At 38.1% G+C, this 72,089-nt stretch overlaps 3 protein-coding genes and 1 long non-coding RNA gene across 5 annotated transcripts; 2 read left to right on the plus strand and 2 right to left on the minus strand.

Annotated features, from left to right (window-relative positions):
* The first annotated feature begins 33,848 nt into the window (after window positions 1–33,848).
* Window positions 33,849–34,367, plus strand: LOC110919749 (60S ribosomal protein L4-like). Its single transcript, XM_022164008.1, has one exon. The coding sequence runs from the start codon at window positions 33,849–33,851 to the stop codon at window positions 34,365–34,367; it is 519 nt and encodes a 172-aa protein (XP_022019700.1).
* A 2,132-nt stretch (window positions 34,368–36,499) lies between these two features.
* LOC110918478 lies at window positions 36,500–37,371 on the minus strand. Its single transcript, XR_002581353.1, has 3 exons — window positions 37,285–37,371; window positions 36,801–36,986; window positions 36,500–36,723 (listed from the first exon to the last, which is right to left on the minus strand). It is a non-coding gene; the product is annotated as an uncharacterized LOC110918478 (long non-coding RNA).
* A 1,272-nt stretch (window positions 37,372–38,643) lies between these two features.
* LOC110915818 (secoisolariciresinol dehydrogenase) lies at window positions 38,644–42,861 on the minus strand. 2 transcript variants are annotated; one of them, XM_035985291.1, is made up of 3 exons: window positions 42,742–42,837; window positions 39,307–39,536; window positions 38,644–39,183 (listed from the first exon to the last, which is right to left on the minus strand). In XM_035985291.1, the coding sequence occupies exons 1-3, from the start codon at window positions 42,759–42,761 to the stop codon at window positions 38,750–38,752; spliced, it is 684 nt and encodes a 227-aa protein (XP_035841184.1). In that variant the 5' UTR covers window positions 42,762–42,837; the 3' UTR covers window positions 38,644–38,749. The 2 variants fall into 2 exon arrangements, with proteins under 2 accessions (XP_035841184.1, XP_022016258.1); XM_022160566.2 differs by having other exon boundaries at window positions 38,644–39,536; window positions 42,742–42,861.
* A 26,996-nt stretch (window positions 42,862–69,857) lies between these two features.
* Window positions 69,858–70,433, plus strand: LOC110919750 (leucine-rich repeat extensin-like protein 3). Its single transcript, XM_022164009.1, has one exon. It carries the CDS (start codon window positions 69,858–69,860, stop codon window positions 70,431–70,433), a length of 576 nt encoding a protein of 191 aa, XP_022019701.1.
* The last annotated feature ends 1,656 nt before the right edge of the window (window positions 70,434–72,089 follow it).

The raw sequence follows: 72,089 nt of genomic DNA on the forward strand, positions 1-72,089 counted from the left end.
ACTGTTGATCATTCTTTCAACTAGTGACTCTGACCATATCACTTGTTCTAACACTGTTGATCATTCTTTCAACTAAGGTCTTTGGTCATATCGCTGTTGATCATTCTTTCAACTAGCGATTCTATTCATGGCACTGTTGATCATTCTTTCAACTAGTGCTTCTGGTCATTATCACTGTTGATCATTCTTTCAACTAGTGATTTTAATTATAACACTGTTGATCATTCTTTCAACTAGTGTCTTTGGACATATCACTGCTGATCATTCTTTCAGCTAGTGACTTTGGACATAATGATGTCTTATTACTTTGTCAAATATATTACCTCTAGCACTAAATCATGCAATTCAGAATAATGACATGTTATGTCAATTATTATAACTTATCAAAATATATTAATTCACTAATTGTAATATCAGTGTATAGTAACCTGACTAAAAGTATTATATTTGACTATTTGATTATGGTATGCACCATTTAGATTTATACATAATAATTTAATGTTAAGAATAATATTAGTTATAATTGTGGTCATGCTAACCTTCTGAGAATCAAATAATGCATAATACCTCCCATACCAGTAGTTATTTATAAAATATAATACCTAATCACTGTAAGTATAACTGGTAACCATTTAGGATTTTTAGAAAACATTTTGTAATATAATTGTTTCACAAAAAGGTGATAAAACTGTGATAAAAGAGTATGGACTCACAAACGGTGAGAAAAGAGAAATGAACTCACATTGCAGATTTCTACCGGCAAGGTTTAGTCTACAGATAAGCCTTGATATATTGCTGATTCAATTTAGGCAGAGTCTAGTCTACTGATTAGCCTAATTCACACAAACGGGGTTGTAACTAATACAGCAGTTACGACAATTCACGAGATTAAACCCTCACAACGATTAACAAGTGCAATACTTAACAATTCAATAGGATTCGCAACGAATAACAGAGCATAGTCCGAATTCGAACAGCACTCAAATATTCAAGTCGAAATCACGATGAATAATCAAAGTACAAGCTCAATTTGAGCAGCACTCGGACAATCGTTGGATAGTTACAATCGATCGGACTTTGAATCGTAATAGCGATCGAGTTATTACCCTGATTGCGGCAGCGATTCGAGGTTTGTGTGTGTTAATTGTGGTAAACAGAGCATAATTCCGTGCCTCAGAAGAATTTCTTCGTTGTTCAAACGCAGAATTTCAAGTCCCAACCTCTCCTATTTATAGCTGAAAAATGTCCTCCCTCGCGTGTCACGACAGGGAAACCTGGTCCTGGCGCGTGGCGCAAGAGGTCACTTTTAATATGAGGTAGCCACGCGTCTCAGTAGCTTGGGTGAGTCGATGGTTCGTTAAAATTCAATTTCTATCGAAAACAGTTTGGATAATACTAACTAGGAAATACCCCCCCTGAGTTTTAGGGGCCCTGATCCTAATTCCGATTGTTCTGAAAATTTTAGGGGTCATGCAGTATCACTTGGATGTTTTAATTAGGTTTTCCTATTGAATAAAATAATACAATAAATGATAGTTTTGACGAGGGTTGTTACAACACCCCTGGCAGATAATGCCAAAAAGGGGGAGAAAACCAAGCTGAAAAAGAAAGGTATAGAAGATGGGATATATATTGAACCAGAAAAACCCAAAACCTCAAAAACTTCAACAGCTGATACAACAGCAGTTACAAAAACTGTTGTCAGTAGCCAAACAGCTGCCATTACATCAACACACACACCTCCAACACACACAACTACTGTTTCAACACACACCATCACAACTACTGCTCCACCACCATCATCATCTGTGTCTATAACACAAAAACCACCACTATCATCATCTTCATCACCACCACTGCCTCCTGCCATAAAGCAGAAGACAGCAGATGTTACAACATCTGTTGTAATGACAACAGTGGTTGAAACACCAGTTGTTTCAACTACTGTCAGTCAGTCACAGTCTCAAACCATTGATCCACCCAATACATCACCAGCCTCCCCTCCATTAAAAAGGAGAAGGGTTTTCATTCCTGATGATGAGTCACCACCACCATCACATCTTCCATCCCCTGCTCAAAAGCAGAAGACATCTGCTGACACATCAGCAGTTGTAATGACAACAGCAGTTGAGACACCAGTTGTTTCAACAGTTGTTAGTCAACCATCCACCACTGCTCTATCCTTTCCTATATCTCAACCAAAGCTCTTTAGCAGAAAAAGAAAGCCAATCACTGCCGATGAAGGGATACATGATCCGAATGCTGAAAAGTATCCACTGGAGCTTGAAGCCATTAAAAATGAAATGAGGCAGTTTTATACAGAAACAGATCAATCAAAAAGAAAATTCTCCTCACTAATAGGCTATATCGCTCCAGAAGATATAACTGATTATCTCAAGATAAAGGCTAGGCAAGCTAAAGTTAAAGCTAAGGTTGACAGTGAAAAAGAAAGGCTAAGCGAAGAAGGCATTGCTAATAGATTGGAGTTCTACCTTGCAAAGGTTAAGCAGATGGAAGAATATAGACAAGAGCTAGACAAAGAAAAGGCTGATCAAAAGAAGAAATTGAGAGAACAACTTCTAGTCTTCATCATGAAAGAAAAGTTCTACCCTGCTGAAGAATCCCAGTTTAAAGAATGGCCTTTAGTAGCTTTAAAGCATGAGGCTGAAAGGATCCAAAAAATCAAGAATGATCCTTCAAAGAAGAAAAATGCTCCAAACTGGAGTAAATACAAAAGGCTTATTGCTGATCTCACTGCTGAATATAAAGGAAAGAAAAAGGAGCTAGTGGATGCTAAGGTGGACATTGCTGAAGCCATATCAAAATGGTCTAGGCAGCAAACTGATGAAGCCTATGAGAGGCTGAAGAAAAGGAAGAAGAGAGAACAAATGGTGAAGCTGGAACAACAAATTGAAAGCCTTAAAACAATGCTAAAATCAGCAGACAACCTTACTCTTGTGACAAACCAAGAAGAAGGTAAACAGCTGTCTGACAAGGAGGTCAAAGAAAAAGAAGCAGAGTATCTCAAAGACACCATCATGAAAATGGGTCTAAAAGAGGATAGCTCAGCAAGAATTCAAAACCTTTTTAAGAAGGTATTAAACAGTCCTGCATCCTCAAACACTGCAACAGACATGATAGAAAAGGAGAAACAAGAGCTTACTGGACAAGAAACTGCAGAAGACATAGCTGCAGCAAACAAAGTCATTGAAGAAGCTTTCAAAAGAATGTCTGAAAGTTTGCATCTGTTTTCAAGGCCATTATCCCTCAACTCATCAGAAGATAAATCTCTCCCAAGAAACCCATTAGGCTTTAAAATACTAAAGTGGATGTCTGATCAAAAGACCCACATATTGACCTTGGTCAGAGCCAATGGTGAGGTGAAGTATATATCAAGGAAAGAAGCACTTGGCCTAAGTGTGGAAGATTTGCAGGATCTCCTTAACTTTCACTGTGCAGGGATGAGGATGACCAGAGTGCAAAGAATTTTGAAGCTGAATTCAAAGAACAAGCTAAGGCACTCTTGATGAGTAATAAAGGTCCTGAATAAGGAAGGGTTTTGGCATTATCTGTTCCAGGGGGAGATTGTTGGGATTGAACCCTAACAGAGGAACAGATAATGAAAAGCCAAAACCGGATCTCATCAGTGGACCATCAATAAGCAGCAGTTTATCCTATGCTCTCCCCTTGACAGTGGTTATCTAACAGCTGATGGATCTTAAAGTGCTGCTCAACTACAACAACTGACAAACCAAACTATGATGGTTACTTAACAACTGCTGAAGACAAACTCTGCTGCTCTATCTACTGCTGCTTCTTAAGTACTGCTGAAGACTCAAGCACTGCCCTCCTAAAGACTGATCACCTTTGAGGAAAGCACTGAAGACTCAACATCTGTGCTAAGGCTACAACAGTGGAACGTGAAGCAGTAGTTTCCTTAGCTTTACATTTTATTACTTATCAGATGGTACATGTCAGTAGTTTGTATAGAACAGTATTTGTAGTTTGTTAGGTGGTTAGATGTCACTATCATGGTGACGTCAGCTGAGGTAGATCAGTAGTTTGGTTTGCCTATAAATATGACAGTATTCTGTACTGTTATACTTGATCGTTTTGAGTGAGTTCTTCTCCTCAATTCATCCTTTCATCTTGTGCAACCAACTCTTGTGTATCAGGCTGAGGGGGAGTTTAGGTTGTAAGCTTGCTGTAATCATTTGCCTTCTATTGTAAATCTTTTGACTCAATGAAATAGCAATTGTCTATCAATCTATATTTTCCTTTGATTATGTTTACAAAGTTTGCTACTCATTTCCGCTGCGCTTATTCGTTTTATGCAAACAAACACAATCATGATGGCCCCTAGATCCCAACAAAGTATAACAAGCATTCTTCCAAAACAGAAAGTTTGGACCTTAAAATGGTGTTGTTCCACCTTGGTTTACCATGGTAGACCTGTGGAAACATTCCTAGAGGTGTTCTAAGCTTTGTAAGAGAAGAAATGATGAAGAAAAGTTGAAGAAAAGTGAGTTTGCATAGGTTTTTATAAATTAGAAAGTAAATTTGACTTTGGAGCCTTATGTAAGTGATGTATCTTGTGATTAAACCTTGGTGAATCTTGGATAATATCCTTGAAGGTCTTCCAAGTAGATTGGTACAAGAAAACATGAGAAAAAGTAGAAGAAAAGTGCTCAAAACTCACTGTTTTGAGTAAAGGTATAATCTGCCATAGCTTGGAAGTTTGGATGAATTGTGGGATTTTGAGAGTGAATTGGGAGAGTGTAAAGTGTTGGGAGAGTGTGGAAGACTTGTATTTATAATATGGTATTAGGGTTTAGGCATTAAAGTGGGTTAGTTGGGTGTTTAAGACAATTAGTTGGGGGTTAGATGGTGAAAACGGACCAATAAACGTGCTGGAAACAAGGCTGTGCGGATCGGACACCGTCTGCGGGTCGCGGAAGAGTTCAAGGGTGTTGTATTACACCAGTATATCGAAAGAGAAGGAAAAGAATTGAGCAAAGTTGAATGCCTGCTTCTCGCTCAATTTATAGCTGAAATTAGAGTGTCTCGCGCCCCGCGACAGCCCAGGGCTGCCTTGTTGCGGCCCGCGAGGATGTCTAGCTAGGGCATAGGTGGCATGACTCAATGGGTAGGTTTGACACGTGGCCTACACGTGTCTCTGGCGCATTTTATGTCTCTCGTGCCCGCGAAGGACCTTTAAGGGTATGTCCCAGCCCGTGAGAAGCATAAAAATCTTTTCTTTTTCATTTTTCGTGTTTGTTCTTGTCGTGCAAGTTCAGGGTTTCGACTACGAATTGTTGTGGGACCTTTTCGAGGGTTGTTACATTATCAACTCAGGAAGTGGTCTCAAATGTGTTAAAGAACAACAGTAACAACATAGACAAAAAGATTAAAATCCTCATCACTTATTGTGTGGTTTAGCTTCTTTGGAAATCAAGAAATTCTTGGGTGTTTCGTAAGACATATACTTCCATTGACAAGATTGTGGAAGATATCAAAATCCAGTCTTAGTCATGGTGGCTAATCAGGATAAACGGGTTGCGGTAGAATGGGAGAAATGTTATGTCCCATCAGTTATTGTTATAAAAACATAGTAGGTGTATGATCTTGTAATTGTTGCTGGGTGTTTTCCATTCCAATTTTTCTCCGCTGGTTTCATTTAAAAAATATTGTAGTCGTTGTTTTAAAATAATAAAGCAAGTTGGATGGTTACATTGTATATAAGCACAAGGAAAGGGGTTGTTTGAAAAGTGGGAAAACTTTGACTCATTTAGGTGCTGTTTCTTTTTGTCAAGAAGAGCTTCCTGACCTCTTATGTCTGCACCGCGCAGACCACGCGCAGACCTTTGGGTCTGAAGACTGTTTGTTTTCTCAAAGACGTTTCATTAAAAAAGGTCTTCACGACCTCTTCTTAACGCAGATGTGAACTCATGTCTTCAAACCTCTTCTCCCCCTACTTTTTTTTGCCCAGCTACAAACACAATCACCCCCAAAGAAAACCCTAGCTACTTCATTCTATGAATAATAATATCTTTCTCACTTCCATTACAGAGCTCCATCTAACATCTCTTTCAGACCGGAGTACTTCCACATCTGTTTGCAAAACAACCATGGAACCACAAGCAATTCCGGTAGAAGAATTGACATCCGGCGCCAGTAACCGCATCATTCTGGTCTGCCGGAACCTCCACCGATCATTCTGCTCCTCCGCCTCCGTCCGCCGTGCTCTCATCTTCCTAATCAATCATCCTCTCGCTCGTTCTCCACCTCCGTCTGCCGGAACCTTCTCCGCCGTCGTTGTAACACCTCGAAAAATTTCGGCCAATAATGTCTTGACACGTGTCATAAAGTTCTGTTATGTGAAAACATACTTTAGAGGGACTAAAAGTGACAAACAGTGAAAACTATGGAACGTAAGGGTCCAAAGTGTCAACAATGGAGAAATAGGCTCTATGATAACCCCACATAATGTTTATAACCTTTAACGGATGGTTCATGGATCATACGACACGGAAATTGCCCAAAAGTGAAGTATTGTAAACTATAGGGGCCAAAAGTGTCAACATGTTTAATTTATACCTCTGAGTGAACTTTTGGCAGACCCGAAGCTTTGTATAGCTAAAATATACTCACTAGAATATGTGGTAAAAATTTCATGAAGTTTCGTCAACGTATGAGAAAGTTATGGCCAAAACCGTACTTAAGGGACTAGAAGCGTCAACGTCGAATTCAGGACTTTTCGGTTGAGCGCAAAGTTATCCGAGGGCATTACCATGTTGGTAAAAGTCCTAAGGTTCTTAAAAACCAAGTTTGGGGGTTTACGGGTCGAGAAAAGTAGCCGAAACATCGCGTACAAGTTCAGGGGTCAAAGCTGCCAATGTATGAAAGTTATAGGCTGATCAGAAGGGTCAGGCGACTCGCCTGGACATGCCCAGGCGGGCCGCGTGGGACTGCCAGCGACCAGATTTCGAATTGGGTCATTTTGGGTCCGAATTTAAGTGATATACAGCTCATTCTTGCCTCCAAATAAGCCAATAACATCCCATGCATGCCTATAACTACAGTGGCCTCGAAAATTTGGCTTTAAATCAGTTTATGGATCATTTTCTTGGACAATTGCAAGTAATCAAGAACACATTCTCTCAAGAACTCTCAAGAGCTCTCAAGGCAAGCTTTCTGGAGGAATTCTGATCAACAAGGCCGACTCCTAGTGATCATTTAACATCTATAGGACTCTTGTAAGCATTCAATTCGTTCTTTAATCCGTTTTTGCTTTGGTTATTAGTAAAAGTCAAACTGGGTGTTCGTAACCTTTGACTTTCTGATTAAACGGATTTCTTTCAGTAATTTCTCGAATTGAAACTTGTTATAGATTAGTATTTATGTGGGAAATAAACCCTCTAAAGGGTACTAACTGATTCCCACTACATGCATGCTTAATGTCGAGTCAAACATGGTTCTAAAAAGTCAACAGAAGTGATCTTTGTGAAAAATAACATGATTAATGATGTAGATGACATGCAACCCGATTGATCATTAAAAATGACTTGTAATATATATAAGAATGTGTTTTAATCATCATCCACTCGACAATCTATAGTATAGCCACGAATCGGAACCGAAAGTCTTGTAAAACGATTATTTCGTAGACTATCGATTCGGATTCATACATGCATGTTCAAGATCTGTATTGGAAAGTATTTTTGACTATTTTTGTTTGAGTTAAACTTTCTGGAATTTTCTTTGATTGAGTCTATGTTTAGCCTATTCGAATGCTTGTTTCCGGTTTATGCATAAAGTTGACTATTTTGCCCTTTTTGATTTAAAACGGGATTTTTGGAAAAGTAAAAGAGTAGAGATCTGTATTTTTATTATATAAACTTGCACCGAAAGTTTCGGATCAGTTGATGGTCCAGATTGTGAGTTATGGCCATTAGCGTAAAACTATATAATAAATTTTCATAAACGGTCCTTTTTGCGTAGAACCCGTTTCTGGCCACGTTTTGGTACAAAACTTTTTACCAACTGATTATATATAATATTCTGGGAATTTTGATGATTTTTAATTAATTTTTGGCTGAACGGATCCTCGATCACCTAGCCATTTCGGCTTATGTCGGTTTTGACCGTTTTAGCCATAAAAGGAGTTTTACACATCCGTTTGACCCGAAACCTTTTTCTACTGATTTTGTATGATGAATAAATTATTATAAGACTTCTGGAAATATAAAAATCTCAGATTTACTGTGAAAACCCGAAAACGCCCTTAATTCGTATTTTTAGCGTCTTAAGCGCATAGTAAGCGTTGTACTTATTTTAAACCTATAAAACTTATACCTACTGATGTAAATCACATATTTTCATATAATAACAGTAAGTATGATATTTTGAACTCAGGTTTCCAGTTTTGGCATTTTTAGCCCTTGTGAAATTACTAAATTGCCCCTACGGTGCATAGTTTGGTTTTAAATGATATATTTGACATATGGGTCATACCCTACTGATATAATATGTTATATTAAGTCTATTTACTGTATGAACCAGACCCGAAACTCAGATTTCTAATTTTACCCTTTTATTATCTTTTAAATGACCAAAATGCCCTTCTAAGGCATAAATTGAGTTTAAAATTATCCCGGGCAATATAGGACATAACTTACTGATATAATATCATATTCTAAGCATATTAATTCAGGGAACTTGCATTTGAATCATTGGCCTACCCGTATCGCCGTTTTCGCGTTCGGTTCGGTTTACGCAACTAGTTTGCGTAAATTGACCAAAACGGGTCAAACGATATCGTTTTTACTTCAAAATCCAGAATGTATTTAGTATACCCGTATTATACAAGTATTCAAACTTGTCGGGTCTAAATCACATTCTATCCGGTCTTTCGCTTAATCGTGCGTAAACCGTATCACTCCTAAAACTAACCGGTCAAAGCTTAAGCTTAAATAAAAGGCCGTTAGGAATCTAATAGGTTAATTATAAACCTTTGTTCCAGATTAGGAAGCCCGGTAAAAGCTATCACCACTTATCGTTTGTGACTTATACTTGCTCAGGTAAATACATTTTGACTTATTTTCCCTATACGGGCTTGGGGTACGGTATTTAAAATACCGCTTGATCGGGCGCACAAGTCCTGCTCCCTATGGGTGTTCAGTCTTGAATAGCTTGTGTGATTTCGTTTAAACAGTTTTGTCTTACTTAAAGGCTTTGGGGGGTTGTTGACCATGTCCCGGATATCCTTGGCATTATCTTACGAGATGGCCACGACCAGAGCACGGGGTGTAGGCGTACACCCGTCGTGTATAACTCTTTGATGTGGTGTGTCAATTAAATCTCTAGCCCGGACAGTAGATCCCGGGCCACCAGAGATATAAGTGCATGTAAATCGTTCACAAGTTTATATTATATAATTATCCCAAGTTAATAAAAATATTTATGCCTTGTGCATTTAAATAAATTTTAAATCATTTTCAAAATGAGTCGGTTGATTTGTATTTACCAGTGTAAACTGACGTATTTTTCCCAAAAGATTAAGTGCAGGTACTATACGGAAATAGGCTGGCTGTTTCCTAGAGAGCGTCCACAATAGTCTCGCAAACTCGGACGACATTTATCTGTTGAACTATTTATTTCTATTTTTATTTGATCCGCCTGTGGATCCATTTCAACGACTGTGATATTTATTATTGCACTTTAATTAAAGTTGAAATGTTTCTATTCTGCTTCCGCTGTGCATTATTATATTGTGTTGATTGTCTATGACGATGCCAACTACGTCACTGTACCCCACACCGGGCCCACCGGTGACACGTGGAAATTGGGGGTGTGACAGGTTGGTATCAGAGCCAACGCTGAGTGAATTAAACACTATCCTAATGTGTTTAATCTCAGTTACACAATTGCACATTCCTCGATTTTCGAGTCTAGACAAGGAACTTAGGAAATGTTCAACATTTCGTTTAATTTATTTCTTTATTTATTATTGCATTGTCTTATATATATTGTTGTGCAACTTGTTTGATTTTGACAGGATCACTATGCCGCCAAGGATGAGAGGTCGTGGAGGATTTCATACATCGCACGATCATGAGGCTGGGCCCTCACATAGGCGAGCTCCATCTGCTACACACAACACAGCCGCTAACGACCTTTGGAGGTCTTTTGCCGAGCCTGCTAGGCATTCGATTTCCGCGAGCACTTCTCCGTCATTACCCCACTCGTTTGGGCCCCATTCGGAGAACGGGCCCCATGATTCGCTTGGATCATACATACCGTTGCACCAGTCACCGCACCAGCATCCAGCGCCAGCCTACCAGGGTTTGTATAACCCTAATGCTTATGTGGAGGAGCCAGTGGGCCATAACCCACTTGGACAGGAGGACCACTTTTCTGGTGGTCACGGGATGGACGTAGACGAGGAGACGGACCCTTCGCTCCCACCATCAGGTACACCAAACCACCCGATTGAGATATCGGATGGGTCGCCATACACAGGATCACCATTTAATGGTGTGGACAGCTTCCAGGAGAGGTTCAAGCAGCATGATTGGTACTTCACCCCTAGCCACAACTCTCCGATGCTTCAGTCGCTCCATGGTGCTCCGATGCTCCAATCGCTCCGTGGCTCACCGGTGCACTCACAGCACCACTCGCAGCAGCAGCAGCTCCAGCAGCAGCCGCCTCTACCGCAGGACCTATCTGAGGCCCTGTGGCGTGACGTGATCACTCCGTCACCACCGCCGCCGCCAGTTTTACCTCCTCCGCCTCAGAGGCCTAGGAGGAATGCGCGCATGTCTACGCGCGGAGGGATTCGCATAGGCACCCCTCCACGTGTTAGTAGCAGCCGCTACACGTCTCTGCCCGGGGAGTCTGAGACAGGGGAGTCTCAGCATCCCGTATCGGAGGTTACTTCTGTTCCGATCCCGCCTCTGCCGCCGCAGAATTTTGGAGAGCCGATTCCGGCTTATGCTAGTGCCGCTCAGTTCAACCCGTTCGAGCAGGTATTTCCTCAGGGTTATGACTACACGGGAGACCCTTATTGGCAAGCTGTGAACTACAGCTCACTCCCTCCTAGTGGTCCACTTGGAGACCCTTGGGCTGCTGGCCCATCTACTTTTGGTTACCCTCCGGGTTACCAGCAGCCACCACAGCCGCAGCCTTACCAGCCGCCGCAGCCGCAGCACTACCAGCCACCACCACCGGCGCCTATGATGTCGCCGCCGCAGGTTCAGGAGATCCTGCAGGGGATTGATAGCATGCGACGCGAGTTTCAGCACAATATGCGAGAGGATCGCCGACGCACCAGTGGCTTGTTTAAGAAGGTATTTGATTTGCTCAAAGGTAAGAGCAAGAAGGATCGTTGAATCCTTCGATTATCATTTCATGTACTCATGTCCCTGCGTGGACATTTATTCCAGTACTCTACCCCTGCGTGGGTATATCTATCTTTCTCTACCCCTGTGTGGGTATATTATCCTGTTAACCCCTGCGTGGGTTTGTTTTATTTTATTTTGTTATTGATGTACTTGTTTAGCCCCTGCGCGGGCATGTTATTCATGCTAGTTATGTTATTTCAAAGTCCCGTTTAGGGCAATTATGTACTGGTATTTTATTGGAAATTTAAATGGTTAATTTGAATTTATCATTTTTATTTGTATGCATGAATAATATTAAAATAATGGAAAATATCAATTTTTATTTGATTTGCCATTTTATAAGAATCTTAGTAAGGTATAACCTAGCCTGAATGCCTTATTAACAGGCCTGGCCCTGATGGTAAAACCTGGTTGAAAAGATTCAACTCCCTGTTAACATCTGAGAACATGTTAACATTCTGGGCTAAGCGTGATCCGTAGAATCACACGACCCACCTTTTAATAAATTATCTACAGATTATATCTGTATACAAGTCTATTAATGACTTGATACCTACGGGTTATGACTATGTCATATAGTGGCAGTTGTGGTCTATGACTCCCTGCCTAGTAAAGAAATATCTACAGATTGTATCTGTACACAAGTCTATTAATGGCTTGATACCTACGGGTTATAACTATGTTATATAATGACAGTTGTGGTTTATGACTCTCTGTCTAGTAAAGGATTATTTGTTTAATTATACAATTTATAGTCCTATAAAAATCTAAATTTATAATTTAGTGATTGTCCTTGTGACTAGGCCTATGGTGCCAATATATATATTTTCATTCCTTGATTGCTAATAAGAGCCTGAATGAAACATACCAAATTAACTGCTAAGGTTTTTGATACCATGGTTAATAAATCGTCTAGGACGATAATACTGTTAGGTTCTAAATAAGACCTTGTCCTTTATTGTAGCTTAAAGCTACGATGGCCAAATCGGAAGAAACCAACAGTCATTCTGGGGAACGCTCAGATAATGCAAAGATTCACGTTACCGGTGCAGAGTTGCAAGCACTGATTGATAATGCTGTCGCCAAGGCTATGGATAGGCAGTTCAAAGAATCTAGTGGTACTCAGAGTAGAACCCGCTCAGTGACGCATGTCAAGGCTAAGACTCATTCTGGGGCTCATAGTAAGCCGCCGTCTAAAAAGAGTGAGCCAAAGAAAGTTGAGGGTGATAATCATTCCTCCAACCACAGCAGCGTCCCAAAGCAGGAGATTGAGCTGAAGCATGACACGTACAGCAGGTCCTGTACGTACAAATACTTTGTATCCTGCAAGCCCAGAGATTTCACTGGGGAGAAAGGAGCCGTCGATTGCATGACGTGGATCGACGAGATGGACACTGTAGTTGATATCAGCGGGTGTGCTGATAGGGACGTCGTTAAGTACGTGTCCCAGTCATTCAAAGGAGATGCGCTAGCATGGTGGAGGTCACTCCTACAAGCTGCCGGTAAGGCCACACTGTACGGTTTGTCATGGGAACAGTTTGTGGCCCTGATTAAAGAGAACTTCTGTCCGCAGCACGAGGTCGAGCGAATTGAATCGGATTTTGTATCCTTAGTCATGAAGAACCTCGACTGTCAAACGTATCTTACTACGTTCAACACGCTGTCTCGTTTAGTGCCTTACTTGGTGACCCCGGAGCCGCGTAGGATTGCTCGATTTATCGGGGGTCTGGCACCGGAAATAAAGGCGAGTGTTAAAGCTTCAAGACCTACAACATTTCGATCCGTAGCGGATCTATCCCTCTCCCTCACTCAAGACGTGGTTAGATTGAGAGCTATGAGGAGCTCTGAGGAGAGCAAACGGAAACGTGAGGATGACACCTCACGAAGATCTGAAAAGCGACAAAGAGGGAACAACGACCACAGGAAAGGGTCGGGGTCTAGGAAAAATGATCATCAGTCGGGTGAAAAACCCAGATGTAAGTTTTGTAGGAGACACCACTTTGGGAGGTGTCGGTTTGAGACAAAATCCCAGTCTTCTGAGAAACGATGTGGAATCTGCAAGTCCACAGATCATAAAGCTGTGGATTGCAAGAAGATGAAAGATGCAACTTGTTTTGGTTGCAATGAGAAGGGGCACATTCGGCCCAACTGTCCAAAGTTTGCAAAGAAGGCCGAGGAAGGGAAGAAGACTAATGCGAGAGTCTTCAAGATGGACGCAAAGGAAGCAGTCCTGGACGATAACGTCATTACCGGTACGTTTCTTGTAAACGATGTTTTTGCTAGAGTCTTGTTCGATTCTGGAGCTGATAAGTCGTTTGTAGATAATAAGTTTTGTAAACTGTTGAACCTTCCTGTTAAAACCTTAAGCGTGAAATATGAGGTGGAATTAGCCGATGGAACCTTAGAAACCGCCTCGACTGTTCTAGATGGATGTGTTATATCCATTAGGAATCATTCCTTCCCGCTATCCTTGCTTCCCTTTAAGCTAGCTGGATTCGACATAGTGATAGGCATGGATTGGTTGTCGAGTAACCAAGCCCAGATTCTGTGCAATAGAAAGCAAGTAATAGTTAAGACTCCGTCTGGTGAGTCACTTACTATTCAAGGAGATACCCAGCATGGATTGCCGGAGCAAGTGTCCATGCTCAAAGCATCCAGATGCATGCAGAAGGGATGTGTCATTTATATGGCACAAGTTACCATTGATGAGCCGAAGCCGAAGATTGAAGATATTCCTGTTATCTCGGAATATCCTGAAGTGTTTCCTGAAGAACTACCCGGATTGCCACCGGATAGACAAGTAGAGTTTCGGATAGATATCATTCCAGGCACTGCACCTGTAGCAAGAGCACCATACAGATTGGCACCAACGGAGATGAAGGAGTTGAGGACGCAGTTGGATGATCTATTAGCTAAAGGTTTTATTAGACCTAGCTCATCTCCTTGGGGAGCGCCAATCTTGTTCGTTAAGAAAAAGGATGGTTCGATGCGTCTGTGCATCGATTACCGTGAGCTTAACAAGGTCACTATCAAGAATCGGTATCCGTTACCCAGGATCGACGATCTGTTCGATCAGTTGCAAGGAGCAAGCTATTTCTCCAAGATTGACCTAAGGTCAGGATATCATCAGTTGAAGGTCAAGGATGAAGACGTACACAAGACCGCGTTTAGGACTCGTTATGGACATTACGAGTTCCTAGTGATGCCGTTTGGGCTCACTAACGCACCAGCCGCGTTCATGGATCTCATGAATCGCGTCTGCAAACCTTATTTAGATAAGTTCGTTATTGTCTTCATTGATGACATTCTTATCTACTCGAAGAGCCAAGCTGACCATGAGAAACACCTTCGTTGTATTCTCAAACTTCTGAATCAAGAGAAGCTTTATGCCAAATTCTCGAAGTGTGAATTTTGGCTTCGTGAAGTCCAGTTCCTTGGACATGTTGTTAACGAGCGTGGTATCCAAGTAGATCCCGCTAAAGTCGAAGCAATCATGAATTGGCAGGAGCCGAAGACGCCTACCGAGATTAGCAGTTTCCTCGGATTGGCAGGATATTATAGGAGATTCATCGAGAACTTCTCAAGGATTGCTGCGCCCCTAACCTCATTGACCCGTAAGAAGATTAAGTTTGATTGGGGCCCTAAGCAGCAGGAATCCTTTGACATTCTGAAGCAGAAGCTGAGCAATGCGCCAGTATTGACATTGCCCGATGGTATAGATGAATTTGTGGTGTATTGTGATGCATCACATACTGGCATGGGTTGTGTACTCATGCAGAAAGGCAAAGTCATTGCCTACGCTTCTCGCCAGCTAAAGGTGCACGAGAAGAACTACACCACCCACGATTTGGAATTGGGTGCGGTTGTATTTGCATTAAAGCTATGGAGACACTACTTGTATGGAACCAAGTGCATAATTTATTCGGACCACAAGAGTCTTCAGCATTTGTTCAATCAGAAGGAATTGAACATGCGACAAAGGCGATGGATGGAAACTCTTAATGACTATGACTGTGAGATACGATACCATCCAGGCAAGGCAAATGTGGTTGCCGACGCCTTAAGTAGAAAGGAAAGGGTTAAACCGATCAGAATCAATGCCAAGCGCATTGAAATAAGAAATAATTTGAATGAAAGGGTGTTAGCTGCACAGAAGGAAGCTGTGCTGGAAGCTAACTATCCTGCCGAAAAGTTGGGAGTAACTGAGGAACAGTTATCCCACGACAAAGATGGAATGCTACGCCTAAACGGACGAATATGGGTTCCAGTATATGGAGGACTTCGGGATGTTATCCTCCAGGAGGCCCACAGCTCTAAATATTCCGTTCATCCTGGAGCAGATAAGATGTACCAGGATTTGAAATCAAACTACTGGTGGATTGGTTTGAAAAAGTCCGTGGCCGAGTATGTGGCCAAATGTTTGACTTGTGCGCAAGTCAAGGCTGAGCATCAGAAGCCGTCAGGTTTGCTTCAACAACCTGAAATTCCCAAATGGAAGTGGGAAATGGTGACAATGGATTTTATCACCAAGTTACCAAAGACGAAAAAGGGAAATGATACCATATGGGTCATAGTTGACAGACTGACTAAGTCAGCTCATTTTCTACCCATCAAAGAGACATATAGCTCAGATATGCTAGCTCAATTATACGTCGATAAGATAGTAGCGCTACATGGTATACCTATATCTATTATCTCTGATAGAGATACTAGATATACGTCACATTTCTGGAAAAGTTTCCAACAGTCGTTGGGCACTCGTTTGAATTTTAGTACGGCTTACCATCCTCAGACTGATGGTCAGAGTGAGCGTACTATTCAGACCTTGGAAGACATGCTTCGCGCATGTGCGATCGACTTAGGTGGTAGTTGGGATAAGCACCTACCACTGATTGAATTCTCCTACAACAATAGCTACCATTCCAGCATAAAGGCTGCGCCTTTTGAGGCCCTATACGGTAGAAAGTGTAGATCGCCCATTTGTTGGGCAGAAGTTGGAGATGTCCAGTTGTCTGGACCAGATATCGTCTTTGAGACGACAGACAAGATCGTTCAGATCCGTGATCGTTTGAAAGCTGCCAGGGATAGGCAGAAAAGTTATGCGGATCCTAAGCGCAAAGATTTTCACTTCGATGTGGGTGAAAAAGTATTGCTCAAAGTATCACCTTGGAAAGGTGTGATGAGATTTGGAAAGAAAGGCAAGCTGAGCCCGAGATACATAGGACCTTTCGAGATAATCGAACGTGTCGGGGCAGTCGCTTACAAGTTAAACTTGCCTGAAGAGCTTAGTGCCATTCATAATGTGTTCCATATCTGTAATTTGAAGAAGTGTTTCGCTGACGATTCACTGGTTATACCGCATACAGATATATACATAGACGAAAGTCTAAAGTTTGTCGAAAAACCTTTGTCGATCGAGGATCGACAGGTAAAGAAGCTTCGAAGGAAGCAAGTGCCTATTGTTAAGGTCAAATGGGATGCCCGTAGAGGTCCCGAATACACGTGGGAAGTGGAATCCACGATGAAAGAAAAATATCCCCATTTGTTTGAATAAATCTCGGGGTCGAGATTTCTTTTAAGGGGGTGAGGATGTAACACCTCGAAAAATTTCGGCCAATAATGTCTTGACACGTGTCATAAAGTTCTGTTATGTGAAAACATACTTTAGAGGGACTAAAAGTGACAAACAGTGAAAACTATGGAACGTAAGGGTCCAAAGTGTCAACAATGGAGAAATAGGCTCTATGATAACCCCACATAATGTTTATAACCTTTAACGGATGGTTCATGGATCATACGACGCGGAAATTGCCCAAAAGTGAAGTATTGTAAACTATAGGGGCCAAAAGTGTCAACATGTTTAATTTATACCTCTGAGTGAACTTTTGGCAGACCCGAAGCTTTGTATAGCTAAAATATACTCACTAGAATATGTGGTAAAAATTTCATGAAGTTTCGTCAACGTATGAGAAAGTTATGGCCAAAACCGTACTTAAGGGACTAGAAGCGTCAACGTCGAATTCAGGACTTTTCGGTTGAGCGCAAAGTTATCCGAGGGCATTACCATGTTGGTAAAAGTCCTAAGGTTCTTAAAAACCAAGTTTGGGGGTTTACGGGTCGAGAAAAGTAGCCGAAACATCGCGTACAAGTTCAGGGGTCAAAGCTGCCAATGTATGAAAGTTATAGGCTGATCAGAAGGGTCAGGCGACTCGCCTGGACATGCCCAGGCGGGCCGCGTGGGACTGCCAGCGACCAGATTTCGAATTGGGTCATTTTGGGTCCGAATTTAAGTGATATACAGCTCATTCTTGCCTCCAAATAAGCCAATAACATCCCATGCATGCCTATAACTACAGTGGCCTCGAAAATTTGGCTTTAAATCAGTTTATGGATCATTTTCTTGGACAATTGCAAGTAATCAAGAACACATTCTCTCAAGAACTCTCAAGAGCTCTCAAGGCAAGCTTTCTGGAGGAATTCTGATCAACAAGGCCGACTCCTAGTGATCATTTAACATCTATAGGACTCTTGTAAGCATTCAATTCGTTCTTTAATCCGTTTTTGCTTTGGTTATTAGTAAAAGTCAAACTGGGTGTTCGTAACCTTTGACTTTCTGATTAAACGGATTTCTTTCAGTAATTTCTCGAATTGAAACTTGTTATAGATTAGTATTTATGTGGGAAATAAACCCTCTAAAGGGTACTAACTGATTCCCACTACATGCATGCTTAATGTCGAGTCAAACATGGTTCTAAAAAGTCAACAGAAGTGATCTTTGTGAAAAATAACATGATTAATGATGTAGATGACATGCAACCTGATTGATCATTAAAAATGACTTGTAATATATATAAGAATGTGTTTTAATCATCATCCACTCGACAATCTATAGTATAGCCACGAATCGGAACCGAAAGTCTTGTAAAACGATTATTTCGTAGACTATCGATTCGGATTCATACATGCATGTTCAAGATCTGTATTGGAAAGTATTTTTGACTATTTTTGTTTGAGTTAAACTTTCTGGAATTTTCTTTGATTGAGTCTATGTTTAGCCTATTCGAATGCTTGTTTCCGGTTTATGCATAAAGTTGACTATTTTGCCCTTTTTGATTTAAAACGGGATTTTTGGAAAAGTAAAAGAGTAGAGATCTGTATTTTTATTATATAAACTTGCACCGAAAGTTTCGGATCAGTTGATGGTCCAGATTGTGAGTTATGGCCATTAGCGTAAAACTATATAATAAATTTTCATAAACGGTCCTTTTTGCGTAGAACCCGTTTCTGGCCACGTTTTGGTACAAAACTTTTTACCAACTGATTATATATAATATTCTGGGAATTTTGATGATTTTTAATTAATTTTTGGCTGAACGGATCCTCGATCACCTAGCCATTTCGGCTTATGTCGGTTTTGACCGTTTTAGCCATAAAAGGAGTTTTACACATCCGTTTGACCCGAAACCTTTTTCTACTGATTTTGTATGATGAATAAATTATTATAAGACTTCTGGAAATATAAAAATCTCAGATTTACTGTGAAAACCCGAAAACGCCCTTAATTCGTATTTTTAGCGTCTTAAGCGCATAGTAAGCGTTGTACTTATTTTAAACCTATAAAACTTATACCTACTGATGTAAATCACATATTTTCATATAATAACAGTAAGTATGATATTTTGAACTCAGGTTTCCAGTTTTGGCATTTTTAGCCCTTGTGAAATTACTAAATTGCCCCTACGGTGCATAGTTTGGTTTTAAATGATATATTTGACATATGGGTCATACCCTACTGATATAATATGTTATATTAAGTCTATTTACTGTATGAACCAGACCCGAAACTCAGATTTCTAATTTTACCCTTTTATTATCTTTTAAATGACCAAAATGCCCTTCTAAGGCATAAATTGAGTTTAAAATTATCCCGGGCAATATAGGACATAACTTACTGATATAATATCATATTCTAAGCATATTAATTCAGGGAACTTGCATTTGAATCATTGGCCTACCCGTATCGCCGTTTTCGCGTTCGGTTCGGTTTACGCAACTAGTTTGCGTAAATTGACCAAAACGGGTCAAACGATATCGTTTTTACTTCAAAATCCAGAATGTATTTAGTATACCCGTATTATACAAGTATTCAAACTTGTCGGGTCTAAATCACATTCTATCCGGTCTTTCGCTTAATCGTGCGTAAACCGTATCACTCCTAAAACTAACCGGTCAAAGCTTAAGCTTAAATAAAAGGCCGTTAGGAATCTAATAGGTTAATTATAAACCTTTGTTCCAGATTAGGAAGCCCGGTAAAAGCTATCACCACTTATCGTTTGTGACTTATACTTGCTCAGGTAAATACATTTTGACTTATTTTCCCTATACGGGCTTGGGGTACGGTATTTAAAATACCGCTTGATCGGGCGCACAAGTCCTGCTCCCTATGGGTGTTCAGTCTTGAATAGCTTGTGTGATTTCGTTTAAACAGTTTTGTCTTACTTAAAGGCTTTGGGGGGGTTGTTGACCATGTCCCGGATATCCTTGGCATTATCTTACGAGATGGCCACGACCAGAGCACGGGGTGTAGGCGTACACCCGTCGTGTATAACTCTTTGATGTGGTGTGTCAATTAAATCTCTAGCCCGGACAGTAGATCCCGGGCCACCAGAGATATAAGTGCATGTAAATCGTTCACAAGTTTATATTATATAATTATCCCAAGTTAATAAAAATATTTATGCCTTGTGCATTTAAATAAATTTTAAATCATTTTCAAAATGAGTCGGTTGATTTGTATTTACCAGTGTAAACTGACGTATTTTTCCCAAAAGATTAAGTGCAGGTACTATACGGAAATAGGCTGGCTGTTTCCTAGAGAGCGTCCACAATAGTCTCGCAAACTCGGACGACATTTATCTGTTGAACTATTTATTTCTATTTTTATTTGATCCGCCTGTGGATCCATTTCAACGACTGTGATATTTATTATTGCACTTTAATTAAAGTTGAAATGTTTCTATTCTGCTTCCGCTGTGCATTATTATATTGTGTTGATTGTCTATGACGATGCCAACTACGTCACTGTACCCCACACCGGGCCCACCGGTGACACGTGGAAATTGGGGGTGTGACAGTCGTCTCCGTCATCTTCTTCTTCATCGAAGCGGATGTTTCAGTTCCGACGGCGAGAGATTGAAGAGGATGTGCTTAGGCGAAAATTAGGTGAGTTGTAGTCTGTAAATTTTGTTATGTTGATTGATTATTATGAAATTTGTTTTTATTTCAGAAGCTTTAGGTTATGCGATTATTAATTAATATATGTGTTAGTAATGTGTGTACAGTCGATTAGAGTCGATTAGGTTGGATGATTTGAACAAGTGATTGTAGGGGTTTGATTGCAGAAGTTAAAAACAAACACTCTTTTTCTTGCAGACTGCAGAGGTTTAGTCCACCTCTTCTGCTACAGATGTTTGCAGATGTGGTCCGCAGACCGCAGACGTTTTACCTCTGAAAAAACAAACAACACCTTAGTCACACAAGAGGTACTTTCCTAATTTTAAGTGTGCATAAGTTTCTGCAACAGGAAGAGGGGTTTTGAATGGGAGAAATTATCTAGATACGTTGTTATAGCTTTAACTTATGAGAGTATGAAGCAATATGGACAATTGCTTAGGCAATCTTTAAAAAGCTTCCGTTTTTTATATTAACAAAAAGTGAAATAAATATATAAATACGTATGTATGAGAATTGCACTCTAAAATACGATTGAAGCCTTGGGCATATACAGTTTGACTTAAGATTCTAAAGTTTCGTGTTTAAGTAGTTAATCCAATCAAGCTTCGTTGCTAAATGAACGTGTATGTCATCAACATTTATGAAAACAAAAGATTGATACCATGTGACACAACCATATTGATAAGTGCCTTTTACACAACGTCCTCCCGGTACTGTTCGGGGTAAAGAAGTTGTCGGTTAACACAATACAGGCTGCAATCATAATCTTATCATTTTGAGATACAATTAACCCCATAACATGTAAATACATCAAAAGTTGAGACCCAAATGAAAATTTTGAACATCATCTAATCAAACAGTGACTGTAAATTCAACATGTCACTCTTTAAAATACTTTGCCAACCTAACTAATACCATATCATCCAACCTAATATTATTACCAACATAAAATAGTGTATAATCAATAATTATGCTCCCCAAAAAAACCTTTTATAGACCAGACCATCTTCTTTTACTCTTTCTCGTCCCATCAGCATTTAACCTATGGTCACTCCATGCAAGCGACTCAAGTAACATGTTTCAAGTTGTGTACGATGCAAAATAAATATTTTTCAACAATCTACTTTATATGTTTCAAACATGATTATAGATAACTTATATTTCTAATGCCCACATTTAAATCCTCACCTTCATGAATAAGAGTTGTGATACGACACTGAAAGGCTTAAAGAAGTGGTTTATTTTATCAATTTCCTAACCCTAAAGCCCTAACCACCACATCTTGCCACCACCACATCCTGCCACCACCACCTCATCCTGCCACCACCACCTCATCTTGCCACCCCCGTCTTCACAAACCCACGCGCAAATCTCGTCACCATCACCACCACCACTCATCCTTCGCAGATCTGCAACCCAGCTATTGGCCACCATTAAATCTCGTCAACACCACCACCACTCCGGCCACCGTTCACCAGTTGAGCCACCACCACGTCACACCCACCGCCCCTAACCCTTCGCAAATCTGCAACCCAGTTGCCGGCCACCATCCAATTCTTAACTTCTTGTTTTAGAGATCTGCAACCCAGCTGCAGGTTCCATTTGCTGACAACCACCCGCACGGCGGAGATGGGAAGGTTGGCACTGGCGGAAAGGGTGGTGGTGGTGGATGATTTGCAACTCCTTGAAACATACCGTAATAATACGACGCCAGAGGCTGTTCGCCCAGGTAAAGGACGCCTCTACTCTTGTCTTCTTCAGTCATCGGAGATCGGAATCAGAAGGAGGTTGGTTGGAGATCGGAACTGCCGCTATGTTCCAGGTTGATTAAGGGTTAAGGTAATGACTTATAGAAAATTGTTTATTTATTATATTTGTAAAATAATTCAAATAAGTGATAAAAATTAGTAATCTATCCTCATGTGTAAGGCATACACCATACCTTACAGAAAACTTTAACAAAGTTAGTGATAAAGGATGTAGAGTGTAATGAGTTTTGCAAATAAAGGATGGTGACTGTAATTATTGACGTTAAAGGCTATCTGTTACAATCCGGTACAAACATAAAGGACGAAAAATGTAATTTACCCTAAATTTAAATCATTTTTTCATAATTAAAATTAAATAACAAATAAAATAAATATATATACAACAAATTAAATAACATTTTTTTTATTAAAAGTAGAGAGAATTTAAGTGTTTGAGAGTTTAGAATGATTTATGAGTGTGTCATTGGTTTGTATGCGATTTAGGTGAATAATATAAATTTATATATAAAAGGTTTGATTTTTTTTAAATGACCATTGTTAAACGGTCATATGTTAAACTTTCTATTTTCCACATGCACAACACTCGCAATTATGGTTACGATCTCAATGATGGTGCCCTGCAACGGTGTAAAGGGCGCTATGGGACTTATATGGCGGGGGCACAGTTTCACTCCACATAACCTAAGTGATGATATTGAAATTTGAATAAGGAAGTTTTAAATGTATTTTGATTTTGAACTTAGGAGTCTTCTACAAATTTCATTGATCCACGGAAAACGGAGTGTTATAACTTATAACAACTCCACTGAGTCGATTAATGGTATGTTTAGGAATTTCTGCTTAGAAAGTAACACACGTCATATGATATCATGATCACATTTATAAATTTTCTATGAAAATCTTCGTAACTACTAATAAAAGGCACACACCAGGTAATCAACATAGGCCATACATAAATAGGAAGATGATCAAATAGAAAGTATAATTTGGGTAGAAAGAATAAGAAACAATAGGGTTGTGACACATGACAAAATTGAAAAGTAAATGAGAAGGTATTTTAGTCAATCTTATCTCATCTTCTCCCTTCCTCCTTTCTACAACTTCAAAACCCATCATTTTCTAAAACCCACCGTATTCAACCTTTTCTTCACTTTCTATTCAATAATCACTACATTATAGTGTGATTTTCGTCATCAATCAGTGATTTAAACACTCTATCAATGTGTTCTTCAACTTTTTTTTTTAAAGAAACCCAGTTTAATTTCATACAATTTCTCATTTTTTTCCCGTGATTTTGAAGTGAATCACTCGATTCGTTCGATTCGATCGTTGATAAGTGTTCTTAACATTCAAATTTCGTCAGTCGTTGAAGAAATTCGAAGAAATCGGTTTCGATCTGTGTAAGAATTTTTTTAATTGCGTTTTACGATTTGGGTTTTTGAATTAAGTCATTGCGTTTTACAAAAGAATGAAAAAACACATTTTTTGTGTTTTTAGTCCATTGCGTTTTAGAAACAGCACATGTCTTTGTTTTTAGTTCAATGCGTTTTAGAAAAAAAAACATTTCTTTGTGTTTTTAGCTTGTTGCGTTTTAGAAAATGGACATTTCTTCTTGTTTTTAGTCTATTGCGTTTTAGAAACAAAATACTTCTTTGTGATTTTGCTCCATTGCGTTTTATAACATAATAAAAAATAAATTTGTTTTATGCTTTTAATCCATTGCGTTTTATAACACAATGAAAAAATACATCTTTTGTATTTTTAGCCCATTGCGTTTTAGACCTGGAGTGGTGTTGGAACAAAAACATGACCATTTTAAAACAGAAACATGACCATGTGAAACCTCATTGCGTTTTAGACTTGGAATGTGAGGTACACTAAACTGACATGATTATTGCGTTTTAAACCTGGAAGAGAACTAAACTGACATGATCATGTTAAAACAGAAACACGATCATGTTGTGAAACCCCCATTGCGTTTTAGACTTAGACCTCAGACCGGAAGAACATGATCATGTTAAAACATAAAACTGGGTGTACACTAAACTGACATAATCATGTTAAAACAAAACATGATCATGTTGTTGTGAAAGCCAAGCGTTTTAGACCTATTATGTTTTAGACCTAAAATGGAAAGGTGAGGTAACTGACATGATCATGTTAAAACAGAAACATGATCATGTTGTGAAACCAACATTGCTGGTTAGGTAACTGACATGATCATGTTAAAACAGAAATATGATCATGTTGTGAAACCAACATTGCATTTTAGACCAGACCTGGAGTAACATGATCATGTTAAAATAGAATATGGCTATGTGAAACCCAATTGCGCTTTAGACTTGGAAGAGGTGAGGTAAGTTCTGTTAAAGAACATGATCGTGCTAAAATAGAAACATGCTCATGTTGGAACAGAAACATGACCATGTTAAAACTCTGGCTGATTATGTTAAATAGAAATCAAACTCTATTACGTTTTAGACCTGGAGTGCAAAATGTTGGAATGAAAACATGACCATGTTAAAACATAAACATGACAATGTTAAACCCATTGCGTTTTATAGCCTGCAACTGCAAAATCTTTATTTTAGGTTTCATTGCGTTTTACGTATCTGAGTTTTCAAATTTTTTTTCAAAAGTGTAACAATAGTATACTCGTTTTAAAGATAAAAAACGGTCGCTTTTATGGTGCAATTTTTATAAAAAAATAGTGTCGTATGAAAGAGTTATTAACGTTTAAAAAACGGAGGGAGTTAAAGGAGAGAAAAACTATTGCTTTGCATTGACTAGAATACCACTACACAAACTCACCCGCTTCCATTTTTTGTTCAATTTCACTCTTTTAATCTTAACCATTGATTACTAAAGAGATGGACAAGATTACTTCCTATTCTTCCTACCCAAATAAACTTCCTATTATATCCTACCCTACATAAATATTAAAAAAAGTTCAATATAAATATACATTCTAAATTTGTTAGTTACGCTCAATCTAAATTAAACATGTTTACTATATTTAGTTAGTTAAAATATATACTTTCGAAGGGTTTTAACAATTTATATTTACAGTAGAAACTCAATAAATTAATACTCGATTATTTAATAAACTCTCTAAGATAATATTTTTTGCCGGTCCCGACTCGGGGATAGGGTGCTAAATTAATAATTCGCTAAAATTATAAGATAATACATTTTTGATAATTTCTTTAGACCCCATATAAAATATAAATTAATAATTCCTTATATATAGCATATTACATGAATGATTTATGAAGGTTTCTGGAAAAATGACTCAATTGTCTTTTGTTTTTTGTTGAAATCAATTTCCCCTTGAATCTCGTCTCTAATTTTCCTTAGCATGGTAAGAACTTCTGGTGTTGTTTTCTCATAGCTCAACAAGAAATTGTTCAATGTGATTGCCGCTTTAATAGCTTCGTTTCGCGAAGGGGGCTCCATTGTAGAACTTTCATCATCTGTCACACCCCGAAATTATGAGAGCTGGCGTGACTGGACTGGTATCTTCATTGCACAGCGGAAGCAAATAATCTAAGTCTTTTTGGAAATTGAACGCCCGTTAAGTACTCGACTCCATATGGTTCTCCTATTCCAACCGTGCCTTGACTTTGAAAAGCAACCTGAGAAAGAAACATGCGAAAAAGTCAACATAAAGTTGAGCGAGTTCATAGTTTGTTTGTAAAAGATTTGAAATAAATCTTTTAAATAACCGGTTTTGAAATAATATTGAGAAAACGAATTTAGAAGTCATTTTCTTGCCAAGTTACATGGAAACTTTGTATTTGTAACGCATTATGTTCGTAAAACCATGTATTTGTAGACTTGTATTTGTAAAGTATGTATAACCGTCAATGCCCACCCTGACTTTGACTCCATACCCGCATAATCCTATGCTTTGAATTTATATGAAATATGGTATGTAATTTGTAAAAATCAAGTATTTTTTTTGTAAGTTTGTATGTCCCTGGTATGTAGCAATAAGGAAAAAGAGATCACCATTGGGTTGCAAAGCCAATGATATGTGTGAAGTGATGCAGGAAGACTCAAACCTAGCGGATTTGTGCGTCGGGCACTTAGTCACCACCTGGTCTACTCAGCGGGCTCAGGAGTGGGGCTCGCTACACCCAAATAGATCTATCACTAATGTCCCTCGGTCCTACGTCGAGGATTAATGGCCTCTAGTTTCCGCCTACCCACTCACATGATCCAAGTAGTAATCCTCCTTAAGCTAACCATACCATGTATAAAAGTATCCGTATAATTGTAACATGTATTGCACCCCAGCCACTAAGGCTGAACCTCCCCCGTCTCTCAGACGATCCATCCCTAGTTATAAAATCATTCAAGTTTCGAAAATACGCATTTGTTTTGTAAAAACCGGTATGTTTAGTGTAAATCTTTCGTAAATCATTTGAGTTCCTCGAAATCCATTCGTAATAATGATTTAGAAATACGAGTTTTGCGTTTGTTCAAAACTTTGTACGTTCTTGCAAAACGTGCTTTGGCTAAAAATATACAGCCTTTGTTTGTCGAAAACTTTGTATGTTTCTGAAAAACGTGCATGTCTTTCCACCCCGAAAACATTTACAAAAATGTAAAACCGTAAAAAGGTGGGGTTATGAACTCACCTGAATATTCCTGTGCAAAGCTAGCTATATACGACTTCGTGATATCGTTTCCGAGACGTGACTCGCTAGCGTGCATTCTACAATATTCCTAACACGGAATATCTTATAAGTTTCTAAATAAAAGCGGTAACTAACTACGTGTCACCGAGCTCTACCGAATCGTTAATCGAACGATTCGAGGGTTAGTTGTTAACTTAATGGAAACGAAGAAGTTATACTTGTTAAGTTTCGTTTACTGTCGGTACTAGTTTACTAAGTCTTGATAAACACTTAGTTTTCGTGAGTTTTAAAATAAATAAATATATAAATATTTCGGTAGAATCCGTTAGTCGTCTTGAGAAGTCGTTGTGTATGTAATACACATTTATACGAAAATAACATGTAACGACTCGTAAGCGATATATATGATATATAGTGTGCCGTTTAGGCGTTTGAAATAAATATAAAAGATATATTTCTCTTACAAAAGTATCATCGAGTTGTTTGTGTTTAAAAATAAATATACAAGCTATATTTACTTTTATATGATAATACGAGTCGTTTGATGTTAAAAATAAATATATAAACTATATTTATTTTAATAAAAGATTTCGTATTGTTCGATACTTGAAATAAATATATAAAACTATATTTATTTTGTAAAATAGTAGTCGTGTCGTTTGATATCCGAAATAACATATAAACTTTATTTAAGTTTATAAAAGAACCGTCGTGTTTTTTGTATTCAAAACAAATTCATAACCCGTATTCATTTTTATAACATGAACGCGTGTTGTTTGGTATTTAAAATAAATATATAGTTATATTTATTTTCTATAAAATGAGATTTGTTTGTTTGTTATATGAAATCTCATTTGTGTTATCGGCATTTGAGAATAAATATAAAAGTAATATTGATTTTGTAACCAAGTTGTCAAATATTGACGTTTCAAATAAATATAATAAGTATATTTGTTTCTTGTAAAATAACTTCCAAACCATCGTTTTCGTACATTGTAGAGTATCGTCGAAAGTAGTTTCATATTTAGATTTGTCTTTATAAAAGTTCCTCGGATCCAAAAAGTTTTGTCTTATAATAAAACGCGCTTTAAATTTACGGATTTTCTCGAAAAACGGGCAGAGTTTCCTCTGTTTTTGGACGCCCCCGACAACACAAGTTCTCGTTATTTATTCAAAATTCAAACAACATGTATATATAACTTTGTCAACTATATCAAAACGCCAAATATTTCATAAAGTGTAAACTATAACTAAATCGTTTCGAGCTCGATTGTCACGAAAGTAATAAAAATTAATTAACGTAAATAATGTTCCATGCTAAATTCTTTACCAAGTCTTCATGCCGAAAAGTCGAACCGCTTGATTGAGTTGACCGGGTCAACTGAGTTGACCGAGTCAGCTCTTGTTGAACCGAGTCGAGCCGGGTTGGACCGAGTCAAGCTGAGTCAGACCGAGTTGACCTGTTGACTGTGTTGAACGAGACCCGAACTACACTTGAGCTAACCCGCCTAAGCCTGGAACCCGAACCTGAAGCCTGAACCGAACCGAAGCCTGCTAACCGGTTGTTAACTGAACCAAACTGCTGACCCGGACCTGAGCCGAGTTAACTCGGTTTAACCGAGTTGACTCGACTGCCCCGGTTGCCTCACTTGCTCCCTGTGTAACCCGAACCAGAACCAAGACGAAGCCGAAACCCGCACAAACCGGTCATTATCATCATAAAAAAAATGAATAACATAAAGAACAGGGGTTGGCTTTTACCGAAAACCTGTCAGACAAAAACAAGGACCGCCGGACCGAGTCTCCGACTGCCGGTCCGCGTCTCCGATCTCCCTTTATCTTCTCGATCTCTCTATCTACTCGGTCCGATGACAGCACCACGCCACCACCGCCGTCGCTGTTGCAGCCGTCGGAGCCTCTGTGACCAACATCATTCATCGTCATCATCTCCGACAAAAAGACCAGCCGGATAAGAACACCGACTACCGGATAATTGGACCGACCGGCGGTCCGAGCCTTTGACCGCCGGTTCTCCATCTCTCTCGGTCTCTCTCTCCCGGTTTCTCTCTCGTCTGTCACACCGCCGCACTACCACCGGACTGTGGTGGTGGTGGTCGTCACACGGATCGAAGGAAGGAAGGGGGGAAGGATGTTGAGATGCGGGCGTGCAGGTGAGGCGGAGAAGGAAAAAGGAGGGTATTTGGCCGGACCACCGCCGCCTACGGCGGCTCCGCCGCCGCCCAGCTCGCCGGAGAGAGAGGGAGAAAACGTGGTGTGTGTGTGTGTGCTGTTGACTGGTTTGAAATGTTGGCACAAAAAATGAGAATTAAGGTCCCTAAGAGCATTCACATCCAACCCCCTAAAATTATACATAAATTCCACTAAAAAACAAGTCATATATCTATTTATTTCCACTAAAAACAAATACTTTTTCTCTTTCCTTTTCAATTAAATAATATTTTTATACCTTTATCATTACATTTTTCTCTCCTTCACTCACAACCACTTTCAATATATATTAAAAAATTATAGTGGGTGAACAGTGTCCCCCTAAATATACATATGAACAGTAACATTTTCTCTCCCCTCCACTCACAACCATTTTTCATACTCTTTATATTTTAAAAACCCCACACTCGCAATTTAGTTCTTTGGATGTGAATGCTCTAAGACCTTGTATATATGCACAGATTAGTGTTATGGGTTTTGGGCTTGGGCCCAAGGCCCACAAGCCCAAATCTCGTATTTCTAGTGGCCCGAAACCTCCTACAAAACCCGTTTTTAAAAAGCGAATCCACCGTAGCATCGTAAAACTAAATTTTTAGATTTAAAACATGTAAAATAGTGCCGGTAGATGTAGTTTGTGCGTTCGTTCGTTGATAACGTAAAGTCGCGTAATTATTGTCGTTTTCGACCGTTTTTCTATCCGATTTCGGATACGGTAGTTGAAATTTAATTACGAACCAAATAATTCGTAAAAATTTAATATTTTTCGGTATTGTCAGTATTTTGTACGGTTTCGTTTCGTTATCGCTTAACGTTTAGCTTGTTCCTCCGCAAATCACTGTTCGTGCACTGTAAAGTCGGATAGACGTTCCTAGGCACTCCAAAGACCCAGTTAAGTCAATTTTTGCCTTAATCACTATTTATTATCGCGTTAATCACGTAATTAAGAGCCGTAAATCGCCGGTTGTCACATCATCTTCTTCATCATATATAAATTAATAATTTTTAATTTATCGATTAACTAATAACTCTTTTAATTAATAAATTTTGGTGGTCCCAAGTATATTATTTTATAGAGTTTCTACTGTATATTCATTCTAAAACTTCTAAAACTGAACTGTGTACTTAACTAGTTGATGCCCCGCCCCGCCCGCGTTGTGGGGCGATGACCGAATAATTCTCGATCAATTAAAAAAACACTATTATAGTTTTGTTAGGAAAAAAAACTAAAACGATGACAAGACCGTAGTTCTGAGCTCAGGGCAAAACTGTAGTTTTGCCATTGACATGAAAAAAAATTAAATCCAGTCAACCAATTAGAAAAAAACACTTTTATAGTTTTGCTAAAAAAACTAAAACGATAGCAATACTGTAATTTGAACTGAGGGCAAAGTTGTATTTGTTGACTTGGGTAAAATCGTAATTTGGCAAAAGTTAAAGTGATGGCAATACCATAAATTTAAACCAGAGACAAAATCGTAATATAATTTTGCACTAAGGACAAAATCGTAATTTTACGCTAGGGACAGAACTATATTTTTAATTTGAACTGAGAACAAAATCATAATTTTGAATTGAGGGGGCAAAATCATACTTTTTTTTGAACCGGGCAATAACATAATTTTAAACTGAAGGCGAAATCATAATTTTTGAAACGGGGCGAAAATGAAAAATCGTCAGTTTTAGTTTGGGAGAAAAGCAAAAATTTTTGAGCTGGGGCCAAAAATATAATTGTAATCTAGGGATAAAATCATAATTTTGAACCGAGGGCAAAATCATAATTTTAAGCGGGGGACAAAAACATAATTTTATTTTGAAGTGGGAGCAAAACCGGAAAAGTATTTTAAATTAAGGACGAAACCGTAATTTTAAAACGAATATAAAACAATAAAATGGTTGGTCCAATGGAGGAGTGCCAGGCAGCTGCCTGGCACTATTTCCCCTAGCTGCCTGGCACTATTCCCCCACTTGGGTTTTGTATATGTTGGAAATGGAAATTTCTAAAACACGCATGATTCAACCACTGAAACTAAATTAAACTAAAGACTACCAGATAACCTTTCCCCAAATTTTTATCTCTCCCCAAATTTTACCAAAAACTCGAGGAAGGGGAGCTCAAGGGTATAAACTTTAACCCTGATCAATCAACATGTCAAATTTGACTCAAAGTACCCATTAGCTAGTAAACGCTGGCGGCGCCTACACATATCTTAGTCTATTGTATCTTTTTTTTTTAATTTAAAAAAAGTTAAATGCCCAACCAGTCAAACCCACCCACCAATCCCAAGATTAAAAATCTCCTTAAACAAATTCTACCCTTGCACGGGTAAACCTATTAGCTTAGTGAATCCGCCTTGCCTATCTTTGAGGGCGGCGGCGATGTTCTGACACTAGTTCGAACCCGAATGCCCCTACTCGTGGAGTACCCCCGCCCCTTATCTCGTCATCACATAGGATAAAACACAAATAGAATTTAATCTTTTTTATAATCTTGGGTATTATTATTAACATATAAATAAGCAACTTGAATATGCATACATGTGTTCTAACATGTACTTAAGGGGTTTTCCAAAAAAAAAAAAAAAACTAGAATTTTCCTTTGTAACCCTAAAGTTTTTATCTTTAACAATTTAAGTTTAAAGTTTAATCTTTGTTTCCTTTTAACCCTAAAGTTTTAATATTTGACAATTTAAGTTTAAAGTTTTAATCTTTGTTAATTTAACCCTTTTGATTAATTTGATTTTTCACTTCCAATTCAAAAGTTTCTATCTTCTACGATTTAACCACTTTGATTAATTTGATTTTTCACTTCTAATTCAAAAGTTTCTATCTTTTGCAATTTAACCACTTTGATTTTTTTTACTTATGTGTGGTAATCTTGGCTTTGGGGTTTTTTAAACAAAAAATGGTTATGCATATGGTTGTTAAAACCTTGGCTTTCGGGGTTTTTTAAAAAAAATTAATGTTTTTACTTTTCACCCAAAAGTATTTCATAAATTACTTTTAACCCAAAACTATTTGTTTTTTTTTTTTTACTTTTAACACAAAACTTTTTATCTTTTGCAATCTATCCTCATAACTTTTTTTTTATTTTCAGCTTTGGTCCTTTATAGTTTTTGTTTTCCGCAAATTTTTCGCTTTATACTTCGTTCTAAATTTTGTGACTTAACACATCGGAACGTGCGTCTTTGGTTTAACGTTTCGTTCTAAATTTTACGAGTTAACACGACGCAACGTGGGTGTGTGGGTAACGTTTTTACATTGTCTATTTTTTTCCCGTTTGGCAGGTTCAACATAAGATGCGCGTCTTAAATCGACTTAATTATAACTAAAGAATCCCCGCCGCATTGCGACGGGTCATAATTCTAGTTTTGGTAAATATTCAGAATCATATTAAAGCAAGAAAACTAGAAATATAATTAACTTAAAAAACATTTCCATGACATGATCAAGCAATAAAGTTTGGGCCTCACCAAACCAATAAGAGGTTTGGGGCATGCTTGCCTCTTGTTAAAACCGTCAGCCCAATAACAGGAAAGTAACGTAACGTTGAGCCCATGAATTGACGTGGACTCTATTTGTCGGCATACTTGAAATTTTATTGCATTCGATATTACTTGTAAATATGCTGATTAATCAATAAATCACTGTTTTATTGCATTCGATATTACTTGTAAATATGCTGATTAATCAATAAATCACTGTAAAATCTTTGATACTTGAAGGGGTATGGTCCTAAAAAGCCGTGCAGACAATTTTCAGGTCGCGCGCTGGACCATACTCCTTAATCAGCAAGCTGATCAGTCTTAGACCTGTGCGGGCTACTCAAGCAGAGGCTTGCCCCGCGCGAGGTCGAAACAAGAGAAAACATCAGTTTTCACACTAAGTGTTCTGGATAAGAGTCTTCAGCTCCTACAGCCCTGCGCGGACCAGTTACGTGCACATCAAGGGTCGCGCAGGAGTTACGGCGCAAGGCCACTTCAGAAAGTACACAAGATTCGTTTATACGAAATGAATTATAGAAAGAGAGATGTTATTTTATTGATTAAACGAGATAAAAGTAAAAAACCTAACCAACAATTTAAATAACAGTATCTACAATAAGACAAAGTCTATCTGTACAAATGATTTTTGGGATACTAGGTTATAACTCCGTGCATTACGTGTGATAGAATAAATAAATTTTATATACTAAATAATATATTTTAAAAACCTCATTTATTGCACGAGTTGAATAAATGTAATTTTATATATTAAATAGAGTAAAATGCACGGATAGTCCCTGTGTTTTTGCAAAATAACACATATAGTCCCCAACTTTTGGAAATTACACCGGTGCTCCCTGTGGTTTGACATTTTGTTACTCAGATAGTCCCTAGAGTGGATGTTCGTTAGTTTTCTCCGTTAAGTAGATGTGAAATGACAAAATTACCCTTCATCTTCTCCACTCTATAAAAACCAAACCCTAACCCTACACACCTACAACCTACAACAATGGTTGCCGCCGCTCGTCCTCTCGTCTCCGTCCAGCCACTCGAATCCGACATGGCCACCGACGGAGCCACCCTCACGTCATGAAAGCCTCCATCCGTCTTGACATCGTCAACTTCGTTCACTCCAACATTTCAAAGAATTCTCATCAACCCTACGCCGTCAGCCGTAAAGCCGGCCACCAGACCTCCGCCGAGTCATGGGGAACCGGACGTGCTGTCTCGTGTATTCCTCGTGTTCCTGGTGGCGGTACTCACCATGCAGGTCAAGATGCGTTTGAAAACATGTGTCGTGGTGGACGCATGTTCGCACCGACTCGGGTCTGGCGCAGGTGGCACAGAAAAATCAACGTGAACCAGAAACGATACGTCGTCGTTTCGGCGATTGCTGCTTCTGCCGTTCCGTCGCTTGTGATGGCCCGTGGACACCGGATCAAGACCGTTCCGGAGCTGCCGTTGGTGGTCAGTGATTTTGTTGAAGGTGTTGAGAAGACGAAGACTGCTCTTCAGGTTTTGAAGCAGATCAGAGCTTATTCTGATGCTGAAAAAGAGAGAAAGGTGGGGGGTTGGTGGGGTTGGGGTGTGGTTGTTTTATTTTTATAGTGTGGAGAAGATGAAGGGTAATTTTGTCATTTCACCCTCCACTTAACGGAGAAAACTAACGGACATCCACTCCAGGGACTATCTGAGTAACAAACTATCAAACTACAGGGAGCACCGATGTAATTTCCAAAAGTTTGGGACTATAGGTGTTATTTTGCAAAACCATAGGGACTATCCATGCATTTTACTCTATTAAATAATACAAAGTTATATCTATAAAAACGATATGTACTGTACGGGTTGAATAAATGTAATTTTATATACCAAATAATAAAAAAAGTTATATCTTTAAAACCATGTGTATTACATGGGTTGATAAATGTAATATTATTTACCAAATAATAATAAAAGTTATATCTTTAAAACCCCCATGTATTACACGGGTTAAATAAATATGATTTTATATACTAAATAGTAGAAAAATATATTTAAAAAAACTAACGGATATACTCGGTACACGATAGATATGGTGATTACGGAGATGATTATTGAAAACAAGATACAGTGGTCAAACATGTTATTCAAGAAGCAAATAAGCAGCCATTGTGTATTACACAAGTTGAATAAATATAATATTATTTACCAAATAATATATATATATCTTTAAAAACCCTTCGTGTATTAAACGAGTTGAATAAATATGATTTTATATACCAAATAATAAAAAATATATTTAAAAAACTAACGGATATACTCGATATGCGATAGATATGGTGATTGCAGAGATAATTATTGAAAAGAAGATATAGTGGTCAAAACATGTTATTCAAGAAACAAATAAGCAGTCATTTGAGTGATAAAATATAAAATATATTTAAAAAAGCCCGTAATAAATCTAATTTTATATATTAAGTACTATTGAATGTTATATACAATTTGTTTAAAAATTATGTAATAAAATCGATATAAGAATTTTTTTAATTACTGAAAATGAAAATAAAAATAAATAATATATTAGTACAAACTTTGGTTTTGGTGATAAATAATTTGGTTATTTAAAAATATCTTAAATTAACAATTTAAATTAAAGAAGAATATTTTATTAGAAAAGCAAAAGTATTCTATTCGACATTTAAAGTAGGATAAGATTTAATATTGATTTTTTTATTTGGTTAATATAAGATAAAAAATAATATGATTGAATAATTAGGAGGTTGTATGATGATGAATCGATTAACTGTATTATAATGTCATATGTTTTTAGTTATATATTTTTTTGAATTATTTTTGAAAAAAACTAAGACTTTGTTATTGTTAGTAAAATCAATGTTTTTATATTTGTATTTTTTGGTATTATTTTATTAAAAAGTGCATATTATACATATAATTATATTATGTCTTAAGTTACTGATGCCAGCCAAAATATTATTCGATTTTATGTTTAGCATTATATATACTACGGTAAAAGTTTAAAGTTTATTAGAGATAATTAAATCATCGAAAACAATAAGAGTAAATTTGTATATTACAAATAAAAAGTAGGTGTCTATAAAAATAAGTAATAATTTGAGTAAAAGGAAACTAAAAATTGTAGTTGTTATATGACAAGTTAAGTAATTTAAACAATGAAGATAATATGATATAGAAAATTAAATAAATAATATTATAATTTAAACTGAATAATAATTATCTATAATTAAGTAGTAGAGATTAAACTAAATTATATTTAGTAAGAGAGTTATTTATAATTAATTAGAAGAGATTAAACTAAATAATAATTATCAAATAAATAATAGTATAATTTAAACTAAATAAAAATTATCTATAATTAAGTAAAAAAAACACTACATTTTTTCTTTCATTTTCAATTAAATAATATTTTTTATACTTTTATCATTACCTTTTTTCTCTCCTCTAATCATAACCACTTTCAAAATATATTAAAAATTATAGGGGGTGAATAGTGTCCCCCAAATATACAGATGAACAGTAACATTTTCTCTCTTCTCCATTCATAATCATTTTTTAAAATCTTTATATTTTAAAAACACCACACACAAAATTAATTTGATGTCATGGATGTGAATGCTCTAACAAACTAAAAACATAAAAGTAAACATGCTGCCACAGTAGTCACTTTAGTATGGGCTTGCCTAGGATTGTAGATATATTAGTGTGTACCACAACCTAACAAAATAAAAATAGTTTACGTTCCTTTAGCATAAATGAAACAGATAAGCCTTTATGACATTAGACTGATTCGACAATTAAGTAAACACAACGATAATGATCTGTAACGGCTTGACCCATTTGTGATACAAGTATACTTTGATGTCAACCTGCCACTTACTCATCTGATTACACTCAACAATATACATCATGACGATAAAACTCCTGCCCATTCTTCCAACCAAGACTGTTGATGGTGTATAATGAGTTATAAGGTAAGCTTAAGATAAAGTGTAAATGGACTAAGAATGAGAATATATGTACCTTGAACAAAGTAGAAGACATCAAAGCAACATCTTCTATAAATACACCCAACTTGGCTTCACTCAAGACCTGAAGGGTCAATTTGTGTTATGGAGGGGGTATCATTTGTTTATTTAATTATAGCTCAAAGAATCCCTAAAAAGTTCTCGCATGCTGATGAAGCCATGAAAGAAGCTGCTACATAACCTAGAAAACAAATGTTAAGCAAGAATGATCAAATGCACATAACCTACTTTAAAATCAACATATAGCAGCAAACTAAAACCCACAAAAACGAATAAAAAATCAACGGATGATAATCAAATAATATGTGAGCTAACATAACATCAGGTAAGTAAGTATTTTAGTTAATAAAAGCATGAACTCTTCAAAAAGAGATACAACCAATGAAGCACATGGTACACCTTTCATTGCACAAAATAGTTACTAATTCATATTCATACTATATAAATATGCTAAAAGTACAAAATGTAAGATGTTTTACCTTAGCATTGATACCATAAACCTTCTCGTTTGAGCATCCATTAAAAGGCATGGTTATATAAATTTAATTAGTATATAGTTCCTATCTGCATATAAAAAGCACTTAACCATTAATTAATGCATAAATAATAATAAAATTGGTTGAAGCATTCAGCAGTTGGTGTGCGTCTTCAACCTTTCAGATTTCAACACCACCAGAATCATAAATCTCAATCCCTGATCTATGCAAACCAAAACTATAATCTATTTATAAAAGTTTTTTAACCAGCACATTTTAAATATAAAACAAGAAATAAAAAATGTAGATGCTTAATGGCATAAAAATACCTTCAAAGGGGGAAATTGGGGAGAGAGGACTTAACATGTCAGATCGACGATCGAAGCAATGCTGGGTCGGCTTCTAATGTTGGAGCAGCACGATGAATCGCCACCCACTGCTACCCTTACACGCAGTCGTTGATGTTGTACACAATTGGGTTTAGAATCCATACTAAGAGGGAAAGGAAAATGAAATTGCATAAGGGAAGTAAGAAAAAGAGGTGAAGGGTAAACTAGGGTTGTAGGGTTTGAGCGGGAGTATGAATTAGTTGTGGGGAGAATGAAAATTTTGGAAGGGAATGCAAAAAAGATGAAATTATAATGGTAATTAAATAAAAAATAAATAAAAATAGTCATTTATTTATTTTTAATAAAGATGTTAAAATAATAATATAATTAAATTAAATACTAGTAAACTAACTAATATTTTTTTATAAACTTTAATAAAGATGTTAAAAATGAATTGTAGGGATTTCATTTGAATTTTTTGGGAAAGGGGGAAGTGGTTATTTGGGAGGGATGAAATAAAACATAAATATTTATTTTCACTTTTTGAGAAACTAACATATGTTTATAAAATTTGAATTATTTTGGTGCTATATACGGCTGACAGCTTCAAAAAATCAATTCTATGGTGTATTTTAGTGCTATTAGCTAGTTTTAGCCTCAAAAAATAAATTTTATTGTGATTTATAACTTGTAAGCATTTAATGGTGCTGTAATGTTGTTATTTGGTGCTTTGTATTATGAGAGAGCACCAAAAAATTAAATTAACACCACCAAAAAATTAGTTTTATACGATAATATTTAGTAGGAAGTTATAATTATCTATAAGAGTCTTGTAGGAAAATCAAAAGATACATGACCTAATACGATGACAAGCGCCATTCAAATGATTTATTTTATTAGATAGTATAGAAGTATAGATTAAAAAACATCCCAAGTATTTCCACTAACTAAGGGCTTCATTATCTCAATCCTTTCTCATGACTGATTAGATAATGTTTCTTTTTTTTTAAATTCAATAAGAGATATTGTTTTATTTAGGACAAATGAGTTACTCTTATTATAAACTCCAAAGTTACAGAAGTAACATTGCAATCAGAACAAGCAACTTAAAACAGTGATCTTTTAACTAAAACATAGAGCTATTCAACAGGGGTAGCTCGTGCAAATAGGCCAAAAGCCGGATTAATCACAGTAAACCCTCCATCAAGTACCAGATTATGCCCGCTTATGTACCTCGCTTCATCGCTAGCAAGAAATAGAGCAGCTTCTGCAACATCATCTTCAGTAAGAGCTACCCCTTTGAGGTTTGAATAAACTTTCGAGTATTTCTCAGGAAGATCACTTGTCACTTTAATGGCTGAACCTGAACGAATAAAGTGAGGCGATAAGCAATTAACGCGAATCCCATATTGGCCAAGCTCGGCTGCAGTGTTCTTAGTGAGACCCACGAGCGCATGCTTTGAACTCGAATAAGCATGAGAAATAACCCCTCCAATGCTACCTGAAATACTTCCCATCATAATGATGCTGCCACTACAAGCTGGGATCATGGCTCGAGCTGCATGCTTGGTTCCTAAGAACACACCGGTTACATTCACCCTCATTACACGTTCAAAAGCGGATTGATCGTTATCAAGAATATTGGGACTTAGTTCATCTATAGTGGCTGCATTATTGATCATTACGTCTAACTTACCATATTTGGCAAGTGTTAAGTTGATGGCATTTTCAACATCTGATTCAATAGTCACGTCACAGTGGATAAATGTAGCCTTGTCAAGACCGATATCTTCACAAACAGATTGGCCTAAATCATCTTGGATATCAGCAATGACGACTTTGGCTCCGTGTTTGACGAATAACCTTGCTGTTTTCTCTCCGATCCCTTGAGCTCCGCCTGTGATAAATGCTACTTTTGTCGCCAACCTGTAGGTAAATTGTGGTTACACTTATAACATATATGCCTTCATAGTAATTCTTTTACTCATTCATGATTTACTCGTTATGAGTAGTATACTATATACACCAACGTTATCAATTAGGCCACACGGGGCGGTCCCGTGATGGCCATGTATAACGAGTTATTGTGTTATGCTACACCGCCGCCACTATGTTGAACACGCGTGGAATTGAAAACGCGTTAAGCCGGTCACGCGTTGAACTTTTGATTTCTTTGAACGTTGGATCATTTATCTATTTAACATCTCCATTTCAAATAATTTTTTCACCCCTCCATCACTAATGATTCCACCCCTCCTACATTTCTATCACTAGTGATGGAAATTGGATTGATGACATGGCATTACTTGATTGGATAGTGGAAGTGATGGAATCCATCACTAGTGATTCCACCCCTAGTCCCCTTATCAAGTCTCTAGTATAATTCTATTATTAATAATTTTATTTAGGTAAATTTATTTTCACCATAAATTATCATATACTACAAAAAGCAACTTAGGTTGCGTTTAAGGAACCAACGCATCGCTTCGTCGGAAGGCACCGTTTCTGCGTTTCATTGAAAATATATACACTTTTTATAGTTACAATTGCATCGCTTCTTTGGGTCGGAAGGCACCGATTATTTCATATTCAAAATAAATAAGCCTTTTCCACCGACGCTACCACAACCTTTCGTCCGTAACCGTCCACGCAGATTTCTTGACGTCATGTTATTATCTCCATCTCCGATCCCTTCTCCCCTTATATTTCTGTGTTTACGATCTTCGACGCACCCGTTCATTTCTACTTTGTGCCCATCTGCTTCAATTGTTCCATCTACAGTGTTACTTCCGGTATGTTCCACTGCGATCGTTATATGTTTTCGTTATTGTGATTCAAAAATTGTCGGTAGAAAAACAATTGTTATCCCCGTTTGCTCTTACGATGGTGATAAATCCCGTTGTTTGTTGTTTTACCATTATTCAATTCTCTGTTTACTTTGATACGTACATTTCTTTTGATTAAAAAATGTTTACTTTGATACGAACAATTCTTTTGATTAAAAAATGGAGATGTAGATAAACTAATAAAACGTGAGCAAGTAAAAAAAAAAATCAAAATTACTAATCAATTAACAACATGAAAACCATCGGATATACCAACATGCCAAAAAACCGGGAAGTAAAGTCACGATCGGTCAACGAACAATAAAACACCGTCGATGATGGAACCAGTATGTTCCACCAACGTTTGCCACCGTTTCACACACTATATATCACCATGTCTCCTCCGGCAGAGTTATCACCAGTCTGAATTCTTTTAAAATTGCGCCAAGGATGATGGATGAAGAGTTTATTTAGAGAGAAATATGAAACTAGAGATATGTTGTCAAAAAGATGGGCTGTGATGGTGGCGGTTCAGTGATGGTGATGTGGTGGCGATGGCAACGAGAGAAAGAGAAAGTGAAACGGTGGCGGTTATGAAGAAACCGGATGGCTGAGCGGATGCAACAATATCCACGGGACGGAGGAAAGGGATCGTTAAGATGGTTTTACGGCCAGATGCCGTTATAGAAGAAATAGAATTGAAGAGAGGAGAAAGAGACGGTGTTAGATTTCACTTATACATACATAAAAGCCCTTTAACTTCTCACCAATGTTAAATTTCAGATAAATAAGAAAATAGAAAATTAGAAACATCTCCCTTCATTACTTTTAAGAGTCTCTCAACAGATACCATGCAGCAACTATGGGTCGATAGCTTTACACCATGTTCATTATAGATTTATCACCATTGTTTTTGTGAATGTAAAATGAATATTACATTTCTTTTATCCATGCCATTTCTATTTAAATCAACTAAAATACAAAGATTATGTATGATAAATGTTACTGTTTAAAGTTTAAACTGCTTTAGGGGATTATTGTGATCCAATAACAAAAGGCACCAAATAGGCTTGAACAAATATTTCAAGACAATATTTCGGCATTTCATGCCAATTAACCTCCTTTAATACCAATAGCCAATAGGGTGGTGATTTATTAGCAAAAACATAACCTTTAAAGACATAGGTTTGGAAGTAGGAGGTCTTGAGTTCAAGTATCACAGACATTAGGGATGAAAGAAATTCATTGTTAAAAAAATTAACCTCTTTTAATAAATGTCATTCGAAAAAGAAAACCTCATTTATAAAATATTTATTTTTCTAACCAATGGGGATGTATATTTAATACAAGAGGATTTATTTACATACCATTCTTAGACGCATTATATATGTAAGGATAAAAGTATGTAGTTTCTCTTTTGTTTAATATAGCATGTGTCAATATAGCTTGATATACCAATTGAATTTCACGGAGGCAATGCACAAGTTGATTTGGGTTTAAATTAAACTTGGATTTAATCAACATCTCGCCGCAACGCGCGGGTTAGCGCTAACTCGTTAAATATATAGAGAAAGTGTAGAATACAATAGTATCTTATCGTGCGAAGATAGACGAGTAGGAGATTGAGACACATGTCTTTTTTTTTTTTTTTATAACGATGCGTAATAGGGTTTTGAAACAACCCATGCGTAATTTTGAGTTTAACATGCGTAATTTTCATGTTTGGTGGCATAAGGATTTTGATTTTTTATAATGTGCGTAATTATGCAAACGACTTGCGTAAGTAATGTTTAACCCAATCCATGTGTAATCATGCAATAACGTGCGTAGTTATGTATTATAACATGCGTAATTATGCAATAACGTACGTAATTATTTTAAGTTAATTACTATTGTGTCACTGCGTTCAATTGAAGGCCTAGGGTAGGTCAGATGTGCATTTGAGATGCTTGCGCACACCTCACACGATAAGGTGATCTTGTACATTAACCAACCTGTATCTTCGAGAATGAAGCTCCATCTTACACAAATTTATTTGCACCATGTGTGCATTTCATTGATGAAGAGGAACATATAACCTAATTAACGGATTGATACATGTACAAAATGCATGAAAAATATTAAAACTCCTTTTAGCCTCAATCCAATTATCACCAACATAACTTAAACCGTTTTCTTATATGAAACTTTTAAACAAAAAAATAACTAAATAATGATTTATATAAGATTTTGTACATCAAACAACCATTACATTGTGTCTGTTTGATCTTGTGTGTGCATAATTTAATAAATGGTTAATAGGTTACCTTTGAGGGATATTTGCCATGGTTTTGGTTGCTAAGCTAGTAGATACTTGTAACAAGTTTAATGCTAAGCTAGTAGATACTTGTAATAAGTTTAATGCTATCAACTGGGAAAGAAATCCAATGCCTTTAAATAGAAGAATGTTGAAGGGCAACTCTCAGGCGCTAACTCAACTACTTTGTCATCATACTCTTCTACACATTTCTAGAAAAAAAAAAGTGAAATTTTCTTCAAGTCTCTGGCAGGATGCTTCCATCTAGATAATCTTTAAAATGTCAAATCAATGCCATAAAAGGAAACAGGGATTTATTTCAGTCAAATCGGTACGACTCATATATATTTTTTTTAGGGTGAGAATTTTTAAGTTATTATGAGAGGGATGTCACACTCTCTTAAACCGAGGGTCCTACTCTGACTTTGACTAGACTATATTGTCTTAATCAGGCCTACGCTGTCGTCAGAGTTTGCTAATGGCGTTCCTCGGGAAACCATATCACCCACTGCCAGTTGCAGGGCTTGCGCCGCCACAAGAGAGAATCTCTCTGACGTAACGCACGGTGGACTAAAACCCGAGTGGCTCAGACTCGAACTCTTTACCTAGCCTTCATTGCCTTTATTCACCAAATGTGACACTAATGGAGACTAAACTTGACTCATGTATATTTATGCTAATCACGCTTCGATAAAAAGGATCTACTTTTCTTCTATTCTAAAACTTGTGGCATCAATTTGACTTGTTGGCTATCATCCAAAACAAGAAATGACTTGGCTTTTAAAGTTTTTTAACAACATTTTTAGTCATGAATTTTATATGGGTTCTATAAAAGATGCGCCCCCCTTTCTAATCCGCATCTTATGATTGTTTTCAAAAAAACATGCGCCAAAAGATATGGTTCTTATGTAACAGCATCTTATGGGTGTTTTGAAAAAAAAAAAAAAACTAAGAGCTAAAAGATGCGGTTCTAGAACGGCATCACTTGATATAACCAAAAAAATAAAAATAAATAAAAACTAATAATAAAAAAGTAAATACTAACATGATTGATTTTTTATTACCGAATAAAATAAAATAAAAATATATAGTAAAAGATTTTCATATATATAATACTAATAACTAATAATTAATAAAAAGAAATAAATAACTTTCTTATGATAACAATTTTTTTAAGATTACAAATAATTATTTTTTATTTATTAATTTATTGTGTATACAGGTATGTACTTTTGTATTTAGATGTATTATGTAGGGGAGGGTTATCTTGAGAACGCTAAATATTGCGAGAACCGTGAGAACGAATGAAAAAACCAATCAAAATCAATTTTTTTTTAATACAAACTTCATTATAGTTAAAATACAACATTAAAAAAAGAATTTACTCTTTAAATAATTCACCTTTCCTTCTCAAAATCACTATTAGTAAAATTTTTACACATGTGTAAATACAACAAATTTACACATGTGTAAATGCTAAACTTACACATGTGTAAATTTTCATTATTTCAGAATACATGTAAATTTAATAGTGTAAATTTAATTTCTAATATTGTATTTGAATAATAATGATAAATGTAAAAAGAAATTTTGAATTTGAAATGTTTTTGACCAAGTTTTTGCGGTTTTTCATTAGTTCTCACAATATTTAGCGTTCTCATTTAAACCTTCCACTATGTATGTATATGTATATGTGTATGTGTTAGTGTATGTATATCTGTACATATCAACGTATCGTTAAATGGTCAATAAAAAAGGTTTAAACATATAGCGACAATCATGTGCATACAGCGACGATGGTCAACTAAGGTTGCTCATGCTACATTATTGTCAATGAAGGTTGTTTATGATGATTAATGGTCCACTAGGATGACTCATAGATCAATTAGGGACAATGGTGGTTAATTAGGGTTGTTCATTCTCCACTTTTGTCAATAAATGGTCAGTGGTCCATTAGGATGATTGATTGACCAATTAGGGCCAGTAATGGTCAACTATGGTTGTTCATGCTACATTAGTGTCAATAAAGGATGTTTAGGATGATTGATAGATCAATTAGAACAGTGGTTGTCAACTAGGGTTGTCCATTAGGATGATTGATAGGTTAATTAGGGCCAGTGGTGATCAACTAGGGTTGTTCATGTTCTATTATTGTCAACGAATGGCGTTTAGGATGACCAATGGTCCATTAAGGTGATTGATGGGCCAATTAGGGACTGTGATGATCAACTAGGTTTGTTCATTGTCCATTTTTGTCAATGGAGTGCATTATGACGATCAATGGTCTATTAGGATGATTGATAGACCAATTAGGGTCAGTAATGGTCAACTAGGGTTGTTCATGCTACATTAGTGTCAACGAAGGCTATTAGGATGATTAATGGTCTATTAGGATGATTGATAGATCAATTAGGGCTAAGTGGTGGTGTAGGTCCCTCGGAGGTTGAGGTTAAACCTATTCCTTGTTATGTTTAACACACTAGCAAGTGCGGAATCCAAGCTAGAGTGCAAACCGTAGTTTAGATGAAAGCAAAGAAACAAGAGAAAGAGTAGACAAGCAATATATCAAAGTTTTCTCTTGTATTTCAGTGGACACGGTTACAGCCCTTGACCAAACTGAAATGCTCTCTTACAAGACCTTGGGTTCACTCACAATGCTCTCACAATATCTTTCTAAGTGTCTACTGTGAAATGAACCCCAACATGGTATATATATACCATAACAGATAACATGCACGAAGGATGATGAGTTCTGGTCGAAGGATCATCTATCGACCAAAATGTCCATCGAAAGACTCCGAAGGATCCATACATACCTCGAAGGATGATATATCCTTCGAGGTCCATATGTGTCCAACGAAAGATGTCTTTCGAGGTCATCGAAGGATACATAACATCCTTCGATGACATCCTTCGAAACATAACAATCTTACACATAATGTTGACTGTTTGGCCAAGTCAAACCAGGAGGATGGTTGACTTGGTCAAACATTTAGTCAAACACTTAAACAAACATAACAAAAGACGTAAACACAACAGACAAAAGACATCGTTTTATACATTACAAAATACAGACAAAGTACAGACACAAGTGCACCAACAAACTCCCCCTTGGCTGTAGCTTTGTCTCGGTCTTCGTGTCTTAAATCTCGGACGTCTTTTCCACTGTCAGATGATGTGATGACCATGCACTTCCTGCGTTGACCAGCAGATTAAAGCAGTACAAAGCCATCTTCTGAAACTTCATAGCTTGATCTCGATCCCGAACCAGGTAGTTTATCTCATGATCCTTCAGAACAATAATATCCGATCTGGACATGTTAGTAATCCACATCGGATCTATTATTCTAAAGTTCTCTTGATTATCTCTGAATACGATCACGGCTTCACCAGTATCCGCGTCATAGACCCAGCAGCGGAAGTTTCCAAGAAAGTCGGTCTTCATCTTTAGCAATGGTATCTTCTTCATCACTTTGGGAGGATCATACACTAACCAATAGCGAGCGGTGTTTGTTTCTGGATCAAGTGTAAACCTGATCTGCTCGTATCTGGGAAACTGTGGCTTGTACAGAGGATCCTTCCAACCCCTTCTCCTTTCCAACCTGATTTTCATAGCAAAGAGATCCACCATCTTTTCTTCGTCTCGATTGATAACATCTAGTTGAGCTAACACTGCAACATCATAGTACGGAAGTGAGAGAATACTGAGGAGAGTTCTGAAATACTGAAGACCAGTTTCTCTTTTCACGACCATGCAGTGAAGTTCCTTGACGAACATCCAACTAATAATGCGACCCCGAGCCCGATTCTTCTCCAACCTCATATAGTTAACCTGGTCCAACGGAGCGAGCGGAGGAGGATTCCTAGCAAGGAAATCCGCTCGCCATTCATTCACTGTTTTCTCACGGTTTTCTTGAGCTGTTGGTGAATCAGAAGAAAGATTGGCGAACTCTGCAGTCTTTTCAGCCACAAAATCATCATCCAGAGCATTCACCTCCGCATTGTCCTTTCCAACATATACAGGACGTTCAGGATCAGAACTGATGAAGATTTCTTCAATTGCAGAGAAATCAGTTTGATCCTGTTCCAACGGAGTAGCATCAATCATACTCACAGCAACTTCATCCAAATCAGTCAAGATCAGTATTTGTTCATCAGACATTTCAGAAATAAACTCTCCCTCTTCTAGCAATTCACCCGTGACAGGATGATACTTCTGAGAACCTGAGGATTCAAGGAAATCTGCAAATGTTTCTGGTTCCAGACTAATCTGTTCAGGCCCTGTAGACGTTTCCAGTGTTTCTGTCTGTTCTGATGGACCAGTGGTAGCTGTTGGAGGAGCAGAAGGAGTGTCTTGAGGTGTACCAGATCCACCTGCAGCACCGGATGCAGTTGCACCGGAACCTGAGGCAGTTGTTTGATCTGGATTAGCTGCATCATCATCTTTATCATCCTCACGCCTTGAGGGAACTATCCCTAAGGTACTGCACCTCTCACTCCATAATGTACCAACCTTGGAATGAATCTTGTTGAAGTTTGCATACATGGGTTTGAAGGCTTCCATTAGTCTATCATCGCGACTACTGACCTTCTCCCTTAACGCTTTTGCCTGAGTCTCCAAGTTAGTACTATGCCTTTTCATAATTTCGACCTCCCTATCTCTTTCCTTGTTTGCCTGTTTTAACCTTTCAATTTCCTCGGCCTGTTCCTTGATCTTGATATTCTGAGCTTCAACAATTGAACACAGCTGGTTGTGTGCCATTACATCTTGTTTTCGCTGGACACGATATTCTTCAATTGTTCTAGTGTGTCGACCAACTATAGAACCCAATTCACTGACTTGTTCAATCAGGAATTGTATCTTGTCAGCTTCAGAAAATCCAGATAAGGTTTCTGCCAGAGTTGGCCGCGAAGGCTCAGGTCTTGAAGAACCAGACTGACCAGCCTGACCCGAAGCGCCTGTAGGACCAGTAATAGTGAGAGGGGGTCGAGCATGTGTACCTGAGGTGGGAGTTGCAGGCGGCTGTTGATCAACAGTCACCGTGCGCGTCCCAGAGGACCTCTGAGGAGAAGACATTAGCTCCAGCGTCTCTTTTTCAGTCAATTGATCACCAAAGGGAGGAAACTGCTGCTCAGGAGCAGATGAAGGCTGAACAGAAACTGGAATAGAGGAATCACCAGCAGCTTTCTTTGATGAACGAACATTCTGCCTTTTTGCCTTCCTCTTCTTAAGAAAACCCGGAGAAGTAAGCGTATAATCTTCATCCTGGTCAGATTCTCCAGTACTACCCGTCTTCTTTATACGCACAAACCGGGGGTTCCCGCGTTTATCAAAGACCTTCTTCATCCCTGGAGGAGGAGGATTATCATCCTCAGACGATGAACCACCATCACCCGAACCTCCTTCCTCATCAGAAGATGAGCTGCTTTCATCAACTGGCTTCCTCGGCTGATCTACTTTACCTTTACCCTTGTCAGTCGCAACAGTACCAGACTGACCAGCATCACCACCATCTCCACCTGTACTACCACCTGTTTCAACAACCACAGTACCACCATCACCACCTGCACCAATACTAGCATCAGGATCTACAAACAATCCCTGAACGTCTTCTACAGCAACATTGACATCAACCTCAACACGTGTTGCAGCACTAGAACTGCCAGCTGACTTCCTTGTTGCTTTGATTCCATGTTTAGCCCCGAGCTGCGTATCAGCCAAAGCGATTAACCTTGGCTCCTCATTATCAGAATCGCTCGCGTCTCGACGCCATTTGTTGTGCTGCGGTGCCTCGTAGTTAGGAATATCAAGATGACCAATAAGTTTCCTAATTGGGTCCGATTCCTTATAGGCGGCCATAGACTTGAATATCAGCAGAGTACGCTCATTCATTGGATTCACAGGAAGAACATCTGCCTCGGCTTTAGCAAGATCAGGAATCTGATCATCTATCATCATCTGCAGAAACCTGGGATATAACCAGAACTTGGTGGATGTTCGCTGTGTTGCAGACGGAAGTGGCCTTCGAGCGTTTTCCTTCAGATTGTCGAAGATATACCGAGATATGTTGAACGGCTTGTTCAGAATCAGCGCCGTAAACAATCCAGTCAAATCGATCGGTGACAGATCATACCCAGAACGCTTGTTGCTTAGGCAATGAATAAGAATATGCAACAGGAACTTGTATCGAAGCGGCATATACTTCTTGTTGATCTGATTGGCAAGAACGTCGTCGCTGTATCGCAGCCTCATCAGTAACCCCCGCTAACATTGTAAATCTATAGAAGTAGGATCTTCCGGTTGATCTCCAAGCTGCAGACGTTCTCTGATAGTGTTTTCTGTAATAACCACAGGTTTTTCAGCAACTGATGCCCTGATCACTTCCTTATTCTCCACCGTTTCAATCACAGCTGAACTCCAAAACGCCTTGATGTGCGACTGATAGGCAACGTGCTGTGTTGTGATAGCATAAATGATGCGCGCCCTATGAAGATACTCCATGATTCCAGTAAACTCCGGACTGATACTCCCTTCCGGTTGTAAATATGCAGCCATGTTATGTCTAGATTCAGACATAGATTCAAGCTCCGATTTCACCTTCTTTGTTGGCTTTGCCCGTTCCTTTTTCGCTACTTTTGGTGCCATTTCTGTTCATCAAACATAGACACGTAATAAGAAAGGGTCAAACAGTCAACAATGGAATTCCACACTTAGAAAATTTTCAATTTCTTGAAAAATTCTAAGTGTTGAACTCTTCGAAGGATCCAAATATCCATCGAAGGATTGAATCATGGCACGAAGGATGGCAATCTGTTCGAAGGATGTTAGTCAGCTCGAAAGATGTCACTTTTCTTGAAGGATGACAACCTTATCGAAGGATCATCTTTCGAATAATCAAGAATTTTGAAAGATATCTTGATCATTCGAAGGATTGATCAATCGAAGGATGATCCTTCGAGATATCTAACATCTTTCGAGACTCAACTCGAAAGATGTTGTACAGCACATCTATCGAGATGATGAGTCATCATCCTTCGCTCCGGCATCACTGTTCAACGGCGAGTTTTCCGGCGGTTATAGTTTAATTCCGGTGATGTTTCAAATGGTTTTTCAGGTGTGTTTTATGACAAACAAGAATAACATCAACCCATTTAAACTATTACCATTATCAATTTGACCCAAAACCGGACATGAACACACACACATGCTATTGATTTTGACCATAAACCCACTCCATTACTCTGTTTTACCCAACCCAAAACTTGACATCAAGATCCCAATCAACCATGTTTCATCTAACTAACACCGATGATCAACAAACCTAACACTAATCGTTTTCCAATACATTGAATATAAAAACCATTTTATTCAAGATTTCAAGAACTGAAAATATGAACAATAAGCATGATTAAAATGAAGTTTTTATAAAGTTCTTGTTTGTGTTAATGTTTGTTATGAACATATGATCATCCTACCGTGTTTGAAAAAGAATCCTGATCTTAACAAGTTTTAGAGAAATTTCGGCAGAGGTTCGAGAAGATGAGAGGGTTTTGAGAGATGGTATTTTGAAACTGATAAGTGCAAATGAAGAAGAAGAACCTTTTATACCCTGACCTCGAAAGTCCAACCGCCTCGAAGGACCCAAAACCATTCGAAAGATGTAAAGGTGTCTCGAAGGATGATCTTGGGTTTGAAGGATCCCTATTTGGTTCGAAGGATCCAGATATTTGAAAGATCTGGATCGAAGGATACCAGATATTTTAGAATCCTTCGAAAGATATCTTTCGATCTACACCATCTTTCAAAGGATCTGGTCAACTCGAAAGATCAATTGGTCAAATCCTTCGTTGACCAATCATCTTTCGACTGAGATGGTTGAATTTCGTTGACTTTCTTGACCATCTGATCTTTCGAGGGCCATTGCTTCCTCGAAGGATCAGATTTCCACCAACACACTTTGGATTTTTGGGAATTTCCAATTTACACCCTTCAAATTTTGGAGGTTTTTCAGAAATGACCATTTTGAAAAGTTGTCCGTTATGAAGTTTTGCAAAGGTTAGTTTTATGAAGTATCTCGGCTTGTCAGGTATCGGATCGAGCACCAACATCAGTTAATCAAAAATAATATTAAATGAAAAATCTTTTTGGATTTTGTGGTTTGATAAAATAAAAGGCAACAATTTTGATATCCTTTGAATGTTATCAAACGACATCACCGCTAATGTCGTGCTGATATGCACCAAACGACAAAACTGTTTAAAATAAAGCAGTAAGTAAATATGTACAAACACAACAATATTTTTGCGAGTTTCTGGCGAAGAGAATCATATCAGCTTGCGGTCTTTTGTCAAAACACATTTCCTTTAAAAATTCTTTTACAGAAGTTGATAAATATTCTACCACAATTACCGATATTGTTATCCACTTAAACTCAAACAATCAAGTGTAATCATAATACAATGAGATACGTTTAAGGTATGATTTATACTTACCGACCGGTGTTCATCCACTCACGACACATTCCCGTATCAAGGTATGCACGAGATTCATCATACTGGGGAGTATACCATTTATCATCCGTTTTTAACGTATATATATACAATGTGAACAAGTCACTTATTTGAGTTTGAAAACAAGCCCTATGTGATAGAATCACTTATTGATGAGGAACTTGAGTTTCAATGCATGAGGGCACAGGAGCAAGTCCGTGAACAGGTCAGTACTTCCGTACAGCAGAGAGACGAACTTGACTCCCGGATAAATGTGATATTTTATCACTTATTTTGTATGGACATGTGATTGTTTATCACTTATTGAGGTCGAATGCAGTATGAAATATGTACACGTATGTATGGTATCATGGAAGAACTTAGACTTTGTCTTTTATAGAAACAACCATGATACCCAGATGATAAACAGCATAAACCCCGAATATCTCAGAACCTTGGCAATCTATCAAACGAAATTTCGGTACCAAGACCATATGCCAATGAATGGTTCCCACGCGGTTTTCAGTCTGTTATGTTTATATCTCCTGCATATTTTAAAATGATCGTGAGTCTACCGGTACATCATTAGTAGAGCTACTTATCATTTTCTTTTCTTTTGATTTCTAGAAACATGTTTCAACCAACCTCTGATGTAATATCACTTTCCCTTATATTACCAAGAAACTCAATTTTTTTGTTTTTCTATTGTTTTTGTGTTTTTCTGAATTTTCTCCCCCTTAAATGCAGAAAGTAAATAAAATAAAGACATATTTTTGTATTTTTTGTGGTTTTTCAATGTTTTTGTATTTTTCTTGAAACTTTCTCCCCCTAAAATTCAAAAATAAAGAAAATGAAAAATATTTTTGGATTTTTTGGTTTTTAGAAAAATATTTACAAAAACGATTTCCTGATGTCGGTTACTCTTGCTTCACCTTAATGCCGTTTACCAAAAGTAAATAATCAAATCTTGATTTATCAAATGCTTTGGTAAAAAGGTCGGCACGTTGGTGGTCGGTATGAATATGAACCACATCGATAAGTCTCTTTTCAAAGCAATCATGTATGAAGTGATATTCAATATCGATGTGCTTCGTTTTTGAGTGCTGTACAGGATTTCTAGTGATCTGTAAGGCAGCTTCATTATCAACATAAATAGGAGTAGTTAGGAATTCAAAACCGTAGTCCCGCATCTGTTGTTGGATCCATAGAACCTGGGAGCAGCAACTAGACGCAGCAATGTATTCTGCTTCACATGTAGACGTAGCCACACATGTCTGCTTCTTGCATTGCCAAGTGACTAGGCGATTGCCTAAGAACTGACATCCTGCTGTAGTTGATTTTCCATCTTTCTTGCAGCCGCCGAAATCAGAATCACTGAAAGCTTTGAGATCGAAGTTATCATCCTTAGGGTACTATAACCCGGTGTCAGGGTAACTCTTCAGATAACGAAAAATCCTTTTGACAGCAACATAGTGAGAGACCTTCGGATTCGCTTGGTACCTAGCGAGAAGACAAGTTGGATACATAATGTCGGGTCTTGATGCGGTGAGATACATTAAGGATCCAATCATAGCACGATAAAGTGAAGAATCCACAGCATCCCCTTCTTCATCCGGAGTAATCCCGTGATTCTGCGGAAGAGGAGTAGAAATTGGCTTCGAATCGGACATCTGGAACCGGCTCAAGATGTCTCCGACGTACTTGGTTTGATGGATAAAAATTCCAGATTCGGACTGATTAACTTGCAAACCCAAGAAGAACGTCATTTCACCCATCGCACTCATCTCGAATCGATCTTGCATCACCTTTTAAAATTCCTTGCACAGCTTATCATCGGTAGAACCAAAGATAATATCATCGACATACACTTGTACCAACAGAAGATCTTCACCTTTTTCCTTGATGAAGAGGGTACAGTCGATCAAACCCCGTCTAAAACCATTGCTCAGCAGGTAGGTAGACAACGTTTCATACCAAGCCCGAGGTGCTTGATGAAGACCATATAATGCCTTGTTAAGTAGTAAAACCCTGTCAGGATGTAATGGATCTTCAAACCCCGGTGGTTGCTCGACATATACTTCCTCTTCGACTACTCCGTGTAGAAAAGCACTTTTAACATCCATCTGGTACACCTTGAATTTCTTGAAGGATGCGTAGGCTAGAAAGATTCTAATAGCCTCCAGACGAGCAACTGGTGCATACACTTCATTGTAGTCAATACCTTCAATCTGACTGAAGCCTTGAACCACTAACCTTGCTTTGTTTCGGACAACAATCCCACGGTCGTCCTTTTTGCACTTAAACACCCAGCGAGTTCCGATCTTCTTGTAGTTGTCGGGCCTATCAACCAATTTCCATACGCCCAACTTCTCGAACTGCTGAAGTTCTTCTTGCATGGCTTCCACCCAGGAATCATCTTTCAATGCCTCCTTCCAAGATTTAGGCTCTTCTTGGCTAACATAGCAGGCGAAAGACCAATCATTTTGTTGTCCCGATTCTCGTATCTCAGCATACAAGCCAGCATTTTCGTTGTTTCTGATTTGATTTCTTGTCCTTACACCACTGAGAACATCACCTATAATATTCTGCTGAGGATGAATGTTATGAATTCGGGTTTCAGAAACTGGAGGAATTTCAACATTTGACCTCAAGTTATTGATATTTAAATTCCCGATATCATTCTGAAGCTGGTGAGTTGTAGAAGATGATGCATTTTCTTCTTGGATAATTGGCGCAGACACTGGATCCGTTGCTTCTGAAGTACCTTGAACCGGACGCAGTGCTTCACCATCATTTGCATCAACATACTCCTCATCTTCCGATGACAAATTGTAATCGACAGCATCATTAAACACCTCATTTGAAACGAGATTGTTGACAGAAGAAGAAGCTTGTGAGTCAACAATGATTGGACGAGCTAACTGAGAGCCAGTCGCATTCTCGCTTTCAGACAACATTTGAGCAATTGCATTATCATCATCAAATGTCGGCAGATTAAATGAGTCGAAAAGACCATCATAATCGAACACCCATGGATCTCCAGAAGGCTTCGGAGGATTAGAATATCTTTGAACTCTTACTTCACCCCATTCTTCAATCCTTTTGGTAGTCAGGTTCCATACTCGCAGATTAGGAGTAGCATACCCAAGGAAGTAACCTTCGATAGCTTTGGCACCAAACTTCCCGTCAGGCTCAATCATGGTACATGGTGCACCAAAAGGTTCTAGATATTCCAAGTCAGGAGTCTTCTTGTGTAGGAGTTCGAAGCACGTTTTTCCATGTCTTTTCACTGTGAGAACCCTGTTTAACGTGTAGCAAGCCGAGGCAACAACTTCAGTCCAGAATCGAACTGGAAGCTGAGACTCAACCAACATGGTTCTTGCAGTCTCAATTAAGGTTCTGTTCTTTCTTTCAGCGACTCCATTTTGTTGTGGCGTGTACCGAGAGCTGTATTCATGAAGGATTCCTTTTGCAGTGCAAAACTCATCCATAACCCTGTTTTTGAACTCGGTACCGTTGTCGCTTCGAATTCGCCTCACCTTTAGATTATACAGATTTTCCAACAAGGTGATCAAATTCTTCAGAATCTCTGGAGTCTCACTCTTGTGGACCATGAAGTCAACCCATGAAAATCTTGAATAGTCATCAGTAACTACCAAGCAGAAAACTTCTCCGTGCACACTCTTGTGTTTGACTGGGCCGAAAAGGTCCATATGCAAACGCTCGAGTGGCATGTTGACAGTGTTAACCTTCTTCAATGGATGAGATTTCTTGGTCTGCTTTCCCTTTTGACATGGCACACAGACATCTTGAAGTTGAAAATTTTTCACATTAACACCTCTCACCAGATTGTTTTTGACTAGGTGATTCATTTCTCTGAGGTGAATATGACCCATTCGTCTGTGCCAAGAGATCGTCTCCTTTTCAGTGGCTTTTGAAATAAAGCAAGTAACTTGTTTGGACTGAGTTATTGCTTGGCTCATATCAAGGACATACAAATCATTAACTCTTGGTGCTGATAAGAGAATCCATTCAGCGGGAATCTTGAATCTTGGCTTTAGCACATAGCAACCGGCATCATCAAAATGCACGGTGAACTTTTTGTCGCAGATCTGAGAAACACTCAGGAGATTGTGATCCAACTGTTGCACATAATTGATTTTGTCGAAACTCACAATTCCATTTGAGATCATTCCCTCGCCGATGATATACCCTCCTTTGTCTCCAGCAAACGCAACATATCCTCCTCTTATACTTCGCACATCGAAAAGAAGACGATAGTCGCCTGTCATGTGCCTGGAAGCCCCACTATCAACAATCCAAAGACTATTAACAGTTCCTCCTGGAGCCGCCTGCACATACAACTAACATATCAGTTTGAGAGGGGGACCCAAGCCTTTGTGGACTTGGGTCGTCCTTGATCATCAAGGAAAGTGATTTCAATCACTTGATGATTAGGAAATAGAACCTCTGGTGCTCCCCCTGATTGAATTACCTGTTTTTGTTTCCAAGCTTGTTGTCCCTTACCAGTATTTGAATTAATTGTTTTTGCATTTACTGGTTTTATAGTTGTGGATTTAGCTTGTACAGGTTTTTCTTCTTTGACCTCTGATTTTAAGGCCTTCTCAATTACCTTTTGGTTCTTTTGTTTTAACTTCTTTTCCCTTTCTTTCAAGACACGTGGGTCTTGTTTCGGGGAAACCGGTTGTTTTTGGTAATTGGTTTCTTGGGGAGCACTCGTTTTTCCTTTCTGCAAGTATGGGCAGTATCTTACAATGTGCCCAACTGTGCCACATTCAAAACACATTCTCCGCTCTACAAACCTCGGAGAAACGTGTTGATGACCAGACGAAGAACCAGATACTGAACTTTGTGATCTAGATGTGCTTGGACCTAAGTCACATCCATTGGTGTGTTGGGTATAATTGTTCTCATCATTTCTCTTTAAAATTCTAACTTGTTTTATAAAATCAATGTTAGATTTATTTTGAAATGTTTCAAGTTTGTCCGTACCCTTTGATCCAACAAAGTTCAATTTCTGTTCTCTTTTCTTGACAGGAGCTCTTTTGTTTTGCACCCTTTGAACCTTAGGTTGCTCAACCTTAGATTGTGTAATTTTAGGTTGTGCAGCCTTAGGTTGAGTAGCCTTACACTGTTCAACTTTAGGTTGTTGAACCTTTGGTTGTTCAGTCTTAGGCTGCTGAACATTTGGTGCTTGAACATTCTTATTTTGAGCCTTCTTTCCCTGCACCTGGCCCTTACCCTTTCCTGAATTGACTTGTTGTTTTCGTCTCAACTGGTAGTTTTTGGTTTCCGTATTGTTTTCTAATTTGTTCACACGGAATTGGATCACATTGAGTGACTGTTACTTTTCCACCTTTGTTCCCCAAAAACTTATCAGTACATCCTTCAAAAATTTGCTCAATTAAATCTTGATTTACATGTTTAATTGGAAAACCTTTGTCAGAGTAGATTTTGCTATCTCCTTTGAGCGTATACAACAAGTTATTCCCTTCAGAGCTAACTACAAGGGATTTCATCGCTTTTGACATTTCAGTCTTACTCGGTTTCACTGGTGGATCACACAGAATGTGATTCTCGATAGGAATATCTGTTGTAACCGAGTTAGACTGCTGTTTCACAATTTCTTCAGATTCATCGTCCGAAGAATCAGCATCCTCGATAATGGGAGGACTTTGTTCCTTAACACACGATGTATCTGTCACGTTTTCAGATTCTGATTGACCTGAGGATGATGTACCAGTTGTGAACCCGAGGCCTGCTGCAAAGTCATCTAGACCGAGTGGCACAGTAGGTTCAAAACGGGGCATATCCTCGTCATTAGGCAACTTGGAATAATTGTGATTCATCGGGGGAGGGCATGATTTGTAACCAATACATTTTGCATCCCCCTTTTTCCTTTGAACATCAATAATGTGATCCAAAACATAGCGGGAATTGGAATAGCTTTCCAATTTCTGCTTGATTGTTTCACATTCGCATCGAGCTGTAGCTAACTCTACCATTTGTTTTTCAATTGTGTTAATCAAGTTATTATTAGCATGTTGTTTTCTCAAAACAGCCTTTTGAAGTTCAGAAACATCATGTTTTAATGACGCAATTGTTGCTTTAAACTCTTTTTCATTTCTTGTTAAAAACAAGTTAGCCTCAGTTGCTTTAGACAGATCAACAATCAATTCTTGATTGTGTTTGTGTGTGATTTCAAACAGACTTTCCTTTTCTGCATATTCTAGACATTTAGCACATTCAACAGCAGCAGAAATAGAGTCAGGTTTAGAATCACATACCTGAGAGGTTTGTCCTTCAACATGAGCCATAAAGGCTGTATGAAAAGAAAAAGATCCATCTTCAGAGAAAAATTGAGAAAGCTTCTCGGAAGTTCTAGCAGCTTTCTGGCAAAGAATAGATCTTCTCTTGCATAATGCTTCAGCATCAGCCAATAACTCATCAACCTCCAACGTGTTAACAAAAATGTAGCATAAAAACGTGTTCTAAACTAACCGGGTGTGTTACGGGAAGGTTTGGGTAACTTAAAATCTTGTTTGAAAAAGGTTTGCTAAATTCCGGCCAAACTTCCGGCTAAACTCCGTTGCTTGGCTGTGGATAAGAAGCTTTCTTTTTTGGGCAACTTTTCAAAGTCAAATCTGAAGTTGGTGAAAAGTTGGTGCAGAACATCCCTTCTGCCGAAAGTTGGTTCACCAACCACATCACCTTTTCATAAATCTGTCAACTTTTGTCAGTGTGTCAGACTCGTCGAAAGTTACCTTTCGAACTCGAAAGATCATCTTTCGATCAAGGAGGTTCGATAGATACCCATCCTTCGAACATCTTTCGAAGTCAGTGAGTAATCTTTCGAGCCAAGGAATCTTTTCGAAAGATACATCATTCGAGCTACTGTTACATTTCGAAAGATAAGGATCCTTCGTGTAGGAGAATCTTTCGAAGTTACTGTTCGAAACTCAACAGTGATCTTTCGAACACTGTTGATCCTTCGAACAAGTGTTATCTTTCGGCCAGTGTTATCTTTCGAGTCTTATCTGTTTAAGCTTAACAATTTGTGATATTTCAGGTCTTTCGATCCTTGATCCTTCGGCAGTTTGTTATCCTTCAAAGTTTTAACATAGTTTGTGAAAATTATTTTTTTTTTAAAATCAATTTTCACCTAATATATTAAATATAAAATGGGAACAAACGGTCAATGGGATCCATCTGCGTGGACTACAACAACTTTGACTCCACAGTCATCATCTACGCAATCATCAGCCACGCAATCTGCGCCAGAGTTCAACAAAACTGCATGGATGCAGGCTATTGCCCCACCTCAAGCTGCAATGATAACTGCAAATCAATGGGCATTGGTCACAAATCAAAGCAGCAGCATTCAAGCAATGATGCAGAACGACAGTGAAACTGGTACAAGCACAAAACCGCCAAAGCTTAATCACATCAATGATTGGGGATGGTGGAAAGAAAGGTTGAGAACTTATGTTCAGGGGCAAGGTCAAGATTTATGGATGTGTTTCTTTACTCCATTTGAAAACGAGTTGGAAGTTGCAGGATCGAATCCAGAAACTTACAGCACAATGTCTGATGATGATAAGAAGAAATTTGAGTTGGAAAAGAAAGCATTCATGATTCTCACGCAAGCTCTTCACAGAGACATATACCACCAGTTCGTTTACTGTACAACTACTAAAAGCTTGTGGGATATGCTCACGTTACGGTGTGAAGGAAATGCTCAATCGAGGAAGATCAAGCAAGAGTTGCTAAAGAAAGAATTTGAAGGTTTCACGTGTATGGAGAACGAGGGTTTGGCAGAATTATCTACAAGATTTCATCATCTGTTGAGTGAAATGTTTGCCTTCAGAGTCACTGCCACTCCACAAGAAATGGTGAAGAGATTTGCTGATGGCTTACCAGCAAAGTGGAGCAGTTATCTTGAGATCCTAAAGGAAAACGGTGTTCTGGACACAATCACCGTTTATGAGCTAATACAGAAATTGGAAAACAAAGATGTGGAAGAAAAGCTCAAGGCGAAAAGAACAATCACTCCTCAGAATCCAGAGATGTATTTTGGGATTGCAGGTGGTATTACTGGAGAAAAGCCAGCTTCTCAGCATGCTAAGCTTCAAACAGCGTTCATCTCCAACACCGGACCTTCAACAGCAAATCAATTTGATCCTTCAGCATACACAATGATGTATTCAAGACCAGATTCTTCTTCTCAACAACAACAACAACAGACAGCTCAACAATTCACACCACCGCCTTTCTTGGATCCAAACAGAGCTCAACAGCAACAACCACAACAGCAAGGATTTAATGGAAGTTCTTCAAGCTTTCAAGCTACTTCCAATCCGAACACTGTCAGATTGGACACTTCAAACTTTTCAAAAGTCAGTGTCGAGATAGCCAAGGAGCATATGGAGATGTTGAACACCTTGGTTAGTGCTTACTGTGGGTTGGTTGCAGGTCAGATTGGAAATATCAATCTAACCAACGAAGATTACCAGCAAGTTGATAAAGAAGAGTTTGAGATGATGGATATCAAATGGGCTCTTGCTAGTGCTATTCGAAGAGCAAAGGAATTTATGGAGAGAACGGGGAGAACCAACTTGGAAAGCAACAACAACACCAAGTATGGTTTTGATAAGAATGCTGTCACCTGCTTCAACTGTGGTGAAAAGGGTCATTTCAAGCGGGAATGTCAGAAGCCACCCAAGCAAGGCAATCAGAATCCTTTCAGGAATCAAAGACAGCCTCAGCAACAACAGAACAATTCTGACAGACAAATAGTTCTCGTGGGAGGAAATACATCTGGATCCACAAACTCTAATCCCCACAGAGGATTAGTTGTTCAAGCTGATGAGATTTGTAACTGGAATCTTCAGCTTGGTGAAGGAGGAAATGGTGGAACAGCATGTTATGCTAAGGTTGTTGAAAAGGTTGAAGAACCCGTGTCTGCTGGTGAATCTTCAGAAGATGAAGATAGCTCGGGTTATAGTGGAAGTTTGGATGGGGAATCACTTGATGCTGGTGATTTATCAAGTGAGGCTTTAGACTTGGAGGTTGATGAGTTATTGGCTGATGCTGAAGCATTATGCAAGAGAAGATCTATTCTTTGCCAGAAAGCTGCTGGAACTTCCGAGAAGCTTTCTCAATTTTTCTCTGAAGATGGATCTTTTTCTTTTCATACAGCCTTTATGGCTCATGTTGAAGGACAAACCTCTCAGGTATGTGATTCTAAACCTGACTCTATTTCTGCTGCTGTTGAATGTGCTAAATGTCTAGAATATGCAGAAAAGGAAAGTCTGTTTGAAATCACACACAAACACAATCAAGAATTGATTGTTGATCTGTCTAAAGCAACTGAGGCTAACTTGTTTTTAACAAGAAATGAAAAAGAGTTTAAAGCAACAATTGCGTCATTAAAACATGATGTTTCTGAACTTCAAAAGGCTGTTTTGAGAAAGCAACATGCTAATAATAACTTGATTGACACAATTGAAAAACAAATGGTAGAGTTAGCTACAGCTCGTTGCGAATGTGAAACAATCAAGCAGAAATTGGAAAGCTATTCCAATTCCCACTATGTTTTGGATCACATTATTGATGTTCAAAGGAAAAAGGGGGATGCAAAATGTATTGGTTACAAATCATGCCCTCCCCCGATGAATCACAATTATTCCAAGTTGCCTAATGACGAGGATATGCCCCGTTTTGAACCTACTGTGCCACTCGGTCTAGATGACTTTGCAGCAGGCCTCGGGTTCACAACTGGTACATCATCCTCAGGTCAATCAGAATCTGAGAACATGACAGATACATCGTGTGTTAAGGAACAGAGTCCTCCCATTATTGAGGATGCTGATTCTTCGAACGTTGAATCTGAAGAATTGTGAAACAACAGTCTAACTCGGTTACAACAGATATTCCTATCGAGAATCACATTCTGTGTGATCCACCAGTGAAACCGAGTAAGACTGAAATGTCAAAAGCGATGAAATCCCTTGTAGTTAGCTCTGAAGGGAATAACTTGTTGTATACGCTCAAAGGAGATAGCAAAATCTACTCTGACAAAGATTTTCCAATTAAACATGTAAATCAAGATTTAATTGAGCAAATTTTTGAAGGATGTACTGATAACTTTTTGGGGAACAAAGGTGGAAAAGTTACAGTCACTCAATGTGATCCAATTCCGTGTGAACAAATTAGAAAACAATACGGAAACCAAAAACTACCAGTTGAGCGAAAACAACAAGTCAATTCAGGAAAGGGTAAGTGCCAGGTGCAGGGAAAGAAGGCTCAAAATAAGAATGTTCAAGCAGGCTCAAAATAAGAATGAAAAGAAAAAGATCCATCTTCAGAGAAAAATTGAGAAAGCTTCTCGGAAGTTCCAGCAGCTTTCTGGCAAAGAATAGATCTTCTCTTGCATAATGCTTCAGCATCAGCCAATAACTCATCAACCTCCAAGTCTAAAGCCTCACTTGATAAATCACCAGCATCAAGTGATTCCCCATCCAAACTTCCACTATAACCCGAGCTATCTTCATCTTCTGAAGATTCACCAGCAGACACGGGTTCTTCAACCTTTTCAACCACCTTAGCATAACATGCTGTTCCACCATTTCCTCCTTCACCAAGCTGAAGATTCCAGTTACAAATCTTATCAGCTTGAACAACTAATCCTCTGTGGGGATTAGAGTTTGTGGATCCAGATGTATTTCCTCCCACGGGAACTATTTGTCTGTCAGAATTGTTCTGTTGTTGCTGAGGCTGTCTTTGATTCCTGAAAGGATTCTGATTGCCTTGCTTGGGTGGCTTCTGACATTCCCGCTTGAAATGACCCTTTTCACCACAGTTGAAGCAGGTGACAGCATTCTTATCAAAACCATACTTGGTGTTGTTGTTGCTTTCCAAGTTGGTTCTCCCCGTTCTCTCCATAAATTCCTTTGCTCTTCGAATAGCACTAGCAAGAGCCCATTTGATATCCATCATCTCAAACTCTTCTTTATCAACTTGCTGGTAATCTTCGTTGGTTAGATTGATATTTCCAATCTGACCTGCAACCAACCCACAGTAAGCACTAACCAAGGTGTTCAACATCTCCATATGCTCCTTGGCTATCTCGACACTGACTTTTGAAAAGTTTGAAGTGTCCAATCTGACAGTGTTCGGATTGGAAGTAGCTTGAAAGCTTGAAGAACTTCCATAAAATCCTTGCTGTTGTGGTTGTTGCTGTTGAGCTCTGTTTGGATCCAAGAAAGGCGGTGGTGTGAATTGTTGAGCTGTCTGTTGTTGTTGTTGTTGAGAAGAAGAATCTGGTCTTGAATACATCATTGTGTATGCTGAAGGATCAAATTGATTTGCTGTTGAAGGTTCGGTGTTGGAGATGAACGCTGTTTGAAGCTTAGCATGCTGAGAAGCTGGCTTTTCTCCAGTAATACCACCTGCAATCCCAAAATACATCTCTGGATTCTGAGGAGTGATTGTTCTTTTCGCCTTGAGCTTTTCTTCCACATCTTTGTTTTCTAATTTCTGTATTAGCTCATAAACGCTGATTGTGTCCAGAACATGAATGCTTTCTTTTCCAACTCAAATTTCTTCTTATCATCATCAGACATTGTGCTGTAAGTTTCTGGATTCGATCCTGCAACTTCCAACTCGTTTTCAAATGGAGTAAAGAAACACATCCATAAATCTTGACCTTGCCCCTGAACATAAGTTCTCAACCTTTCTTTCCACCATCCCCAATCATTGATGTGATTAAGCTTTGGCGGTTTTGTGCTTGTACCAGTTTCACTGTCGTTCTGCATCATTGCTTGAATGCTGCTGCTTTGATTTGTGACCAATGCCCATTGATTTGCAGTTATCATTGCAGCTTGAGGTGGGGCAATAGCCTGCATCCATGCAGTTTTGTTGAACTCTGGCGCAGATTGCGTGGCTGATGATTGCGTAGATGATGACTGTGGAGTCAAAGTTGTTGTAGTCCACGCAGATGGATCCCATTGACCGTTTGTTCCCATTTTATATTTAATATATTAGGTGAAAATTGATTTTAAAAAAAAATTAATTTTCACAAACTATGTTAAAACTTTGAAGGATAACAAACTGCCGAAGGATCAAGGATCGAAAGACCTGAAATATCACAAATTGTTAAGCTTAAACAGATAAGACTCGAAAGATAACACTGGCCGAAAGATAACACTTGTTCGAAGGATCAACAGTGTTCGAAAGATCACTGTTGAGTTTCGAACAGTAACTTCGAAAGATTCTCCTACACGAAGGATCCTTATCTTTCGAAATGTAACAGTAGCTCGAATGATGTATCTTTCGAAAAGATTCCTTGGCTCGAAAGATTACTCACTGACTTCGAAAGATGTTCGAAGGATGGGTATCTATCGAACCTCCTTGATCGAAAGATGATCTTTCGAGTTCGAAAGGTAACTTTCGACGAGTCTGACACACTGACAAAAGTTGACAGATTTATGAAAAGGTGATGTGGTTGGTGAACCAACTTTCGGCAGAAGGGATGTTCTGCACCAACTTTTCACCAACTTCAGATTTGACTTTGAAAAGTTGCCCAAAAAAGAAAGCTTCTTATCCACAGCCAAGCACCGGAGTTTAGCCGGAAGTTTGGCCGGAATTTAGCAAACCTTTTTCAAACAAGATTTTAAGTTACCCAAACCTTCCCGTAACACACCCGGTTAGTTTAGAACACGTTTTTATGCTACATTTAGTTTAGAACACGTTTTTATGCTTCAGCATCAGCCAACAGGTGGTAAACTAGAGTTATTCATGCTACATTTTTGTTAACGAAGGACGTTCAGGATTATTAGTGGTCCAATAAGATGATTGATAAATTAGTAGGGCCAAAAATGGTCAACTATGGTTGTTCATATTCCATTGCTATCAATAAAGGGCGCTAGGATGACCAATGGTCCATTAGGGTGATTGAAGGGTCAATTGGGGACTATGATAGTCAACTGGGTTGTTCGTGTTCTATCGTTGTCAACGAATGGCGTTTAGGATGATCAATGGTCAATGGGTTGATTAAGGCAACTAACGGTCAACTAGGGTTGTTCATTCTTCATTTTTGTCAATGAAGGGCATTAAGGATGATCAACGATCTATTTGGATGATTGATGGACCAATTAGGGCCAGTAATGGTCAACTAGGATTGTTCATGCTACATTAGTGTTAATGATGGCTGTTAGGATGATTAATGGTCCATTAGGATGATTGACAGATCAATTTTGGATAGTGGTGGTTAACTAGGGTTGTTCATGCTACATTTTTGTTAACAAAGAACATTCAGGATGATTAGTGGTCCAATGGGATGATTGATAGGTCAATTAGGGCTAAAGATGGTCAACTAGGGTTGTTCATATTCTATTATTATCAATAAAGGGCGTTTAGGATGATGAATGGTCCATTAGGGTGATTGATGGGCCACTTAGGGACAGTACTAGGGTTGTTCATATTCCATTATTGTCAACGAAGGGCATTTAAGATAATAAATGGTTTATTAGGATGGTGGATGGGCCAATAGGGCTAGTGATGCTCAAGTGGGGTTGTTCATGCTACATTTTTGTCAATGGATGGCGTTAAGGATGATCAAAGCTCCCTTAGAATAATTGATGGACCAACTAGGGCCAATAATTTCCAACTAGGTTTGTTCATGCTACATTAGTGCCAATGAAGGTTGTTTAGAATGATTAATGGTTAATTAGGATGCTTAATGGATCAAATAGGGAGAATGGTGGTCAACTAGGGTTGTTCATGCTAAAATTTTGTTTATAAAGGGCATTTAAGATGATTAGTGGTCCACTAGGATGCTTGATAGGTTAATCAGAGCATATGGTGATCAATTAGGGTTGTTCATGTTCGATTATTGTCAACGAATAGCGTTTAGGATGATCAATGGTCCATTATGATGGTTAATGGGCCAATTAGAGCCAGTGATGGTCAACTAGGTCAAGCTGGCAACCCAAAACAACCGTTTTTATTATCTTGGTTACGTCGCATCGAACACGTGTTGATATCACTTCAAACATATTATGACTTTATTTTTTGAGTTTAATATTTTGGTTGTTAGCAATACCTCATTTTCGTTTTCTATATCGATTGCTAGTTATACTTGATTCCGATAGTATAAGTTTTAATTTGTCTCAGGATTGCCGTAGTGAGTGTTGGGACTGTAACGAACCGAATTGTTACCAACTGAATTTCAATACCGTAATGAACTAAACTGATATCGGCCTATTTTTTTGCCACGGAGCGTGGGGGAATCCCGCTTGTTCTAACTATATGTCTTTTATCGTAGTTAAATATAGTATAATTTTCTTCTCATTTTATTTGTGTTTTTAAACTTAACACATATTTTCTACAAATAATTTAAATATCTTACACAAAAAAAAAATTTAATTTAATTTTAATTTGAACAGACCCAAATATTTTGATACTCCCTAGCCTTTATTATATGTTCCCTCATAATAACATTTGTCATTAAAATAAAAATATATATGTTCCCGCCTTAATATTCAGATTTCCCCAATTTAACTTCCCAAAAATTTAAATCGGTTACCGCCCTTCTTCTTCCGCCATATACTTCTTTTTCAATATATCTTATTCTTCCTCATTCTTCTCTATTTCCAGTCGACCATCCCTTCTTCTCACCCAAAATACGACCAAAATTTTAGTTAAATAATGGCAACAACGATGGAGGTGGTTATAAGGTATGCTTCACACTTACGACCTATTAAGTGGGTCTAATTTATTTGTTTCATTGTTCTTTACTTCTTTTTATCCATTTAAATGCTATAAAGAAATTATTCTTTTTTGAGTAAACTTCTGTTTTTGTAACACCTCGTAAATTTGTGTCCAGTAATGTACTGACACGTGTACATACTCCCAATTGTGCCTAATGTTGGCCAGGAGGGACTAATTTTACCAAACATTGAAAGTTTGAATGTGGAGAGACTAAAGGTGTCAACATGCTGGAACTATGCCAATGAGTGACCCTTTACGGATCGCAAGCTTGATGTTATACGATCATGTCCATACTCTCAAATTACCATTTTTGACTATATATGAAAGTTAGAATGTGAAGGGACTAAATGTGGAAACTTGTGAGTTTTTCTGAATTTGGTCGTCGTATGCGGACCGTAGGCTATAAGCCTCTACGGTCCATAAAGGACCTGGAAAACCTGGTGAGCCCCAATCCTCGACGAACCGCAAAGGGTATACCCCTATGGTCCGTAAAGAGGTGCCAGCGACAGGTTTACCACTTTTCAAAACCATTTGCTGCATGGCTGCTATTGCCACATTGGGGGACATGTGTACTGATCTCTATCACCCTCCTAACACCTGTGTTCATCTGATCTAACCTCCACAAGTATAAATAGAGGTGTTTTGCAACACTTGAACTTGCACCTCTTCTTTATATCATTCTATATCCCTCTCTGGAAGTTCCTGGTCCTTAGGAGCATCCAAATCAGTCTTATTTTGTCCAAGGATCACTTGTAAGTGTTCATCTCTTTAGCATTTCATTTTATAGGCTTTCTAAGCCAAAAGTCAAGCAAATTCGATATTTGCTTTGACTTTCGGTTTAGATCATTATGGTCCAGCCATTGTTCGAGTCGAACATGGCTATGTGATCGTAATTAGGTAGGTGTTAATCCCTCAAAAGGGCACCTCTTGAAAATCACGTTAACTTGGTCAATTGACGGGTCAAAGTTTTAATATTTAAAAAGTCAAAGGGTTAGTTTTTGTAAATGTTATAATCTGATTATGTGAATGTTATAAACTATGTTTTGACACTTAAACAAGTTGGTAATTAATATTAGAACATGTATGAACATGTTCAGCCCGTCAATTCCAGTTTTAAGGTCGGTTCGCAACCAAAAGTCGAGCAGTTTGGCTTCTGCTTTGACTTTCGATTCTGACCGGATTTAGCTTAGTTAGCTACTTAATTAAAGTTGCATTATGATCGTATTATAATGTAGCATAACGCTCTGAGGTTATATTACATGATCATAATCAGATTCTGAGTTTATATGCAAGTTTCTATATTATGCCAACTTTGACCAAAATGCCCTTTTTGCAATAAACAAGGTTTTAATCAACAGCGAACTTGAAAATGATTTACCTACTGATATGTTAATGTAATTAACATATTTTGATATTATGAAACTGATCATAACCTGAGTTTTGATACAAGATCGCAAATTATGTTATTTAATGACCAAAACGCCCTTTTGGCGCATAGTATGGTTTTAAACCATAACTATCAATCAAAACTTAATACCTACTGATATTATAACATATTTAGAATGTTTTCACAGTAGGTACTTGATCATAACTCAGATTTTTAAGTAAGTTCTCAAACTATGTGTGTAATGACCAAAATGCCCCTACGGTGCATAGTTTGGTCTTAAATCATAAAACCCATACATGTTTGATTACTTACTGATATTATATCATAAATAAAGTATTTTTACAGAATGAACATGTTCATAATATCAGTTTATACGCAAGTTGTTATATTACGTCGCATAATGACTAAAATGCCCTTATGAGACATATTTTGATTTTAAAACCTTAATGGTCATATAAGTTGATAACCTACTGATGTTACAACTTATTTAAATTATATTGGCATATAGAACTTGTTCATGACTCATCCGGTTACCCGATATCGCTTATACGCATACCGTTAAGCTTATGTAACTAGTTTACGTAAGTTTACCGAAACGGGTCAAACCTTATCATTTTTACTTCAAATTCCAGAATGTATATTGTTTACCCATATTATACAAGTCTTAGTGATTGTTGGGTTTAAACCACATTGTATTCCGGTCATCGCTTAATCAAGAGTATCGTACCGTTTTTGATATTTTAAGTTAACCGGTCCAAGTCTACGACTTGAATAGGACCCGTTGACATTCTAATTGGTTATTTATACCATCATTCCAGACTAGGGACTTTCGGTAAATTGAAACCTACCTTAGTTAATTGATTAACGGCTGATCCGTTTAAAATTCTTGCATATTAAGATGGGTTTTAGCCCAGGTAAATACTCTTAACCTATTTTCCCTATACGGGCTTGGGATACAGTAAATTATTACCACTTAGTCGGGTACGGGATCATATGTCAGATTGTGACTACAAAATCCTCATAACCCGTTTTAATCTGTTTTTTCTGATAACTTAAACATTGGGGGTTGACGCGACCGTGTCCTGGATATCCTTGACTCGTTTAAGTTGCTAATGGCCACGACCGAGCACGGGGTATAGGCATACACCTGACAGATGCTAATATAAAATGTTTTTCTTACCCACTAGTTGGGGATAACCCCTTAGTAGGTTTAAGTGGCATGTCGTTCAATCATGTCTCGGTGTTTAGTACTGGGCCCCATATGTATTAACAGGCATGTAAAACTGTATACAAGATCATTTGGAATTGTCCCAAGTTATTTATAAAATCATGTGCCTTGTGCACTTAAAATGATTTTGAAAATGTTTTCAAAATGAGTCGGTTGATTGTATTTACCAGTGTAAATTGACATATTTTCAAAAGACTAAGTTACAGGTGAAAGGATTACATAAATAGGCTGGAAGTTGCTCGGTAATGCTAGAAGAGGAATTTGGAACTCCTTTGCATAAAGCCTAGTAGTCTGTTGATCTCCTTTTTGTACATTTTACGATCCGCCTATGGATCTTTATTACAAAGAAGTCTGTATTATTATTTTTGAACATTTGGATACTTAAGTTTGTAATAATAATTTAACTCCAAGACTTTCGTTGTGCTATCTGTGTTTGTGTCTATGATGATACCAATCTTACGTCACGATACTCCCCACCAGGGCCCACCGGGATGTGTTGTAAATATCGGGGTGTGACAGGTTGAGTGAATTAAACACTAGCCTTTTGTGTTTAATCTTAAATGACACAGTAGCATATTCGTTAGACTTTCTGAGTCTAGGCAATGACCTAGGATTAACTCTTATCCTTATTAAGTTTATATATATTGTTTTCTTTGTTTTTGATAGGTAACTAAATATGCCGCCAATATACCATGGAATAGGACGAGGCAAAGGTCCAATGAGGGGAGGACCTTCGGGACACATACCTTCCCACTCTCATGATTCAGAACCTTGTCAAGATTGGGGAAACTCCTACTCCTCAGCGAGACATTCTGTCTCACTCGACTCGTCACCTTCATACCATCATTCTTATAATTCACAACATTCCCATTCCCATCATTCATCACACCATTCTCATTCGCATTCATTCAATAGGTCTTTTGACCCAAATCAATACATAAACACCCCTCCAGCTGCACAGAACTAGTTGGACCAAAACATGGAGCCGGATGAAGATCCAGATCCAGTGATGCCACCCTCGGGTTCACCTGCGCACCCCATTGAAATTTCAAGTGGTTCCGCTTCTTACGCGGGGTCACCTTTTCAATGTCCTAAAGAATGGGACTAGTATTGGAACCAATTTACATTTGAATACACACCCTCGTACCATTCTCCTTCACCGCCTCTGCCACATCCACAAGAGGGCGTGCACGTGGAACCAGTGGACCAACTGCAACCACCGCCAGCTATGGAACAACCGCAACCACCTCCTGAGCCACCAAGGAGAAAACGTGGTGCGCGCATGTCCATGTGTTTAGGACCGCGGTCAAGCCCGCTACCACCATTACCACCTACTTACCCTCCTATCCCTGAGGACCCACAAATGGGTGGGCCCTTAAACACTACGGCTGTGGTTGATCCGACGCCGACAACATTTGCTCAACCACCACCGCCATTGGGTATTGACAACCCAATTCCTACGTATCCAGCTACGTCTGGATACAATCCTTTTGAACCGTCTCCGCTGATAGGTTTTAACTACAAGGCGCCACAGTACGACCCTTATATGCAAGCGGTCGCACAAAATGCTTACTACCCGTCTTCCTTTCCACCTGCTTACCCACCTACTGGATATCCAAATTATGGGTACCAGTATCCTGCTGTGCCTCAGCCCCAACCACTGCCACTGCAACAATTAGAGGCCATTAACCAGACCTTGGAAAGAGTGGAAAACGTTCAGCGTAAGGCTGAGAAAAATGAGAAGAAGACAGGTAAGTTCTTCAAGAAACTCACCAAGCTGATCAAGGGAAAGAAAGACGAATGAAGACTTTCTTTATTTATCATGTATTGTACTTGTTTAATTTCCAAAAGTCCCTGTGTCAACATGTATTTCCTTTTAGTCTCTGCGTGGACATGTATTTCCTTTTAGTCACTATGCGGACATGTATTTTCTTTTAGTGCCTGCGTGGACAATTAGTTTAATTTATTTCAAAGTCCTGTTTAAGGAAAGTATTGTAATTTTCTATCATTTAATGAAAATTTTGGAATTATTTATATGTATTCATTATATTCTTTTCAAGCGAGCATCTCGATTTTAATTCAAACTTTATCGATCCGCTCAATAATTCCAAAAGATCTTCTTTTTGACCAGCCAATTGGCAATGCCCATATTATTTGGCAACTTTAAATGATAGTTAAGGATGAATAGCCCTTCTATCAAGATAGTTAAGGAAGAATAACCCTTCTATCCAGAGGTGGTGAACTATGTTCAAGCCTCAAAGCCTTTATGGTCAAATGTGACCATAGCTTTATTATTCAACCATTAAGACAATTATTCTTTGTTAACATTCAAGTAATGTTAACACTTCTGGCAGTGTGACTTGAGAAACCACACTAGCCGTCAAGGTAATGGGCTACGTCCAAGCCTTATAGCCTATATGATCAGATTAGATCATGGCTAATATCATGTTGCAGCCCCGACCCCTACCCCGGGAGCGTGAGCCGCGAGAACGCAGAGCGGGTGGTATCGGTGTTTATTAATTTGGTAGCGGAATATAACATCATGACCGTAGTTAGGAAATAGTTTCAGAGTTTAAAAACACCAAACTTTTATAATAAATAAATGGGATAAAACCCAAGTTTCATTAACATTACATTTACAGGGATGAACCTCCTTTTATTTAGGTAACTTTTTATAGCCATTTCTTTAAGCCTTCAGTGCTCCCCTGCTGGCTTCTATTAGCTTCACATTAAGTTTCCTGAAACACGCTTTAAAAAGATTTTATCAGCAAGAAATACTGGCGAGTGCATCCCAGTTTAATCATAACAACTTTTATAACTTTACAGTATTGAGAGCGATTACAATATTTATATCTACCAATATACTCATTCAGTATTTATCATGTTGGCAGTTCCACGACCGTGTTCATGTTGCTCATTGGCTAACTCATTGTCCAATGGTAACGAATTACTAGTAGTGTATACAAAACCCCACATACCGGCAACAATTGTAGAATACATAGACTCAATCACTGTTAAGTATAATTGAAAACATTTGAGGTTTTGGTAAAACAGTTTGGTAGAAAAAGAGAATGACTCACTTTGTAAACTTAGGTAATACTATAGCTTCCTGATGATTCTCCTGATTGTTTTCTATTAAAACAAACAATGCAGACGTGTTAGTAAGATAACCCAAATCACATCGATGAAGGATAGATATAGTCAACGAAATTACGTGTGTTGACACATATAGTAGAAAAGCTTTGTATTATGATACGGGTGTTTAGTAACGTTGACATTACTAACTTTTGTGAATGTCTTAATAGAAGGACACTTGCATTTAAAGATGACAAGGGTTGAACAAATTACGGATATGATAGAGGAACGACCCGAAGTATGACAAGAGGAGCATGCTCACCAAGGACTAAATCGCGTAACGACCGCGAACAAGGTTAATGGCAAGGAACGCCCGTCGGGGCAA

This window comes from Helianthus annuus, chromosome 16 (assembly GCF_002127325.2).
Source record: "Helianthus annuus cultivar XRQ/B chromosome 16, HanXRQr2.0-SUNRISE, whole genome shotgun sequence".
NCBI lineage: Eukaryota > Viridiplantae > Streptophyta > Magnoliopsida > Asterales > Asteraceae > Helianthus > Helianthus annuus.

Excerpts from the sequence above, each read along its gene's own strand:
- LOC110919749 (XM_022164008.1), top strand. The coding sequence starts at position 33,849 with ATGAAAGCCTCCATCCGTCTTGACATCGTCAACTTCGTTCACTCCAAC.
- LOC110915818 (XM_022160566.2), bottom strand. The coding sequence starts at position 42,761 with ATGGCAAATATCCCTCAAAG. Across the intron at positions 39,537-42,741 it reads ATGGCAAATATCCCTCAAAG|GTTGGCGACAAAAGTAGCAT; the intron begins GTAACCTATTAA and ends ATTTACCTACAG.
- LOC110919750 (XM_022164009.1), top strand. The coding sequence starts at position 69,858 with ATGGAACAACCGCAACCACCTCCTGAGCCACCAAGGAGAAAACGTGGT.